The sequence below is a fragment of the Nuphar pumila genome, chromosome 14 (genome assembly GCF_984573655.1).
Source record: "Nuphar pumila chromosome 14, dmNupPumi1.hap1.1, whole genome shotgun sequence".
NCBI lineage: Eukaryota > Viridiplantae > Streptophyta > Magnoliopsida > Nymphaeales > Nymphaeaceae > Nuphar > Nuphar pumila.
The window spans coordinates 56,172,720-56,244,808 of NC_143262.1; the positions used below are offsets into that span (position 1 = coordinate 56,172,720).

Here is a 72,089-nt window from a genome sequence, read left to right on the forward strand (position 1 = left end):
GAGAGGAGACTGATATTATACAGTCTTCTTCAGCAGTAGAGCTCTCAACTTTGATAATTGCTCCAGACTCCTGTCTTATTTGCTTGATAATACCGCCACCCTTGCCTATAACACCGCCAATTAAGCCAGTTGGGCATACCAAACGGAGACCAAATTCCCTAGCAGAATTCTCACCCCTAACAACTGGAGCAGGAAAGAAAGGATTAGAGGATCCAAGGGACCAATCCCCTCCAGCATCACCGTTGTACCCACCAAATGAACCTAAAAGTGGTGGAAGACCCATGATTGGGTTGGCTGCATTAGGACCCATGAACTGACCACCAGCTGGATACATGTTTGATGCACTTGGAAATAGCATAGTCTGCGACCTTGAAGGATTATCATGCAGACGAGATGAAATCTGATAGAGTGCCTTTCTCACAACAGATTGCTCCCCAGATATCTGATAACAAATCAAATTAAAAAATTCAGATTGTCAAAAGAAAACAGAAAATAAGAGGATAAAAGGCACATGTTCAGACTTTAGAGACCACACACATTGACCCTCACACATTATAATCCACCATGGAAAAACCGAATAAACATGTGGAAGAATTTAACACAAAAAATTAACATTTTCCGCCCACTAGCTAATAAGCCCAATCCTGATCTTGACCAATATTGGGGTAATAACAAACTGATATATATATATATATATATATATATATATATATATATATATATATTCACCCAAACTAAGAACTCAACCAATTGTTATCATGTGCATGTTCCTCTTCTCTCTCAATATTTTACGTTATTAGATTAACATGTTCAATTTATTTAATTGCCTGGCAGTTTTTTGACAGAAAAAAATAAAAGCCCTTGGACTTTTTGAAACAATTTAGGCACCATCAGAAAAGTATGAAGCAATTCAGAAACTAAAAGAACACCTGATAGGTATAAACCATTACCTGAAGAAGCTCATCAGTATTCATGGCACATGGAGGAAGCTGATCATTCTTCAAGATGCGAATCTGAGCCCCGGTTTCACTACGCATGTTCTGAATGATTTGACCTCCTTTTCCGATGATGCATCCAATCTGATCAGCAGGTACAAGCAAACGAGCAGTAACCACGCAGTTCTCCGGGTCAGCCTCTTCTTCACCAGGTGTCACATCAGAGATAATCCTATCATGAATCTTGAAAAGTGCATCCTGTGCAGGGCAGAGAAAGTCCATCTCTTCTTCATCAACATCAGTCCCTTTACCATGTTGGCGAGGACTGAATATGGTCACCATACGCTCATCACATCCAGGAACTGTTTCACCAATACGAATTTTTGCTTGACTTTCAGCTCTCAATTGCTTAACAATCTCACCTCCTCTACCAATAATACTCCCAATCTTCCTCCCTTGACACAAATAACGGTAAACAGTGTCATCTGGCCCAGGGACATATTGATCTCTCTCATCCCCTGAATGTCTCCTTTTGCCACCGCCGTTTTCATTCATGGTCATTGAATCTACTTGATGATAAGATCGCTTACCAGAGTTGGATCTCTGACCAGCCATTCAAGCAAGCAAAAATAGACCTCAATATGAAAATGTCTCGGCACCAAGGCCTGGGAAGGACGTGATAAATGAGAACAAGAAAACTGCAGTGAGAGAGAAAGAGAGAGATTTCCGAAGCAGTTTATGCTCAAGACAAGAAAGTGGTGGTTAAAAAGTAATCACGTTATTCACTTCCAAAAGAAACCACACAATGAACAGAGGCGTTTTAACCAAGTCATAGCACTGGTTCACACAAGGAGTGAACTGGCCTGTGTTCGAACAAAGCATTTCAAGCCAAGGAATCAAAATGAACTCATCCTTGGTTTGTCGATTCTAATAATGTTATCAGAATCGAATCAAATCAACTCCTTATTGATTCAATAGAAGTGGTGATTCATATCCCTAGAAAATTGGCAGATTCAGGCCCAATTCCAAATTAGCCTAATACATGCAGAATATAAACCTGATTTTGAGAAATAGCTCTGATTCTTTGGCCAATTGCTGAAAACGTTCAGTGATTTCATCTTTTTGTTCATGTAATCAAAGGAAATCCCCACCCATGGTTGTTTTCCTTCACAGATGCATTGATTTGAGGGTTTTTGTTTGTTCACTAAAATTGTGCACCAAAATCAGGATTGTCAATCATTAAATGTGTATAAAATTGGCTTCCCTTTTTGTTTTGAAAATATATTTGATCCTGAAAACATTTCTCTAGACTTTATGCTATTGTGATGTGATCTAGCGTTATGTTATTGTTTACTTTACAGATCATTATCATCTTTTTTGTATTTTTCTGAATTTTCTTATTTCAATTTTTCTGAAATTTTCTGATTTTCAAGAGTTATTTAATTAAGAAAACAGTTTTCGAAAAAGACCGATTCTGTTTGATATGGGCTGACTCAGGTCTTTTTGGAAAAATCGATACAGGTTTGATTCATTACTGACAACATTGGATACTAATAATCTATCCATCGAGTATAACAGGGTATTGGTTCTCTAGAAAAACCTTATGCCCGAAATTGACAGCTACCGCCATTCATTCCCCCTCCCTACTGGCGTTCCCCTTTTCAAGGATCCATTCACCTCTGTCCCAGTACAAAGGAAATCCTTCTTTAGTTGTGGACACGGTAATCATGAAAATCAGAACTTCTAACCATCTCTAAGAACAACTCACATTTTCTCTCTTAAGATTTCGGTATTTGGATCATACCACAATAATTCAAACAGACTAAGAACAATGATACCTGAACTCCCAACGCCGTGCTACTGCTATTTCCAAATTTTTAGTATGTACGAACACGCGAGAAAATTACACTCATCCGAAGCCCTAAATCTCCAAACAACCGCGATAAGAAAAGGCATAAGGAAACCCAAAAATCCTGCACAGCTAAAACTTCAGAACCTAGGGTTTAGATCACAGCATCAAGCATCAAAATCCAATCAATGGCACTCGAAAACATAAACGCTAGCATCACTTAACGATATGCATGCAACTTCACCATCCATCAAAGCCAAAGCTACCAACATTAACAAAGATCATACAGTAACGTAAAACAAAAGAAGAAACAACAAAGGAAAAAAGAGGCAACTCCAATTCCCTATACCCTGAATACACAGGAAGAAACCGATACCGATCCGTACTGCGCGAAACGGGGAGAATGATTTCGGGATAAAATGGGAAATCGTTCAGGGAGGATAGGAAGAGAAACAGATGGCGTACCTGGTCAGATCGATTTCCCGGAAAACCTTGAGAGAACAGAGGGAAAGAGTTTTCCCCAATTAAAAGGATGAGAGAGAGAGACTCGTGAGGCTCGAAGAGGAACGCCATATAAAAGGGGACAAAAAATTAGGGTTTTGTCTATCCGGTTCGGGGCGGGTCCAGATCTGTCTTTGCCAGATACTGAAAAATATCTTCCCGGAAAAGGTTGGCATACCGTATAATTAGGGGTGTCAACGGGTCTGGTTTACCCGGACCCGACCCGGACCAAACCATATAGGGACGGAGTATGGTGACAAATAAGAAGACCCGGGTCTAGAACCGAAGGTCCGATTAATACATGGACCCGAGTATAGTTTGTGAAATTTTATACCAGACCCAGACCTAGTTTTGATTAAGACCTATAATTTTTCAATGTAAAAATAATAAAAAAAAATTTATTTTACTGGGTATTGTAATAAATATAATTTTTAAATATTAAATAAATTCATATGAATCTTTTAACAAATCTGGATATTATTTAAATGGATATTTTTATTTGATCTGGATATTTATTTGGATTTATATTCGAGGAACATGCTTATAAATATTTAAATTGTCCAAGGACAAAATAGAAATATCATAACCAGGGATATATTTTGAGAAATAATTAAAGTATTTAGGGGTAAAATGATAATTTACCATCCCAAGGGCATATTCTGGTAAATACTTAAACTAAAATAGTAATTTTCATACTCAAATGACAACTAGGTTAAGTGGAATTCGATGGAAGGCATTTTGGTATATTTTAAGCATGTTCTTTTGAAATTTTGATAATTCAAGGTTTTTCGAAAATACAAGAGATGGTTTTCGAAAAACCACCACCCTGAATGAGTGAGAGGTCATGGTTTTCGAAAACCATGTCTCCCTCTCTCTCATCTCCAGTGTTACCAACAAGGAGCGATGGGGCAATTTTTACCCCGTGCCAACACATGGCATGGAGATGGTGAGTCACCCTCTCCCCTTCTATTTTGGCGACACTAGGGGGGGTCGACCCACCCCCTCACCTATAAATAACCCAAGGGTGTCTCTCTCATCCCACTCACCCCTCCCATTTCTCTCTTTATCTTTCTCTATCTCCCATTTTTTTCTTCTCTTTTCTTTTTTCCTTTTTCTCTCTTTAAAACCTAGACCCTCTCTAAAAAATTTGACTTAGACTCCATTGTTTTTTCTCAATCTACTCTAGTAGAAAGTTATGTAACCTTTGTCTCTACCTTCCTACGATTTTGGTTTGCTTAGGTTAGTCCTGCCCAAACAAATTCATCCCTTGGAGCTTGGCCAACAGAGGTTCTGCTCAATTCGACAACAGTTTTGAAATAGTAATGCAGAAGCCCTCCTAAAATTTTGGTAAAATTAGGTATGAATCCGTAGAACTCATATGGTCCTTCATACAGATTTATGCGGTGATTGTGGCAAAATTTTCATAAATTATGACTTGATATAATATAGGTTTTGACAAAATTTTCAGAAATTAAGACTTGTTATAAAGTAGGTTCTGGCAAAATTTTCAGAAATTATGACTTGTTATAAAGTAGGTATTGGCAAAGTTTTCAAAAATTATGACTTATTATAATGTAGGTTCGGGTTAAAATTTCTATTTATAACTTTATATAGAGAAAGTTCTTATAAAAATTTTAAAATAATTTATGAATTTTTTAAATTAAAATAGATCAAATATTGTTCAAATTTCAGTAAATTCATAGGCATTATTGCTAAAAAATAAAGAAAGTGTTGTTCAAATTTTTATATAAATTTTGAACTATAATCTGATTTAGGATAGGTATTTATGATATTTTAGAAAATCCCAAAATGAAGAAAAGAAGCCTCATAATGAATCATATGAATTTATTTCAATTATCATTTGTTTTTAGAATTTAATTTGATATAGTGTAGACGATGTGAAGTAAAATTATAGGTCATAGGGTTTGCATTGTTTTTCTAAGATAATTGAAAATATCTCACACTCTTATTTGCAGAGATTATGGGTTTAGAGTCATTATGAGACTTGTATATAATATATATGCTAAAATCAGCATACGTATGTAAGATTGTGATTAGGCCATGAGTGCTAACCTAAGATTCTAAAATTGTCTAGAGGTTCATTCATGATTTAATGATTGAAAAAGCATGATATAATGCATTGAATTATGTTGATACAAATGTTGTATTGGTTTTTATAATTATTTATGTTTAAATGATTTGAAATATATATTGTAATGCATAAATATGTGATAAAATAAAAGTATTCTTCAATTATAAATTCATATTATTTATGGTTATTTTAAAAGTGCATATTGATGCATAGCATGAATTTTTTTATGGGTATTAACCCAAAAAGTGTAACTTATTATAAATTTTGAGTATATTGCATTTATTTTTAAATATAACATGCATTGAGAAAATGTTCTCGGAAAGATAAGAAAAGTTGCACTAATAATTTAGAGCTTGTCAAATGTGGACAAGCAAGTTGGTTAAATGTGAATTGACATAAACACCAATCTCGTGGAATATGTGTTGACATGGATATGTTTCGGCGGTCATGTCTTGGGTCAAATGTGAATCCATCCCCCTCCATGGTGGATTAGGGAACAACGAAATCTGATACTCGATGCAGAGGTAGAACTGTGATTGTATACCTAGTGGTGTACTATGTTGACTACAGGGAGAGGGATGAAATGTCCCAGACTCTTAGCCCCAGGGAAAGGGATGTCTTGACAAAGAATCATAGACTTTGGTGCAAGTATCTTAGGGTTCCTCTAGAAGTTTAAAGTATAACATTAAATGTTTGAATGAACACTCCTGAGAAGCCTAAGAACCTAAATTGGCCCAAGAAGTGGTGCCTCAAAAATTGAATCAGGATGATTATTTAAATTATGATGGTTGCAAGCATGCCATGTAATTTAGTTTAAATGAAAAGATATAAATTATTTCATGTCATAGAGGTAAGGCATACCATATGCATAATTGTTATGCCTTAATTACATGTTATGATGTAATGTCATATAAATTATGACATGTTATTTAAAAATGTTCTATTTGCTTTATGTATGTTGTATACTAGAGACCGAGTAAAGGTCTTTGAAATATTACGAGATATTAAGTTGGCTCACTTTATTTTTTAAATATTTTTCAGGCTCAGAGGAATATGCGGACGGATAACGCAATAAACAGGGACTCAAGGATATTTTTGGAATGAACTGGGCTGCATTTGAGAGTCAACTGTTATTTTGGTTATGAAACTTTGATATTTCATTCAATAAAATGAATGAAAATATTTTGGTTATTTTAAATGAATGAATGATTTTTACTTTAAATTTGTGGCATGCCCAACCCAAAGTTATAGTAGGTTCAAATTAAAAATAAATAAATTTGAGAATTTTATTGTGTTTTCTAAAAGAGTTATTATAACAAAATATCTCTAAACTTTTGGGGTGTCACATGTATGGTATGGGTCTGATTCATGTAGTTCTTATCGAATCCAAGTATGGTTTCTCTTATAGTAGACCTAAGTCCAGACTCGATACCATACCCGAAAATCTGGTCCTAAGTCTGGTTCCACTTGGGTCCAAACCAAACCCAACCCATTCACACTACGTATAATCTCAATGGGTAGGATTTCATAAGCGATTTGAACTTGATCCGAACCACATTGAAGGATCCATATGGTATATTCTTAAATCCAGTTTTGTTTTAGAGCCAATGTGCATCTACACAGACTGAAACTAGATGTGATTATTCAGATATGGGTCTGAATCGGAACTAACCAACCCATTTTGGTTTTTCGACTTGAAAACCCATGTGTTGTACTTGTTTTCAATGGGTCCATTACCATAAATTCTTTTTCTTTTTTGAAAGGCAAGCTGGGGTTAGGTAGACCCCACCAATTATTATTCAACATTTTTAACCTGCAATGTCCCACCACTGGGAGACGTGCACTGACAGCTCCTACCAACCACCTGTTGGTAGTACCCTAAGGGCTTGTTTGATGGCTTGTCCAAGTTTGGACAAAATGAACAAAAAGGATGGAACATAACATTAATTTTGTTTGTTCTGCAATAATTGTTCCAAGTACAACGTTTGTTTGGATCGTACTCATATGTTATGCTCCAAATGTTCGTTGTTTGATGATGATGTGTGGACAACTTAGACAGTCATGGATAATGGGTGGAATTACTTTGTTTTGGATTGTATGACCCGATCCATTCACTATTTTACATCTTTTAACAAGTTTATTATGGTTTTTTACTCGAATATGTATCCAATTACGAAATTATATCTAAAATCATGAACTTTTGTCCTGAATATGGATTTGGAATTGGATTTTTGCCCCAAATATGGATCTCGTATGAGATTTTTTCCCCGAATATGGTTTTTTGCTCTGAATATGGATCTCAAATTGGATTTTTGCCTCAAATATGGATCTTGAATTGGATTTTTGCCTCGAATATGGATCTCGAATGAGATTTTTGCCCCGAATATGGATTTCAAATGAGATTTTTGCCTCGAATATAGATCTCAAATTGGATTTTTGCCTCGAATTTGGATCTTGAATTTGATATTTGCCCCGAATATAGATCTCTAATTGGATTTTGCCCTGAATATGGATTTTTGACCCGAATATGGATATCAAATTGGTTTTTTGCCCCAAATATGGTTTTTCAAAAACTATTATACATTGTGCTCATTTATCAAAAAAAAGGTGAAGAAGATTTTTACAAGGTCAACATTTTTGGATTACCTCAAAGTCTTAAAAAAGGTAAAGAAGATTGAAAGAATCCTTCAATTCATAGCATTTGTGGAGGCACTCGCAAGGTTCTTGTTAGTTGTTTTATCCTTTGTCTCAATGGGTTGACTAAAATTAGCTTAAAACTCTTCAAGGGATATATCTTCTATGCATATGTATTTGTCTTTATATTTTGCAGTTCAAAAGAGAAAGACAACCGAATTTTCAGGGGTTTTCTGCTCAACTAACGATCTCACTTAACAAACCTAAAAGACAAAATCTAGAAAAGACCAACAAAATAGAAAGAAAATCGGAATTTTTTTGAACTCGACCTACCTGATCCCGCTCCAAAACTAGAAGACTAAAGATCGATATCTGAACCACGATTCCTCCTCAAAAGACCAAGTTCAATATCAACCCAGAAGACAAAGATCTAAGAGACGCATACGAAAAACTACCACTATAAACAAAACCCAAGAAAATTTATGAATTTTTCCAAAAATCAAATGCTAAAAACTTCCCAAAAAGAGATTTACATTATATATCGAGTCAGTGAAAAAGGAATGAATCTACAAAACCCAAGATGAGAAACCTTCAAAATTTGACCCAAAAATAAATGAATCGAAAAAAATCAAGGAGGTTGAGTCATGGCTGAAATCAACCAAAGTCGCAAAATAAACGAGAAAGGACCAAGAAACTGAAACAAGAAAAAAAAGCAAAAGAAAAAGAAATTGCTTGCAAGAATGGATCAGGAAGAAAACCCTAACCCTAATTTGCGAGAGAGAGAGAGAGGACAAGGAGGAGGAGAAAGCCTAATTTGTGAAGACAGGCGATATAAAAAGAGGGCTTATGGATAAGGCAAGGAGCCAATTGGTGAGGAAGCGGATCAAGTCATGCTGAACATGAGCGTTTTTGCTTATGCTGACATCGTGGCCATCCGATTTGCATTTTAAAAAGCTCAAAAGTCAACAAAACCATGTGGCATTCATCCAAAATGCAAACAGACGGCCACGATGTCCGCATGAGAAAAAATGCTCATGTTCAGCATGACCTGATCCGCTCCCAAGTGGTGGTGGGTTATGAGAAGGATGATCCTCAATGGCAATACAGTGGCGGCAGAGAGACATGGGCAATGCAGGGGCGCCCTTTATAGAGGCAACACAAATGTGGAAAAGGAATGTGTGATGCCATCCTCTGGTGGTGATGGTTCTCGCTCAGGCGGCAGGAGGTGAGACGGAAAGTCGAGGAAGGTAGGGGTGGATGAAGCACCAATGGAAAAGTCGAGGCATGCCCGTCGAAAATTTCATTCCCCTCATCCCTGTTACTTTTGTAACAGAGGGGAGAGTGGAATGAAAAGTTCATATGTTTAAGGACGCAGCAGACGTGCGGAACGCTATCTGTCGCGTCCAAAATTTGTTGGAAATCGCCGTTCCCAGTGAGATTTTTGTCTGAATCATGTTGGGAATGGTGCATCAAACATACCCTAAATTCTTTTGCCATAACTAGAACTCGAACAATATTATGATGTTTGAATCAGGTTTGGATCCAGATTTTGAGTTTCTATTTAACATATGGATTCAATTTCGGGTCTAGGTTGACCCAACCTATATCTGACACGTGTGTGTCTACGATTATGATGCTACAGGTGGTTACTCATATGGTCAGTGGTGTCTTGTGTCAATCTGAAGGCCCAGGACGAATCATGCTGCCACATGGGGTTGTCGTTGCTTAATCACAATTGGGGCATGTAGTAAGGCTGGATGATGGTGTCCTCAACCTGGAGTTTTACCGGAAGAAGGCGAACCCATTGTTGGTTCTTAGTATAGTTTTCCTTCATCATAAAAAAAAAGATTGTCACATAATTTATTATTCTTGAAAAAAACTCAGAAAGAAGTATTTTTTGATAACATTTGCAGCGCTTTGTGATTCTTGAAGTTTCTCAACTTTTTTGTGATTGCAAATCACAATCATAGCACTTCAACGAAACTATGAGAAAATGTAAGTTGTGATTTCTCAATTATAATGTCATATTATAGGTAAACATTATTCAACCCACCTGTGACACAACAATAGCCAAACCATCTATTATGGTGGAAGGATCTAAATGAAAGAACTTAACTTTACTCTTGCATTTAGGAGAAAAATAAACTATTACTAATTTACTTGTTGATATAATTAGTGAGTCAAACTTGGTCTTATTCAATTAATTTTTTCAAAGATAATCGTATTGTCTTTGTAAAATGGTGTGCTTTCTAAAATGCCTATCAATTTGACAAAATCCCTTGCATGTCTAAAATTATCGATTCTCAACTTTTTAGGACATTTTTGCTCTTTGCACATGTGAACTTGCTCAGGTTCATGTGATATATAAGTACGTTGTAAGAAATTCACAATATGTCAATAAAAAGAAGATTATGCGAACATCCACAAATACAGTACGACCTTAACAAAGATAACTTGAGTACCTCACTTAAGTAAATACTCTTTAAGGAGGTCCGCAAATGTGTGCAGACATTCATAAATACTTGTTGTGAATGTCCTCGACTTTCACACTCTGATGAAATCTCCACAAATACAATATGACCTTCACAAAGATAACCTTTGAACCTCACTTAAGTAAATATTCATCAAGGAGGCCCACAAATGTGTGCTGACATTCACAAATACATGTTATGAATGTCCCTAACTTTTGCACTCTTACGAAACCTTCACAAATATAGTACGACCTTCACAAAGAAAACCTATAAATCTCCTTTAACTAAATACTCCTCAAAGAGGTCCGCAAATGTCTACTGACATTCACAAATACCTATTATGAATGGCCTCACATATTTGCGGTGTCCTCTTTACATTTACAAGATGATTCATGAACATTCTTTGTATATGCGGTTCTTGTGACTTCATTTGCGGACTGTGAACACCCTAAATTTTTTAAAATTTTATAAATATTCCCTTTTTTGCCCCTGGCCCCATTTTCTAAGAAAATTGAGTCAATTTTAATATAAATTTTAGTTATTCTTTGGATTTTCTGGAATAAACTCCATTTTTATATATCTGACTCAATTTCAGATTTGGATCCAGCATTAAAATTCAAATTTGAGTCTCGTTATACAATTTTCAAACTAAAATTACAAAATGCCATAAATAATTTCTGAATGGCTCAAACAGTCGATCCGACATCCAATTGGATCCACAACTCTGTATTTTCTCAATTCGAGGTTAAAAACTTGAATATTTTCTCAAAACCTGAATCCAAACCCATTTTCTGAAGAAATTGCCAAAAATCAAACCCAAATTCTCAGAAAACCCCTCTTTTGTAAATATTTCTCAAAAAATTACAAAAATAGTTTTAAAATCCCTTATTTTCCCTTAGATTTTAGAATTTTATGTCAAAAGCCCCCAAAATATAGAAAATATTAGAAAAAAAAAACAAAAGATAAAAAAAAAAATTTGTAAAAATGAACCACCTTTTTGAAAATCTTTAAAAACGAGACTTGTTTTTTTAAAAAAAAAAAACTAACAACTTTCGGTTTCTAAAGGTCGACCACTTTCTCCCTCGAGCTCTGGGGATCTTTCTCAATTCTTCTCCAAGGGTCTACATAAACAAGTTATCTCCTTCCTCTTTCGGCATCCGTTTTTCACCTCAGCACTCGCATTCCTTCACGATCGCTCTTCAACCCCTTTCCTTCCTTCTTCTATCCCCATTATCCTCGTTATTCTCTTTCCCTCCCCACTGGTGTCATTTTTTCCCCAATCAGTGAAGAAAGCTCCACTCGACGACAATGGGTCGAGGAATTATCTCTCATGATCTCAATATCCTCTGAATCCAAGGTGAGTAAACCTCTCTTTATTTCTTTCCTCTCCTTTCTCATTTACTTACTTTCCACTTTTTTTTTATTATTATTCTTGTAATTTTCTGAATCGTTCTTTATCTTTCAATAAGAAAAGCCTCTTCGTAAGCGTCGATCTGCATATAGCAGAATCGACCTACATATGGCAACATTAACGGAATTCTCAGATTCTGACATTTTTTTTAGTTGTCTTTGCAAATTCTATGTGTTTTCCATATCCAATTCCCCTTTCTTCCAATTTATTTTTAGAATTCCTGCTTTTCTCACTTCATTTACGATTCATTTACCTGTTGCATGGCCTATTTCTTTTCTCATTTTGGTTTTAATTTCTTTGGCTTATACCCGATTATCCGTTGCATTTAATCTCCCACTTTGATAGTGTTTGATTCACTGTTTCTTCATTTTCTGTTGTGTTTCTTGATTGAAGCATCATCTGTACATTTTTTTTTGTGTGTGTTTTCTCCAGCCCTTTGTAATACATGCACAGTTTGATTCCATCCAACACTGTACATTTGCTTTCATCCTGTATCTTGGCACGACACAACACTTTTAGGATGTCAATCCCCTGTGAATCGACACCTGATTCAATGCCATTTAGTTTGTTAGAATGTATCATTGTATTTTGGTATTGCATTCTGGCATATGGACGTATCGTTCTGCATCAATCCCATCCCCTTGTGTTTCCTTCAGTCATGAGTCACTCTTATCATCCTTATTGGATGATCTAATACAGCCTCTGGTTTGCTTTCTTTGGACATAAATCCAGAGAATCATTGCCCATCAGATGTTCAGGGGATCCTGACAAGCCAGCGTGTAAATAAAGAACTTCAATGAATATATTCCTTATAATTTTTCAATCTTACTAAAGGTTTTGGTCCTGTTAAAGATGTAAATGAGTTTTAGAGCATTGTTGATTTATCTAAACTTCGACTGCGTGTAAGGAAGTTGATGTAGTAAAAGAGTGTCGCAGCTAGCTCTCTCAAAGTGTCGTGTCTGAAGCCGCCAGGAAGATTTGTCTTGACAGGTTCTTCCCTTTCAAGCCCCATGAATGGTCCAAACTTTTCCTGGGCATTCAAAGGGCAGCTGATGATTGCAGAGGAGATTGTGCACAGATGTTTAGTTAGTCACCTGGATCCAGACAGGATACTACCTATACCAGAACAGGTTGAAGTGGCAAATGAGTTTCTCGAGTTTGATGGGGAGGTGGACCGTTTTTTTTTTTTTTGGAATTTATGAAAGTGTTAGTCTGATGGGTCAGTGAATACCATTTTTGAATATGTCTGGTGATATTTTGTCATTCCTAAAGAGTAAAAGGGTCTGTCAGCTCCATGTTGCAGGAAATATATGCCTTTAAGGTCTTCCCAGGTCTGATATTTAAGGTAATGTATGTTGTCTTTTCATGATAATTACCTCTGATATCTTAAAACCTCAGGTTAGTCTCCAAAAAAAATCTTCTCATTAACACTTGATGTTTGAACTTTCTTCTTATTCTCACATGGTGGCATTACTTTTGCAGATGGATCACTTCCCCGTTTGGCTATTGTTCTGGTAGGTCTACTGGACCATGTTACTGCAGATGATTATCTTTTCTGCAACCCTGGTATGTCTCTTGTTTTATGCTGTTCAGAACCATGGGTTTAGGATGTTGTTTTCATCTTTTGCAATCTGGTAGCATATCATTCCAGTCATCATATTGGATTTAGTTTTAGCATTATTACCAAATCATAGCTAGGTGGCCATCTTATTAATCTCTTTACAACATAACCCTCCCATACGTAAGTTGTAATGTTCTTCTGCAAATCAGTTGTAGCTAGCACCCATAGAAGCCTATCATCCTGTTACTTTGCTCTTCACTTCTCACATGCCACACAACATCACCTCCATCTATCACCTGCGCATTGTCCATATGTTGTATTTCCTACTTCATATCTACCACAACACATTATATCGCCCCGTACACAACATCACATTTCTGCACTTTCACATTGCATTCTCTTCATATCTCCACCTGCATATAGGTATTCCACCCACTGTTGGCACCCACACCCTGCTGCACTTTTACTTAGTTATTTACCCCTATCTATCAGCATTGGCTACTTCATTCACCAACACACCTACTGCAGCATTTCTCCAATCTATCGATCTTCCACCTAACTACCACCTTCAATAACCATATCCACCCTACTTCCACAATACCACTGCTCCACTCTTCATTGCCACAGGTGCCCACTTATGTTGGTATCTACCACATTTTGAATCCCGCACGTCTCCTTGAAATATCAATCCTTCTCTTCCACTATCCAAAATTTATCATTGAACCAGAAGTTGTAATACAAGAATGTGTCTCTAAAGAGCTCGAGAAGATGAACTTAGAATTTAGAGGCTATGTCAAAGCAATGATATTTTATGCTCAGACTCGACAAATGACTAATTGCTTCTTGACATTAATTCCAGAAATGAAAAAGGATTGGATTTTATCTATATTGGCCAACATATAAATGTTTGGTCTGAGTTGAACTATTTGACATTTGGAGATTTACCAATTTCATAAATTATTGGTTTAAAAAGTTGTGAATCCTCAATTTTGCATTTAAAACATTTTTTGTGATATCAAATGACATAAATCAAGAAGTTAATATAAGGGTGTGTGAGGTCAAAAGTTCATTTTGTTAGTATGGTTTGCATTTTATATGAATCAGTTGTAAATTTTGATAAGTTAATGTAAAACTGTAATGAACTCAATGTCAAACAATTATTCTAATACAGAAGTTAGTTAGAACAAAATGCTTTTGAATGAGTACTATAGTTGTTTATTCTAGCTTGCTCTTTGCCTTCATATTTAGAGGGCTTTGTGATTATATACAGGTACACCCGTTTTGTTTGACTGCAAGTGGATGCTTTTGTCTCCTTATCTTTGTGCACCTTCTTAGCACTAGTATGACCTGTTGTTCTGTGCCTATAAATACAATACCATTTGATGCCATTTTAACAATTTGGCTTCATATACTGTACAACAGTTCATAGTGCTATTTTGAGTCCATATTCTACATCCCTGAACTTGCAAATATGAGATTCCAGGTTCATTGTTTCATTGTGAATTGTGCACTTGCATGAAATATAAATTCAAGCACATGGCAAGAATACTTTTTAGTTTGATTGACAGTTCAAATGAAGTGTTCATATATGACGCATAGCTTCATTATGATGAAAAGAAATAAAGGAAAAATGCATGAACAATGAATTCCAGACCCTGCTTGTACATTAAACATGGCATGGACAGGGTTGTGGTTGGACTGGTAACGAACTGAGTCACTTGTATCTCAATCAAGTAAATAACTTATGGATCTTGTTTTGACTGAGTGGCTTAAAAGGGGAAGACATGGAGATCTGTGTAGCTTTGGTGACTATATTTGGCCTGGTGACAGACGTGGAAGGAGAGGAACTGAAGATCAAGCCGTGAATCCTATCAATACTCATCACCACATTGGTTGTTGCCACCTACAACCTAGCCCCTCCAACTTATAGCATCATCACCACTTCATCATTCAACCTATAGTAAATCCACTTTTCTATACACGTTTTCGCATGTACACACAAATTCCCCTCACATGTATTCCCATTAAAAGCACACATATGCTAACCCTAATCTCTTTTTCATGTTTTGCAGTTTTGCCTTGTGCTAACTCGTTTCTTTGCAGGAAAATCATGAAAACTTATATTACTTTCCTAGATTAGGATTTTATTATCTCAATTTCGATTCAAGAATTGTAGTGGCTAGATATTAATGAGAATTTTTGCACTAGATTAGAATATATGAGCATACATATATCTTAGAAATTGCTTGTTTTCATCTTATTTTTCTCTTATTTCAAAATTTCATGAATGAGAACACAAATGGCACGTGCACCATTCTAATAAGAGGTAATTAATATCCTAAGCAAATGACCCACATTGATGACCATAGTCAAAATGTGGATAATGCTTAGGATTCTTATCTTTTATGGAATAACATTGGATCCACACTGGATCACTTTTCAAAAATTATCATATTTTTCTAAATATTTTTTTTCTTCCTTTATCAGAGTTTAACTTAAAATTAACTCAAAATATATATCAATGGCCATAGTTATGATATATTGAGAGTTAATTTCATTTTAAATTCTATAAAGACAACAAAATGTATTTTATTCTTCATGTGAATTTAAATATAGATTATTATATAATACATTTTATGACCATAGTCAGAAATGTATTATATCTTCAATCTTATTTCAATTCACTTAAAGAATAAAACATGCTTTTCAAAAACCCAATTTCAAATTCTTTTAAATTCATTCATCTTTTAGGATAGAATTTCATCATATTTTCAAACATTCTTTTTCAAAATCCAAGTGATTTTGAGATATATTTTCAAAGTATCCTCTTCATTTCTCAAATCAATTTTTAAATCTTATTCAAATTCATCCTTGTATCTTATTTCAAAAATTCAAACTTCAATTTCAAAGTCCAAATTGACTTTGAAGTTCATTTGTATATTCAAAATTCAGTTTCAAATTCATTTTCAAATTTGAATTCTAAATCTCAAATTCATTTTCAAAAATTCAAAGTCTGAAGTCGGTCTCACATTTTCAAATTCCAAGTATAGATTCAAATTCCCATCTTTTCAAAATCTCAAAACATTTCTTCAAAACTTATTTCAAAATCACTTAGAAAAACTCAAAATTTTTGAAGCACTTCTCAAAAGCATACATCTTTGAATTTTCATTGCACAAGCATGATTCTTTGTGCATTTTTGACTTAGAATAATTTCTTAGATATTATTTTAAGCAAAGCAAAAGACATTTATTCAATTATTGGTTCGATTACCTCTGGTAAAGGCGCCAGGAACAATCGAACCTCGTACCGACGAGCGAATCCCGTCTCTCCATTTTTCTCGCAAATTTTCAAAACGAAGGCGAGTGATTTTTAAAACATTTCTTTCTAAGGTCAAGTGAGACCTTCACAAAAGAGTTCCCCTTTCTTCTTTCCTTTTCTTTTCTCTTCTCTTTTCTTTTTTGGCTTTTATTTCTCCTTTAAAAAGGGAAATAAAGGTTAGAAAGGAAAAGAGGAGGAAAAGAGAGGATGATACAAGAGGAAAAATTGTGTGATAATCACACAGACTTGTCGAACATTCACACATTGGACATGAGATTCATAATTTTTCTCAAGACTTTAATCTGAATCTTGTCATGTTGTGAATCTCTGTATGAGCATTAGATGTGACACTTCATTTTTTCAAAAATGATGATTCACAATTTTGGGTTGTTTTTGCCTAGCAACCCGGGTTTTTTTGTGGTCCCCAACTTTTCCCCCTACAAAATTTTTCAACGATTATTTTTTGGTAAAATTCTTCGGTGTTGTTACTTTCTCTATGTCGCGCGGCATGTACAACTTTTTTAATATTTAGGACATCATCGATGGTGAGATATTTTGATACACACATCTTTAATGGTTGAATCAATTATTTTTTAAAATTTTCAATTATTTTATGAAACATTGGCATTAATCTCTTATTTTATGAAAGAATTGCATGGTTCTCAAGTTATCTTTTTATGTTCAATAGCCTATTCTATTTTCATATAACCTTTTAAGGGAAATTTTGCATGATGAAGAATTTTTGAGAGTTAGCAAAAGGTTCTTGGTCCTATCCTGTTGTATACAATTGAAACCATAGTGAACTCATTTTCTTTAATATTTGCTTTTATGTTTAGTATAAATTATTTTTTATCACTATTGCTTCATGATCATTTAGATGACTGCATTATATCTAAAAAGGAAAAGAAAAAAGAAAATTATAAAAGTGAACCTTTTGTCTTCAGTTTAATGAATATCTATTGTTTGCTTCATCTTCCTTGTGTGCTTTTATTTTCTTCTAGTGTTTTTATCATGTAAACAAAAAAAAAACTAAAAAGACATCTTCTTGCAATGCATATGATTAGGCATGTGCAAAATTTTGTTGAAAGAAAAATAGAGAACAACTCTTATGATTTTATTGTTTTTATTTAATTGCATAGTTTTCCTTTTCTCTCAAAAAATATTTAAGTCCATAGTTGATTTCCATAGTTTGAGATAAGATGTTGATGTTATAAGATATCAGTAATGAATTTTAACTGCTATTTACATGAATTTTATATAGATCACTAGTTTCTTTATTTTGTTTTTGTAGAAAATTATTCATTTATTATTATAAAATGGTGATTTAAGAGACTCTCACAACACCAACACCAACACCTACTGATGGAACAAAGCAAATAGAGGAACATGTACATTATTTGTTAGTTGATCAGTCCTACTATGGACTACAAAGAAAGCTTGACATGTGGATAAAGAGAAAACCTACTTTATAGCCACTTGTATGGGTGTTGGACATATACCACAATAAATACATGAACACCTTCAATGGCAGCAAAAATAACGGTTGAAACAAAAAAAAAAGGTTGAGAAGCTTGTAGCCAAAATCATGTCTCCATTCCGAAAGCATTTAAGGAGGGAGATTCATGTATACAATCAGTGGTGAAGAAGTTAAATAAGTCATTGACTAAGTTTGAGGCTATTGCTAACCTGAATGCTCGGCTAGAGAAAGCAGGAGACGTGACCACCTGTAATGGTAGTGGTAAGATGGAGAGAGAGAGAGAGAGAGTGTGCACACTATGAGGTTGGGAAGGGCAAAGAAGGTACCTCAGTAAGAGTAAGATGCAAAGGCTGCAATGGAGATTGATGTTGATGGTTCTCAGCTGAAGGAGAAGGAGAGTGAAGGTTCTTTTGCATATGAGAATCCTTAGCAAAATGAGGATTGTGGGGGTGGAGAGTGAGCAAGATGATCCTCGGGGGGTCGCAGAAGGATTCTCAAGAGTCTGAGGAGGTGTAAGATCATCAACCCTTGGAAGAGCAAGTGAATGCTCTGAGAAAGTGGTTGCAACGACAAACAAGGTCTAGTACATGTGAACATGTACTTTATTTATTTATTATTGTATGCAATATATTTGTATGATTTTGCAATCAATTTCAAGGTTACATTTAATCATTAATTAAATTATCATATATATATATATATATATATATGTGTGTGTGTGTGTGTGTGTGTGTGTGATTCTTGTAATTTGATCTTTAAAATGTTATATATGTGTGCGTGAAGCATGTATGTAAAATAACTATTTTGAATATTGCAACTCATTGTCATATATGTGTGAAGCATATATGTAAGATAACTATTTTGAATATTACAATTCATTGATTAATTTGTCATATATGTGTGAAGCGTATTTTTAGGATAACTAGTTTGAATATAGACATACTTTATTAAATCTTGAAACTAAGTTTGAATTTTAAATTGAATTTTTTCTTAGATTATAATTTGAATTACATTTGAATTTAAATTTAAATTTTTATTTAAATTTTTTATTTAAAATTGTATCATGACTTTAAATTTGAATTGGCATTTAGCTTTTAAATTAAGAATTTGAGTTTAAACTTGAGTTTGCATTGAGATTATAAGTTTGGATTTAAATTTTAATTATGAGTTTGAATTTTAAATGAATTTTACATTATGAATTTTAAACCTTAAATAAAATTTGAATTATGGGTTTAGAATTGAATTGTAATTATGGGCTTGGAATAGAATTTAAATGATGAATATGAATTCAAAAATATTTTTTAGTTTATATTTGATTTTGGGTTTTGAATTGAATTTGAGTGTTATATTCAATAATTAAATTATGATATTTGACTGATTTATGCAAATTTTATTGTGATTGCAGGATCTGCAACCTTCAAAAGAGGAGGATCCAATAAGTCTTATACATCGGTTCTACTAGTTCCAAGCTCAAGAGTAGTTCTTAACACTATCAAAGAAAGTGAATGATTGGTTGGATTGAATGCATTTTACAAATTTCTTGGAGCTCACATCATGGAAGATTGGTCACACTCTTATAGATTCCATAGTGTAGTTATGGAATTCAACAACCAACATGTTTCAGTTCGTTGATTGTGAGATGATCATCACCTTGAAAGATATGACATGCATCACCAAACTGAAGTGTCATGGGGAGCTAGTGAATACACCTTAGTATGGAGAATTCCAGTGCCTATGTAAACATTTGTTGTGAGCAACCAAGACTACATTTGAAAGTAAAAGGTTGAAGTTGTCATGGTTGGTGAACAATTATGATAACAACAGGGCAAAGAGAATGGAGGGAAAATTACCTTGTAATGGAGAGAAGGTCGGTCATAGGGTAGACAAGGAGATGAGGACAATCTTTCTCTACTTCTTTAGTACATGTGTATTCATCGACACTAGTGCAAAGTTGATTCATGTATCATATGTGCAATTGGTGCAAGACCTAGATCACATCGATGAATATGTATGGGGAGTAGCTTCACTTGTATACCTGCATGCAAGTTTTGGTCATGTGAGCCATGGAAGAAAAAACTTGGCAACTATGTTGGTGTTGTTGGAGGTACGAATATTGATTAGATTTGATTGATGTAAATTGCTATCTCTATATACTGATTTATGTATTAATCCATGTATTGATCCTTATTGGTTTGAATATGGGAGCACATATCCATTGGAAGGCCCCTTGGATGTGACCCAGTTCTTCAATTTTCACATATTGCTATGTAGAGTAGGTCACACACATGAGAAAACTTAGACATAGAGGAAGATGAGGAGAGAAATGATGGAAGATGGATGGGTCCTCAGTTGGGAAGGGTTCTTTGCACTACAAAGTTGTGCATGTTGGCCAAAGCATATGTAAGTATGCATGAAAGAAGTGGTTATATTATTATAAATAATGTAATATAAGATAAACCATGAATGAAACTTCATTCTCTAGGTAACATGGTACCCCTGTGGAGAAAATATAGTGGAAGAAGATGTGGTTGTCCAAGCCATGGACCTTGCGAGGAAGGAGATTTGGTTGTATAATATGAATGAAGTTGAACGTCAAATTGTGAGTCAAGTGGTCTAGCAGTTTGGGTATGCTCAACAACAACCTCGTCACCCTCTTGCAGCTAGCGAAAGCTTTTCAGCCTGTTTGAAGGATTGGTCGAATGATTACTGCACATTGTTTTTCTTTGAACTTGAAAATTGTCATGACGGTGGTGATGAGGTCGGCTTGTATTCCATAAATGTGTCTGCCAGAAGAATGTAGCTACTGACAGTAAGGAATTGCCAAGCAATTCAAAGGCGAAGAGAGGCATTGAGATGGTAATGCACTTATATATATTAATTATGTTTATAAATTTATTTTCATTATAAATTTATTTCCTTGTATACATATATATTTTAATTACATAACCAAAAGAGGAGGAGCAAATTGGGGTGAGGAGGCTGAAGCTTATAAGGACTTCAAGTGGAGTGGATGTAGGCTTTGCTCTTATCAGAGATGAAATCCGTAGGCTGTAGGATTTGCTTGAAGCAAAGAGCTGAATATCACTTGATAAAAAGATTTCATTTTAATAACTGATGATGGGAGTCTATTGATTAAATAGTATAGTCACAAATGCATAGTCCTAATATTGAGTAGTCATGAGAATGAGTCATTAGATTGAGCCATGTCTCAATAGTATGTCGATGTTTATGTTCAATTGATTTGTTTTGCTTGTGCATTGTTGATCCATATTTTGGAAAAGATTTTGAAATGATTTTATAATGGATTCAGATATAAAACTTAGTGAGAGATAAGGGTTTTGTTCTTCAAGAATGTGACCCTTTCCTCCTATGGTGATCATGGATCAATCGATTCAGGGGTGCATCTTTTCATCTTACAGTTCTTGGCGTGTGATTTAACACACCTCGATCTGATCTCCTAAAAAAGAAAGTGAAGTTGATAATGCGGGCACCACCAACACTCAAAACACAGAAAAGCAAGAATAGTACAAGAATTAGAGATAAACATGTCCCAATAAATAAAATAAAATAAAATAAATATCAATAAATTAATAAAAGAGTTTACCACAAACATAGGTAGCTCCCCTAATGACTTCGACAAGTGCAACGAATTTGACATAACTTGTGCAGGATTCCGACAGGGTGGACCCAATGGGGCAATGAATCTAGACCTAGGGGATGACTAATGGGCTCAAAAGGAAAAGGGCACAAGGCTAGGATGATCTCTCACAGTAGCACTCTCATAGATAGACTTCAAACTTTAGATGCTAGATCATAGATGTTCAAAAAAGGGAGAAAAGAGACCTCTTATTTATAGATTTTCTTATAGATTTTGGACCGTAGTTGGTTGGTTTTGGATCTAGGTATCCAAATTCAACTATTGCACATTAGTCTTATTTTGATTGGCTAATGGTTTGAGGTAGCAAACTTTGATTGGCTGGTTGATTTCTTAAATGATAAGAAATTAGGTTTTAGGAAGGCTTACTAGGCTTATATTAAAGTTTTGGAATGTCTAATCACTAGATCTTAGATTTCTATAAGGTCAGATAAGGCTTATCCTAAGGAAATAGGAAAGATGACTAGGTTCAATGAAGAGGAGATCTAGGGCTAGATCTTGGATCTTAGGAAAGTTGGTCCATGGAAATCTAGGATTTTGGCAAGTCATGGGGCCCACAAAATCCTTATTTAGTGGTCAATTTGGGTCTGGACAACACTATATTGGATAAGGATCAAGTCAATGATAAGGGGATCTGGATCATGTCCAATGATCCAAATGATAATTGGATATGGATCAGGTCCATAGTTCAAATAACAATTAGATCCAGATCAATTCCATGATCCAAATGACAATTGGATCCAGATTAAGTCTCGACAACCATTCAAGTAAGATATGTATATGGATCAGACCCATTTTGACATAAAATTTATTTTGACCATAACTTTTAATTTAGGAGCCTCTTTTTTATGATTTTGGCATATTAAAAAGCTTATGACCTCTATTTTAATTCATATTTTAGGTAAAAAGATTGAAAATGTTAGTTTCTTGGCAAAAAATGCACTTAAAATTTAAAAAGGCTTGAAATCTCTTGACTTTGACAAGGGGATTTTAACAAAAGGTATTTTGGTAAAAAATGGGGTGTCTATAGATGCCCCTCTTTGTCATCGTGCAAAACTTAGTTGATGACAAAGAAGTAGACACACCGATTTTGAAAAGATAAAAGATAATTCAAAGAAAAGTTTGATGGTCATCATAAGACCTTATCAAAGACTTTGGGCAATTTTGAGATTGAGTGCATTCCATAGCTTTAAGTGCATGCATGGCTATATGCAAGGATCTCCTAGGCTCTTCACCTATTGACTGGAGGCCTTGTGGAGCTAGCATTTTGTCCCACATAAGGGTTTTCTAGGCTCTTCACCTATTAACTGAATGTCTTGCCGAACGAGATCGAATTTGCAAGATGAGACAAGTGCCTTTAAGCATAAGATTGCACAGAGAAATACAAATTTTGAGATATAAGATTGATTTAGAAATCAATAATGTGAAAGATGAACTTTTCTTGAAAATGCTTGGGCTATTTGACTAAAAGGAACATTTAGAAATTACTTTTCAAGATGTGAAACTTGTATTTAGAAGGAGGATATTTGTGTGCTTGCTTGGTTGGGTAGTGGACTACGAGGACCTAATGTCCAACTATCTAAGTTCAAGAAATCCTAAGATAGGATGGGGTAAGGCTTACCTAATGGGAGCAAGATTCATCTTAATGAATTTTCTTTCATTAACATGCAAGATATAGGCGGTGAACAAGGATTGACATTAGAAATGTGACCCCTAGGTCTAAGGTTATCATGATGTATGCTAGACACTATTGACTCATGATCTACATGATATGATTTTTTTATGCATCAAATAGAAAATACATGCATGTGACTTTTGGGTAATGAGTGAGCAAGCTTCAAAAGGAATAGGTGAGAAATGCTTGAGACCATGTTTTAGACTTATCCAACCCAAAATTTTAGATTTTTTTTAAAATCAAACCTGTGTGTGCAAAAAGTATGCCGCTTTCATCTTGATCCAATGTGATTTTAGCCTATGTTGACTTTGAAATTTAGTCATGTTCATCTTACTCCTCCTTTGAAGGTTATCATAGGTCAGGAAAACCAACTTGGCTTTATTGTCATCCTGCTTTTTGATCCTGATAAAAATTTAAAGATGACTAATCATAGGTGTTCTTAGTTAGGATCCATAGCACTAGACTACTATAATGAGTCATACAGATGTTAAAACTCTATATGTTGCCAAACAAAAAAGCGCCAAAGGGGGATTTTTGTTGCCCCTGGGGAAGAGAAGATAATAATGATAAGTCCAGGTTTATCCTAAGCTGGATAGCGTCTTCATGATTTTTCTTAACCAACAACTTCCCCATTTCCTTACTTTTGCACACTTTCTTTCACGTGTGGATCTTTTTAATCTTTTTCTCTATGTGTGACCACTTTAGCTCTTTTCACCTCTCAGACCATTGTCACCTGAACCTAAGACCAAACTATATCCTCCATTGAAACCATCAAGCCTAAGAGTATAACATTTTTTTCTCACTTTTAACACATTTTTCTCACATTTGACATTTTTTATTCTTTTCACCTCTTTGGTTTGGCAATTGGTGAAGTCCACCGAAGGCTAGTGACTTGGGATTCCCTACGATTGACCAAAGAAAGTTGAGAAGCAAGTGGTGTGACTTTTAGCAATGATATTTTTAAAACATATTTTTATCGTTGAAATTGTTTTGGAAAATCGCCACCCAAGTAATAAAACTGATTTCCCACATAAGTGGTGAGTCGGATCGATCCACAGGGAAGATGATATACTTAAATTAAAACTAAACTTTGCATTTTATTGATAATGAACTTGTTCAATTATACAGAATATTACAGGGAAAAATACTTTGAACAAGAACAAAAAGGAGCCATGTAGTGACTTAAACCCGCAAATACAGGAGCATTTTCGTCATTTCACTTGATGTGATACTCGATCACTGGGACAAGATGCTCTTAACTTGCAACTTAATATCACCTGCACGACAAAAACAAAGTTAGTAAAACTATTTATAAAGATTGAAATAACTATCTCTAAATTAATTCTAAAAGTAATCGTTAATCCAATTCTACGTAAAATGAGAAACTACCGGAGCTAATTTCCTAAACTAATTATCCTAATGCTACAATTAACTCTGGACTAATGTTAAAAACCTAATAGAAAACTAAAATTCAGAATTAGAAAAACTACGTAAAATCATAAATGACTATTTTACCCCCGCACTACGTGAAACCCTAATTTTTGATAGGCGGTCAAAGAATGAATAGCAGACGGCCTAAACAAAGCCCTAATAGAGCGATTTTTGTTCTATTGTATTTTTGACAAAACCAGGATTTCAGTGAAGCTTTCGGATCTCGAAAATTACTCCATGAACTCCGGATATAGGCGTCACAAATTCAAGGAAAAATATGAGATAAGCCTATCTGGAAATATTAAAATCGCAAAGGGCAAAACTACGAGAAATTAAATCTAAAATGCTAATTATCGAACTAATACGTGTATACACTAATTCTAAACCTAATTGAACTATTAACCTATAGAAAATACAAATTTAACAGGAAACTCAAAAACCTAGAAAACACCCCAATCTACTAGAGTGAGTCTAGTCGATATGTGGGGTTTGGAACAACCTACTCTTCAAAATATTAATGATTACTAAGGGAAGCTAGTCTAATTTATTCAGACTAAGTAACATACTGTATAATAACTAATTATCCTCTAAACATGCTGGAAAAACTGAAAAATACAGAAATTACACTGACTTACTCTAATGAGCAATACCAAATTCTTTTAGAGGGGAAATGCATGTAAGCAACACTTAATGAATGATCTCAATTAACACATAAGCAACTTCAGCAAAAATAACCTATTCTACTCTAAACTAATTTATCAAACAACAAATATACTAATAACATTACAGTATCAAAACAACAACTAACTAACTACTTATTCCTTGGAATCCACCTAAACCACAAACATCTCTTAATCGGTTTTAGACCCTCGGATTAGGCAATTCCCAAAAACGATGGCAAACATAAAAAAAAGAAAACTCTAAGCTAACCTGTCTAGATTGATCAATACAGGAGAAACTAACTAAGCAGAACCTAAACTCATGCTGTAAACACAGATTTAACATAAATTTTAACAAAACTAATTGGCTACACCACACTAACTTTGCTATCACAGAAATAAATCTACTAAGGTTAACACACAAACTAAGTTAACTTGTAGATGTCATTCAACAAATAAATCTAAGCTAACACTGAATTCAAGCCCAGATTAACCACTTGAACTACCGAAAATTTCTGCACAAACAGAAACCAACCCAGAGTTACCAATCTAGATCATTCTATTTAAAATGCCCAAATCGCCTAAATTAGAACCGCATCTTAAATCATGCAAAAATGAAACTCAACAACCTAAATTTACATCACACTAAACTAACCTACTAATTAATAGTTAAAACAGCTAATTCTAATGCTACCACAAAAAATCAACAATTAAAGACTATTTACCCAAAAATGCTTAAATCGGGTAGAGAGAATCTACCCGATTTAATCTACCCGATTTATTTGCTATTTGAATGCAACTCAGAACAAAACAGTAAACGACATCTCTACAGTATTAAAGACTACATAAACACACACAACAACACAACTAATTTATGCTAGTTAACTAAACAAAGAAAATTCTAACACAAACGATTTAGCTGACTAGAAACAACCTAGTCGGTTTTAGCTTAGAGAGAGGAAAACGATGCAAATGAATTCCAAAATGCAAAACAACTCAAAATATCCAAAGACATTCTACTTGGACTCGATATAAGTGCTGGCTCATGCACTGACTTTACACACTAAGGCTGACAGAAATACAGAAAATGCAGACAATAAAAAGAAAACAGAATCACATGCACAATTGGTTCTACGCTATAAGAGAGGTGTGAGAAAAGACTTACCGTGCACAACTTCGGAAGTTCTATGATTGAAGGGGTCAAAGAAGAGGTGGAATCTGCTGAGGAGGTGCGTCTACAGCCCTCAATGGTGCTGTCTAACTCTGCTTTGCTGCAAGGTGCTGGAAACCGCAACGGGTGGTACTCCGAAGATGGCGTGAAGGCCCAACGACGAGCGTGATGTAGAGAGCCGGATGGAGATAGGGTCGGCTAGCTATGGAAAGGCAGACGACACCCTTGCCACAGCTGGAGCACTTTCATGGCTGCTATAACCTGCAAAATGAAGCATGAGAGGTTAGTTTCAACAAGGGGAGAAGAAGGGTAGGTGTGGAAAAGAGGAGAAATGAAGGGCGATAATGGTGGCGCCAATGGATTTTGTAGAAATTTCAACAAACCCAAAGGAGGAGGAAAAAGATGGATGACTTGGTGGTTGAGAGAGGAGAGGGAGGAGTGAGAGTCGGGCAGAAAGGGGGAGCATTCTCCAAGGCAAAAACTCTATATTAGGTTTAGGGCATTGTTTTTATAGTTCAAACACTCTTTTCTAGAAATTCCAGAAAAGAGATTAAAAAATACTTTGTCTGGGCGCCCTTTTTTTAGGAGGCATTTAGCAAATGTTCTAAAACTCGAGTTTGGGCTGATGTGGGGTGGATCTTGGAGTTTTGGCTCAGATCCAAGGCCCAAATGGCCGTTTGGATCCACTTTTGACCCGCTTCACCCTGAGGTCTGACTCGCTACACTGTAAATGCGATATCTCTCTCGTTTTAAGTCCAATTCGAACAAAATTTGAATCGTAACTCAATCATACCTAAATTCATCTAAGTGTGAGTTATAAACTTATAAATGATGTGTTTATGCAATAAAAATATATTATAATTATGAGTAATTAACGTATCGTCAAATACCCCCATGCTAGAATAATTGCTAGTCGCTAGTAGTATACCCTACCCTTGCGATGAGGATATGAACTACCCGAAGAAAATGCAAACTTTTATTAAACAACTAACTCACTTTTATAGGAATCACAATTGCATTTAGCTTATGCAACAAGCCCTTTTTGAACCCCTGGGTTACCCCAGTGGACGAGCAAGGTCTCGTGAGGGTTTGCAGAGATGCTACCCACAAACATCGGAAATCATGCAGAAATTTAATTTTTTCTTCTTAATGCTAAGCAATTCCAGAAATCAAATTTAGCAGACATTTCATGTAGTTTTCACTCTCGGAACACAATTAGAGATTTTATGCCTCAACGATAAAAATTCTCCTTCCACTCTTCTAAAAATCGTAGTTATCTATGATTGTTTCTCAGAAAATCATGTATTGTCATGCTATTGTTTATTTTTCATCACTTGTATCTTTTTTTGCACATTCTTTCATTCTACTTCTAAACAATGAATTCTCTTTTAGTAAGCTCTCATTTTTCTTTTTCATTGGATTTTCAATTTTTCATCTTTTATTTTCTTTCCATTTGATAGCCTGCGTGTGGTCTGCTTTTGTGCCCTATGCAATGTTAATGTCTTCCTATACCACTGTCTGTATGTCAAAGACATTAACTAGGCACAAAAGTGACTTCCTTCATTTACCCTTTCAACATGAGATTCAGACACTTCAACTTGTGTCTGGTCTCAGCTTCCGAGGCTCACGAAGTTTTCACTTTCCTTTTTGAATGAAATTCAAACGCTTCAACTTGCGTCTGAACTCATCTTACTAGAGATTGTGAAATTATCCAAACAACCTTACACAGGCTCTTTTCTTTTGAGCTCGAGCTTTTTCTTTATATTTTTCATTTACTTAGTCGCTTATTTCAAACTGTGTATACTTATACTTTGGGATTCAAAATTGTCTTTTTACATTCAAATATAGTCTTTTTTTTGAACTTCACATAAATACTCACTCTTTTTAGCTTTGTTCAGAAAAAATTTTCCTCATGGGGCTTTTAAAATTTTCTAACATGTCTAATTATGTCAAAAACATTCATATATGTTAAAAAAAATTCCTAAAATGCCTAATTTATGAGTTTTAGCTACTAAAACAGGATAAATAGAATAAAATAGTATGTATCTACTGAACCCCCCACCCCCTCCATGCTTGAATGACACTGTCCCTAGTGGCATGCAGAGATACAAAAATGCAATGTAGATGCACACTAAAAGAACTTGAAATCAAGACAGAAGAACGAATAGATACAACCTGATATGCGGGGCCTCTTGAGCTGATTCTTGACTAGATCATGCTCCACCACTAAGCATACGCCGATGCTCAGTTTTTAGCTGACCTAGCCGATTGTATGTTCTCAAGGCCATGTCCTAAATCCAGTAACCTATACTCACATATTGATGTCAGATAAGCCTGCATGAATCAACGCGAATGTAAGCTCATATGAAATCAAATAACTAAACAAAAATAAATGCTAACACTGAAAATCCTAATTCTAGTATATACATATGATACATTTTTCCTCGTTTAGACCTTATTATTTTCCTTTAGGGTTCATCACAGTCTGGCCCGGCAGGCTTTCCTCAGGTCTCCTGTTTAGCGCTTTCGCTAATTGTCCCATTTACGATTCTAATTTTGTGATTGACTGTGTATGGGAACTCAACATTTGACTGCACTTCTCAAAAGCATTCTGACTCAAGGTTTTCACCTCTTCGAATGCTTGGAGAAGTCTTTCCTCGAAAGAAGTCTGCGGAGCAGACTCTTATGAAGGCTGAGGAGGATAAGGAGTGGCTTGGGGATAGCTCTGCCTCTGGAATGTCTGAGTGAATGGAGGCGGCCGAGTGGGTTGTAACTGGGTGGAAGACTGTGGGTTCTTCCATGAGAAGTTAGGTTGATTACGCCACCCCAGATTGTATGTGCAAGAATACAGATTGTTCGGGGGGCCTGGCATAATCCTAAGCTGCTTGAACTTGCTCTTGCACAAATTCAGGGTATTGAGTTGTCGACAGGCACTCAGTAATAATGTGTGCCAGACTGACACACAACATACACACCGGATGGGGTCGAGAGGAGATGGTCCAACTTCTCAGAAAGCATATCGACTTTGCTCTGCAGCTCAATCATGGAACCCACCTCAAGAACACCACCCCGCTTTGATTCACTAGGTGTGACCTTATCAGAATAAGAGGTAGAGGCATGATGTAAAGAATTCTCGGCAAGAGTATCAAACAAGTTCCATGCCTTATCCTCGCTTTTAAGCATAAATGTCCCTCCACACGAAGCATCAATCACCTGACAATTTCGGTCAGACAATTCATCGTAAAAGCTCTGCATCAGTTGCCATCTTGGCACCTGGTGATGGGGACATTTTCTGAGGAGATCCTTCATCCTCTCCCAGGTCTCGTGGAATTGCTCGCCATCTAGTTCTGAGAAACTGGTGATGGCTCACCTGAATTGGTTGGTTTGACTTATAGGAAAGTACTTTTTGAGGAACTCCTGTTGTAACTGATCCCATGACCCTATAACGATAATGTCTAAGAATTTTAGCCAATATTTGGCTTTATCCTTTAACGAGAAAGAAAAGAGGGTCAACTTTAGCGTGTGATCCTTAAAATTTTGAATTTTCATGGTTGAACAAATTTTGAGGAACTCGTCCAAATGCTGATAGGGATCTTCGTGACTAAGGCCATAGAAAAATGGGAGCATCTGTATTACGCTGGCCTTAATCTCGTAATGAGGCACCCCAATAGCTGGTCTGTGAATGCACGATGCCTGGGTGTACTTCGTGGGTAGGAAGTACTCCCTGAGAGGGCGCATAGGAGCTTCAGGTTCTTGGTCCCCTATTTCGGTTCGGTTTCGAGAAGAACGTATAATTCTCTCTGGATCCTCAACGAACGGTTGGAGCGGGACACTCAAATTCCCGCGCCCTTGCATACACTGGAACTAAGTCCAAATGTGTGCAACAAAACCTAAATTAACTAGGCGACCTAACTACGTAAATGAAAAGAAAGCAGTAAACAACGAACAAAAACAAGAAATTAAAACTAAATGCAATTAAACTACACTAATCATGCTTAAAGAAAAATTCAACTACAAAATTAAATCTATTCTAAATATACTTAAGTACAGAAATAGGAATTCAAGCTATGTTATCTAGGACTTGTTGAGAAACTCTGTTTTGATGTCACATAATATGATACACTGTCTCATTTGATTTTATATGATATGATAATATGTCCTCTTGAAAAATGTTATATTATGACTGAATATGTTTTGCCATGAATCTAACGAGTATTTGATGCAAGGATATCTCACCCAATAAGGATGGAGACTTCCTGTTCAAGTACAAATATGGTGCAATCATACTCCTTGAAGAAAAAGCTTGATGAGCCATGCATTCCTAAAGTTCAAATGAAGAGATCGGCTACCTCAAGTTGAAGACTTCTTTCTTCTTTAGAGTCATATGTAACATAACCTTCAGGAACTTGCATATTGCATATTACATACTCATTCATAAACACTATATCATCAAAGTATACGATAGTTTCGAAAAGCTCCTTTTTGAAAACCAATAATTGTACCTTCTTACAACCTTTTATGAAAAAGATATTTTGTCATGTAATAATTGTACCTTCTTACAACCTTTTATGAAAAAGATATTTTGTCATGTAATAATTGTACCTTATACTATATACAAGACAACATGAAAAAAAAGGAATGTAGGAAAAAGACAAAAACATAAAATCGGCTACATGGAGAAAACAAATATAATATGTTTTTGAAAAGACTCTAGTTACCTTCTTTAAAGAAATATTTCTAATATAAGAAGAAGACAAAAACATAAATCGGCTACACAAAAGAAAAACAAATATAATATGTTTTTGAAAAGACTTTAGTTACCTTCTTTAAAGAAATGTTTTTAATATAAGAAGAAGACAAAAACATAAATCGGCTACACAAAAGAAAAACAAATAAAATATGTTTTGAAAGGACTCTAGTTACCTTTTTACAAAACCATAGAATGTCAACTTACTTAAAGTCATCATTCTCTTTACAAAGCATTAAATACCTCCTGTAACAAATCCTTGTTAATATCCTTCTCAAAGAATGTCGACCTTCTTTTGGTCCTCATTCTCTCTGGAGACTTTGAAAAACACAACATAAAGAAAACACTTGACATGACTATGTACAAATAAATATCTCAAAGCACTCATAGTACTTACACTCATTTAAAGCAAAGAAGTACTAATGTACCTCAAATCATTAATTAGAATAAAGACAAAACTACAACCCAACGTTCAATGTACTATTGTAAGAAATAGACTTTTTACATAAAATATGTATTACCTAAAATATTACAACGACTAGTGTACCCTCTATTTCACTTTTATGGAAAAAGGCATTCTCGAACTTCTCTAAAAGATATTTTTGAAATGACATAACATTTCACATTTCAAAAAGTTACAATTCCAAAATGTAACGACTACTTTTTAAAAGCTATATAAACACACTCAAATAAACTATTCAAACAAGGAAATGAAATAGACGTGTGAGCTTACAACGAGAAAAATTCCTATTCGATATTTGAAAAGAGAGCCTTGAAAAAGAAAGAGAAAAAGAAAAGAAAGAAAAGAGAAAAAGTCAAGTCCAGCTCTTTGACAAAGAGTATCCTCTGAGTGACAAACAGAACATTCTGAGAATCCTTCATTCGTGCATTCATATCATTCTGAAGGTTCTATAGGAAGTATTGTAACTCTGTTATTCACTGTATTCTTTCTTTGTTGAAAGAAGTAGACCTCTGTGAAAGAGGGTGTTGCCCTTCTCTGTTGAGAGAAGAAGACCTCTGTGAAAGAGGGTGTTGTCCTTCTCTGGTGTGAGAAGAAGACCTCTGTGGAAGAGGGTGTGCCCCTTCTCTGTTGAGAGAAGAAGACCTCTGAGGAAGAGGGTGTTGTACTATTTATCCGGTGACTCGGATGTTATAGTGGAAAGCTCAAGTGGTTTGCTTGGGGACTGGATGTAGGTCTGGATACTGACCGAACCAGTATAAATTTTGTGTTTTATGTGTTGTGCCTTATTGCTTAATTATTTTATTTTATCGATCTTTATCATATTTCACTATTCACCCCCCCTCTAGTGGAATTTCAAGACTCACCTGTCTAAGCGCTCCAGAAGGATAAAAAATTGTGAATCCTAGAGAAATAACCGTGAATCCTATATGTACTTACTATGTTAATCCTATATTTACTAACTATTCAAATTAACTAGAAAAATAACATGCAATTAACTAACTATCTAAGCAAATATCAACTAATTGCAAACTTAGACTTAAAAGAGTAAAAGTTGTTCCCCGGCAACGACGCCAAAAACCCAGTGTGACTTTTAGCAATGATATTTTTAAAACATATTTTTATCATTGAAATTGTTTTGGAAAATTGCCACCCAAGTAATAAAATCGATTTCTCACGTAAGTGGTGAGTCAGATCGATCCACAGGGAACAAGATATACTCAAATTAAAGCTAAACTTTGCATTTTATTGATAATGAACTTGTTCAATTATACAAAATATTACAGGGAAAAATAAATTGAACAAGAACAAAAAGGAGCCATGTAGTGACTTAAACCCGCAAATACAAGGGCATTTTCATCATTTCACTTGATGCAACACTCGATCACTGGGACAAGATGCTCTTAACCTGCAACTTAATATCACCTGTACGGCAAAAACGAAGTTAGTAAAACTATCTATAAAGATTAAAATAACTATCTATAAATTAATTCTAAAAGTAATTGTTAATCTAATTCTACGTAAAATGAGAAACTACCAGAGCTAATTTCCTAAACTAATTATCCTAACGCTACAATTAACTCTGGACTAATGTTAGAAACCTAATATAACACTAAAAATTGGAATTAAAAAAACTACGTAAAATTGCCATTGACTATTTTACCCCCACATTGCATGAAACCCTAATTTCTGATAGGCGATTAGAGAATGAATAGCAGACGGCCTAAATAGAGCCCGATTGGAGCAATTTTTGTTCTATTGTATTTCTGACAGAACCAGAAATTCAGTGAAGTTTTTGGATCCTGAAAATCACTCTAAGAACTCCGGATATAGGAATCATAAATTCAAGGAAAAATATAAGATAAGCCTATCTGGAAATATTAAAATCGCAAAGGGCAAAACTACGAGAAATTAAATCTAAAATGCTAATTATTGAACTAATACATGTATACACCAATTCTAAACCTAATTGAACTATTAACCTATATAAAATACAAATTTAACAGGAAACTCAAAAACCTGGAAAACACCCCAATCGACTAGAATGAGTCTACTCGATATGTCGGGTTTACTAAGGGAAGCTAGTCTAACTTATTCAGACTAAGTAACATACTGTATAATAACTAATTATCCTCTAAACATGCTGGAAAAACTGAAAAATACAGAAATTACACCGACTTACTCTAATGAGCAATACCAAATTCTCTTAGAGGGGAAATGCATGTAAGCAACGCTTAATGCAAGATCTCAATTAACACATAAGCAACTTCAGCAAAAATAACCTATTCTACTCTAAACTAATTCATCAAACAACAAATATACTAATAACATTACAGTATCAAAACAACAACTAACTACTTACTTATTCCTTGGAATCCACCTAAACCACATAGACATCTCTTAATCGGTTTTAGATCCTCGGATTAGGCAATTCCCAAAAATGATGGCAAACATAAAAAAAGAAAACTCTAAGCTAACCTGTCTAGATTGATCAATACAGGAGAAACTAACTAAGTAGAACCTAAACTCATGCTGTAAACACAAATTTAAGAGAAATTTTAACGAAACTAATTAGCTACACCACACTAACTTTGCTATCATAGAAATAAATCTACTAAGGTTAACACACAAACTAAGTTAACTTGTAGATGTCATTCAACAAATAAATCTAAGCTAACACCGGATTCAAGCCCAGATTAACCACTTGAACTACCAAAAATTTCTGCACAAACAGAAACCAACCCGCAGTTACCAATCTAGATCATTCTATTTAAAACGCCCAAATCGCCTAAATTAGAACCACATCTTAAATCATGCAAACATGAAACTCAACAACCTAAATTTACATCACACTGAACTAACCTACTAATTAACAGTTAAAACAGCTAATTCTAATGCTACCACAGAAAATCAACAATTAAAAACTATTTACCCAAAAATGCTTAAATCGGGTAGAGGGAATCTACCTGATTTATTTGCTATTTGAATGCAACTCAGAACAAAACAGTAAACATCTCTATAGTATTAAAGACTACGTAAACACACATAGCAACACAACTAATTTATGCTAATTAACTGAACAAAGAAAATTCTAACACATACGATTCAGCCGGCTAGAATCAACCTAGCCGGTTTTAGCTTAGAGAGAGGAAAACGATGAAAATGGATTCCAAAATGCAAAACAACTCAAAATCTCCAAAGACATCCTACTTGGACTCGATCTAAGTGATGGCGCATGCACTGACTTTACACACTAAGGCTGACAGAAATACAGAAAATGCAGGCAATAAAAAGAAAACAGAGTCACACGCACAATTGGTTCTACGCTACAAGAGAGGGGTGAGAAAAGACTTACCGTGCGCAACTTCAGAAGTTCGATGATTGAAGGGGTCAAAGAAGAGGTGGAATCTGCCGAGGAGGTGCATCTACAACCCTTAATGGTGCTGTCTAACTTTGCTTTGTTGCAGGGTGCTGGAAACCGCAGCGGGTGGTACTCCAAAGATGGCGTGAAGGCCCGACGACACGGGTGATGTAGAGAGCCGGATGGAGATAGGGCCGGCTAGCTATGGAAGGGCAGGCGGCACCCTTGCCACAACTGGAGCACTTCCATGGCTGCTGTAACCTGCAAAATAAAGCATGAGAGGTTAGTTTTAGCAAGGGGAGAAGGGTAGGTGTGGAAAAGAGGAGAAATGAAGGGCGATAATGGCGGCTCCAATGGATTTTGCAGAAATTTCAGCAAACCCAAAGGAGGAGGAAGAAGATGGACTACTTGGTGGCTGAGAGAGGAGAGGGAGGAGTGAGAGTCGGGCAGAAAGGGGGCGCATTCTTCGAGGCAAAAATGCTACATTAGGTTTAGGGCATTATTTTTATATTTCAAGCACTCTTTTCTTGAAATTCCATAAAGAGATTAAAAAATACTTATTGTCTGGGCGCCCTTTTCTGAGGAGGCATTTAGCAAATGTTCTAAAACTGGAGTTTGGGCTAATGTGGGGTGGATCTTGGAGTTTTGGCCCAGATCCAAGTCCCAAATGACTGTTTGGATCCACTTTTGACCCGCTTTGCTCCGAGGTCCGACCCACTACACTGTAAATGCAACATCTCTCATTTTAAGTTTGATTCGAGCGAAATTCAAACCATAGCTCAATCATACCTAAATGCATCTAAGTGTGGGTTATAAACCTATAAATGATGTGTTTATGCAATAAAAATATATTATAATTGTGAGTAATTAACGCATCATCAGCAAGGCCAAGCAGAAATTGCCTTTAGCCTACTTTTAAGTTCGTAGAGTTAGTCACCTATGCAGGTCCTATATGGTCTTATGCTAGTCTATAGGATGGTAACCTAAATTTCAATCTCTCCAAGCTTCTATTTAGGATACAATGATCAGGATAACTCTGCCTTACCGTCACTTCACCTTTTCTATGATAACCCATCCATTTGGATTTTAATTTTAATGCATCATTTCTAATAAACCTTCATAAGAGAACATTTTCTAAAGACTTTAGTGTTGTCTTCCAAATTTTCAAAATTGACCTAATCTTAGGGAATAAACCTTACAAATGCATTTTATTGATTAGATCAAAAGGGTTTCTTATAAGAGTTGTCTAATAACATATGATCCTTCATAATCTGGATGTCATAGAGCTTTCGTTAAGAACCAATCCATTGGCTCATGATATAGATCAAGTAGATCCAGATATAGGATTCCATAAAGTTGGGACTACTAAGCTTGGTGGGGAACACACATGGGGTGTCCTTCCCTATTTTTGAACTCAATGGAAGGTCATGCAAGCTAGGTTAATATGACTCTAAGAATGAAAGAAGATTATCAAGGGCCTGGTCTATTTTTAGAGGATAGGGTTCCATAAATAGACAAGTCAAAGAAGGCTTATCTAGATTTAGCCTAGGTCCTTAGAGGTTTAACTAGAATTAATAGAATATTAAAAATATTTTGGTAATTTGTGTAAAGGATTTATGAGGTCCTCTAGGCCTACAAATAGTCTTCTATTTCCCTTTTGCATCTTTTGTTAAAGGAAATTAAGATTCCCTCTAAATCTCACCCTTCTTTCTCTCTTCAATCTCTTCTATATCTCACGTCTCTTTATCTCTATCTCTATCTCTCTTTAGGGCTCATCCCTCTCACTTCATCTCTTTGGTGAACAAACCTTTAGTGGGTTGTGTGCACTCACTTTGAGCGTTGACTGCTGCCCAAGGTCCAAGCAACCGAACACATGTCAACCCGAGTCCTAACAGTCTGCACCTTTTTTAGCCAAACCCTGATAGAACCAACCTCAACCTGCCTAGCCAACACTGGTCACCCTGGTCCGACTAAGTCAGCCAAGCTTGTTTCCTTACTCCCAATAAAGTGTGAACCTACCCAAACTAATATAATCCCACCTAAATCCTATAGAACCGAGAAAACCCATTAGACTTCAAAAAATCCCCAACCTAAACCGTGAGAAATCTGGATTTGAGTTTTGGACTTAGTGTTCCAAAAATAGACAAGTCAAAGAAGGCTTATCTAGATTTAGCCTAGGTCCTTAGAGGTTTAACTAGAGTTAGGCCCTCTAGGCCTATATATAGTCTTTTATTTCCCTTTTGCATCTTTTGTTAAAGGAAATTAAGATTCTCTCTAAATCTCACCCTTCTCTCTCTCTCTCTCTCTTTAATCTCTTCTCCATCTCACATCTCTCTATCTCTATCTCTATCTCTATTTAGAGCTTGTCCCTCTCACTTCATCTCTTTGGTGAACAGACCTTTAGTGTATCATGTGCACTCACTTGGAGCTTTGACTACTACCCAAGGTCCAAGCAACCCAACGCATGCCAACCTGAGTCTTGATGGTCTGCACCTTTTTGAGCCAAACCCTGATGGAACCAACCTCAACCTGCCTGGCCGACATTGGTCATTCTTGTCTAACTAAGTCAGCCAAGCTTATTACCTTACTCCCAATAAAGTGTGAACCTACCCAAACTCCTATAAGCCCACATAAATTCTATAGAGCCTAGAAAACCCATTAGACCTCAAAAAATCCCTAGCCCAAACCGTGAGGAATTTGGATCTAATTTTTGGACTCAATATTCTTCATTGTGTCCTTAACCAAGCCACTAAATTTCACAATTTATTGGGAGTAAGATAATAAGCCATTAGACTTCCAAAATATATTAGAACCTTACTGGCATGTCTACCCGAGTTAGTCTATTTAGACTTTGACCTAAACTGTGTTTGAACCCCTTAAACTCCCACGACCCAAGCACATACCTACTTGGTATCAGAGTAAACTCCATGCCTCTTAAGAAAGCCGATGACCTAATTCGAGAAATAAAACTGAAATCATCAATAAGTTTATGGAGGAGACCAACACCAAACTCGATGGTGTTGAAACTTGCATGGTCAATTTCAAAACCCTCCTCCAAAACATCACAAGCTTGCTGAAGCAACTCCAAATGACAGTCTAAGCTGCCCAGAAACATTTCCAATTCACTAACAGAGGCATGGGCTTTCATGAGGAGTATGACGATCATGAAGAGGAGGATGCACAAGGATCCATCCTTGGACAACACCGAGAGGAATCTGGAGCTGGCTTGAGGATGCAACAATTCAACATTTCCCTTTTGTGCCATGTCAAAATTCCCTTTCTCACCTTCACGGGAAAAGACCCCCATGATTGGATGTACAAAACCAAACAGTACTTTGTAAGCTAATTTGTGGCCCCAAAAAATAGATTTGAATGCACCATAGCCCACCTTGATGGTGAAGCTTTAGGATGGTACCAATGGCATGAGCAACACCATGGGACACCTACTTGGCATGAGTTCGAAAGAAAACTCTTAAAAAGTTTTGGACCCTCACCCTACATTAACCATAAGATAGAGTTAAAAAATGTCAAGCAAAAGGGATTCATCCAAAAATATCAAGCAAAAATCAAGGACCTAAGTACCATGTGCGGAGATTCATATGAACTAAATTTGGTAGGCACATTAGTGGGATGACTAAGAGATGAGATTAGGGTTAAGCTCATGGCGCTAGACCCTCATACCCTAGATGATTATTTTCTAAAGGCTAGGGTGTTGGAAGAACATATGAAAAAAATATCATTTGTAAAATGGCCTAGTCGACTCCCTGATAGGTTAGGAACCTGCATCCCAAGCAAGGAAGAGGGAGCCAAAACAAAATTCAGTTATGTGGATCCCTTCAAAATTTTGAAAAACAAAAACAAAGGGTTTTCCACTAAAAAAATATTTTTTCTTTGAAATGGACCCAAAACCGGATCCAGACTATGAAAGAGTGTATAGACCGTTCTTCAAGGTAAAGTGTCTTTCCTCCTCTGATAACCAAGGATCAATCGAACCAGGAACCCTCGATTATTGTTTTTGGAGCAGCGGTATTGCAAAGATTTGTACCTCGTATGAAAGACCTAGAAAAAAATGAGCTTGGAGGCAAGAACCAAAAAATTCAAGAAAAAGACACCAAAATGAACAATATATGAACATTAGGGCTATCACAAACTTAGAAAAATGTATAAAATAAATAAAATAAAGATTAAACAAACTAAATCTCACATCGAGCTTAGGTAGCCCTTTCTACGTTGATGAGTGTAGGAGAGCACAGACGACACTTCGTCTATGTGTGGGCTTCAAAAAGGGGTGAGACAAGGGGATCTGGGTCTGAGACTGGGCTCGATGGAGGCTTAGACTAGGCTAGTCAGATAAGCAAAGTAGGCTAGGTTAGTCATCTAAGCTAGGTTAGGGTCTGTCAAGATTCTAGCAGAGTGATAGTGTTAGAAGGGACAAAGGCCAAATCTAAAATAGGGAGAAAGAGAACCCCTATTTATAATTTTCTAGGTGGATCCAGATGCATTTCCTATGTTTCTAAGATCCATCTAAATGAATGGTTCCTAAAAGGAAGGTTTTTTTAACAAAGGCCATGATTTAGCCAAGGTTTATTGCCTTGAATGAAGAGGTTTTCTAAGGAAAGGGGATTTTGGGGTTTGTAAGGTTTCCAACCATGAATTTAGAAGGTTGTGAAGGCAAATCCCGTCCCAAAGGCATAAAAAAAGGTGGTTGATGATAAGTTGGTGTCAACGCTGACAACAAGTTGCTATGGCGACAACTTATAATAATAATAATTCTTAGCCTATGATGATAATTCTTGATAAAAAAAGAGCTAATAATACCTTTTAATGCTCTAATGACAAGTTAGTTGTCGCCAGCATTTTTTGTGCAAAATGCTAATGACAACTTAACTTGTCATGAGCAAAATTGTGTAAAACAAGCATGATTGGCTAATTTGTTTCATCCATAGCTTCCTATTCATATATTAGTTTGAGGTAATTTTTATTGCATTAAAAAGCTAACATCTTCAACTTTAATATAATTTTTAAGTGAAAAACAAAATTAGATAATTTTGGTGATAAAACTATCCTTGAAATGAGCCTTACCTAAAAACAAGTTTTTTACTAAACAAGTCACCTTGTTTTGGTTATAACTTTCTACTCAGATGTCGTATTGACCTGATTTTTTGCTAGTTAAAAAGTTGAAATCCTCTAGTTTAATTTATATTTTAGACAAAAACCATAAAGTTGTCATTTTAGAGACAAAAAATTAAGATAGAGTTAGCAGAACATTAAAATGAGCTGAAAACACTAAATTTCGATACATGACTCATGACATGAAATGACAGTCAAAATTTTTGTGTCTATAAATGCTCATCTTTGTTGTTGAATATGTGAAGTTTGATCGATTACAAACAAGTAGACACACTAGCCTTGAAAGTTGAAAGCATTGGCTCTGACAAAGTATTTTTGAAAAGAGATCTTTGACAAGAAATATAGACAACTTGACAGTTGATATTAGCTAAAGGCATGTACATAACTTAATACGAGGGTATCTCTAAGGTGCCAGACTCTTACAGGTGGAGAGGTTTAGCCAAACAAGGTTGGACTGCAAACTAAGTTAAGTACCTTCTTTCACATGAAGGCTTTCTCTTGAACTCGGTGTTGTGAGCAAGAAATCTTGCTATACGAGATTAGACAAAGACGAAACAAGTGTTTTGTTGCTTGAAAATGCATGAAAGATGGCTATGGTTTTGACAAAGACAAAAACTTTTTTTTTTAAGAGTAAGACAAAGACAAGCTTTTTGGGGCAAAAACATCTAGAAGATTGAGACATTTTTTACTTTTGACAAGATTGAATGAAATGATGCCTTTTTAGAAATGCGCCTTTAAAAATAAGATTGGGTTTAAGACGGTTTATGCACTCATCGGATGGGTTTCAAATTGCTTCATCAATATGTGGGATAACCTATGAACCGAATGTCCATCTATTAATAAGATGATCATAATTTAGGACTTGGTAGGCCTTTCCTAATGAAAAATGGGACAATTGTGTGTCTAGGAGCTATGTTAGTTGCAAGAAAACTTGTTAGTAATATGTAAAAAATTTGTATATGACATGACATGACATGATTATGTATGGTGAAATGCTCTAATTTGACCCATTATTATCAAGGTGGTCCTGAAGCAAGTTCTTAAGACAAATTTTTTGATGCATGAAATATCATTTTTTTGAAAAAAACAATGCAAGAGACACTTGGAATTAGCTTGCTTAAAGTCAATATTGTCATCTTTGATGAAAAAGGGGATTATGTTGACAAAATATATTTTTAGACATTCCTCACTCCTTGGCCTGATGATTAGTCGTTAAATATGGAAGGGTCTTGTCGATGACCAACTATCAGTCTCAAGACAAAACAAGTAAGACAAAATACAACCAGACAAAGACATTTTAAAAGTTTGACTCAAAATGACACTTCTTGAAAAAGCTATAACAATGATTTGTGCATTGTGAAAAACTCAATTTGGATAAAATTCATAAAGATTGCAAATTTTTTTTATCAAAACAATCTTGTCATAGGACCAACTTGTAGACCTTTATGGGTCAAATGAGACAATATGAATGAATGATTGCAATACAAATGTTATGGGTGAGACAATCAAATCATGATGCTAAAGAACTTCATAACAAACAAATGACAAGACAAAGATAACATTTATGAATGACAATGGTGCATAATATAATGCTAAGTACCATGTTAGGACAATGTGCATGATGACCTAAGTCTAAAAATGATGCTCCATTTTTTTTGAAAGAAAAAGAAACTCGCCCTTGCTAAAAGAATGCTAAGAACAAATATGTTATTCATTTGACTAGATGATTGCCATGAAAAGTGTTGCAGGCGAGATAAGAATGAGTGCATGAGAGTGTTCAACTTGCATTATTCAACAACAATATTTTTTTTGCCAATGTCGATCTGATTTCACTTTTCACTTTTTGCCTCTAATTAAAGTCATCATAAAATAAACAAGCTTGCTCTTCTTCACTAGAATAATTCTTCTATTTGACCCTAAAATTTTGAAGGAGTTAGTCATTGAAGTGCATGTATAAGCTCCTGGTTTAATAGCTTCCAATCTAATTTTACAAAGATTGAGACTCTAGAAACTTCCAAATGAGTAAGACTCATTGGCTACGTAAGTAGGAAATGAAAGCTTCAAGCATACAAAAGCCTGTGACTTTCTAATCTGATGCACTTTACCCTCTTCACTCCATGGCTTGCATCAAACTGGCCCATATTGAATATTTCTAAATAGCCAATCATTTTCCAAAGAATTTGAAGAAAACAATTAGGACATGGGTTATTAAACAAAGTGAAAGGTAATAACGATGGCAAGGGATGAAATGGCAATGATGATAGCAAGGGATGAAATGATAATGACTTTATTTTTTTATTTTTTCAACTTTGGGTATCACGAGGCTCAAAAGGAATATAAATAAAGGTTAGACACATCATTCTTGAACGTGAGGCTCAAAGAAACAACCAAGGTAAAGGGATCTTAGGCATATCTTTCTTGAGATCATTGATCGTAGAGGAAGCATTGAAATTTTTGGAGCTTTCTCACATTTTTCTTTTTTCCAATAATGCCTCTCTTTTTTTCTTAATGCTCTTTTTTGGCATTTTTAGAACTTTTTTTATGCTCTTCATAAAAAATATCATAATATAATGTCTGAATGAGTAGGTTTTGCTTTGTACAATGATATAATCAACTTAGTCCTTCTCAAGGATATTGAAAACAAGACTTAGGAGCAAAATGTATCATAGCATAAGATAGATAAGTCCACAAGATCGATCAAAGGAGGGGATGAGAAGCAAAGACAAAATAGAAGGCAATCTGAACATCTTTCAACTTGAAGATTTTTTTCTCTAAGTGAATCATTTTGGTCTTAAATCATAAAATATAAGTTTGTACATTCCCATGTATGATTCATCCTTTGCTATATTTTGGATTCATAAAGAGATTTACTATTGTATTTCATTGCAAGTTTTTTATTTTATGTTGTCCTCTCTTAAAGGGCCTAACCTTCAAGTTTCCTTTTCACAATAATGAAAAAGAAAATTACTATTGCTAATGATATAAGGAGTGGGATAAAGTGCATGTGAATTTTTCATAAATGCGATGACTTAAAAAAACCCTTTCAAATGATAAATATTTTATAGTAAAATATGCAATCCTTTTGAAAATTTTAAATTTTTTTTTATTTTCAAGAAATTTTTTATTTTTTGGGATTTTTTTCTATTTTTTTTAAATTTTTGAAATGACTATTTACAAAGACAATCATACAACTTATTCATATTTCCAAATGATGTAGGAATGATGGACACATGGCTTTGGGCTGCAAGAGGTTGAGAGCATACCTGATCCAAATGGTGCAGTCTTGCTTCCTATGATTTTCTGATGCAGAGTAGAGGATGAGGTTCACTTTGAATCTGACCAAGTGATAGACTACAAATGTTGTGATGGTAGGTCCATGCCATTTTCCTTATGAGGTGTATGTTGACCCATATTTTGATTTTGTCCTCTTTCTTTCCAACCTTGATCTTTTAAAATATTAGGATTTAAACTTTTACACTAATATTGCCCCAAATATGGCTATCTGAGATGATAGATGATGTTTATCTTCTACATTAGTGAAAATATTTGCTGACCTTTTAGCTCTCTTGACCCAGCATAGATTTGTTGTGTATAGTGCAAGTTGCATGTGACTCTTTCACTATTTTTAACATTAGTGGCAGAAGCTCGAGCTGAATATGTGAGGATCTTAGTTACTCCATGGATGCTACTTATGGTCTAAGCTGAGATCACAAGGCTGAGGAATATCATGAGCATAGGCATGACAAGGTTGCATCTTTTTTTAACAAATTTTGAGTTGTCCTGAGAAATCTTATCAATGAAATTTTCTTCTTCCTTAAGAGAGGCATGAGGAATATCAACTTTTTGGAAAATCTTTGTGAGATAATCTAGACAATTCATTTCTGCATGGTCATCTACATCTGCTAAGTTGGATAAGTCAAAATCTTTTATCGCATCAACACATTTAGGATCATCCTCTTCAATGAGATTTTCATACACCTTTTTTTCCTTCAAGGCGGGAGAACCAGTGGTTGATTCTAACATGGTATGAGATCTTTCTTTTGGAATCATAGTAGGATTTTCTTCTTCTAGAGCCTTCATAAGGCTTTCCTCTTCTAAAGCCATGACAAAACTTTCATCTTTTGAATCCTTGGCAAGACTTTTCTCTTTTGAAGCCATGACAAGACTTTCATCTTTTGAATATTTGGCAAGAGTTTTCTCATTCTCCTTTATAATGACAACCTTAGTGAATGACTCGGGCACAACCTCTTTTTCTGGAAGTGGATGAGAAGCATTCTAGACTTGAGTATCACATTCATAGACCTGAATATTTACAAACTATGGTGGTTTCAACAACTGTGAGGCTCTTTTTTTTATCAACAAAGTTAATTTAGACTTTGAGAATTATGGAAAAATTGTTCAATATTGGTTCAACTTTTCTAATCATTTTAACTTCCTTATTTTGAGTGCAACTAGGTTCCTCCGAAGTTTCTTCATCTTGCAGGATCAGTTTACCTTTGTTAATGTGGTCCTGGATTATGTGCTTAAGAGAAATACATCCTTCAGTATCATGACCCAAGACCTGATGATATCTACAGAATTTTGTTGGGTCCCTTCCTTTCATCTAGGGAGGGTTTGACACTAAAGTGAATATCAATTATACTAATGTTAATGTACTTCTATCAGAATATCAGACGTCCTTAGATGAATCCTACTCACACAATCCTTAAGACAACACAACACTATGCACATGGACTAAAAGATACATGCTTATATGACTTACCTAAATAAAACAAAATTAAATGGCATAGATATTATCTAAATGCATCATCCCCTATATGGGACCTGCTTAACGTCCAACTAATGAAATACAATTGAAACAGTTAATGACAAATGGCTAACTGACTTGCCTAATATGTAACATTAATTGATAAATGACCTATACTATATCAAACATCTGATCAAATTCTTACTTAATACAAAAAGAAATATAAATTACTGTACTATACTAACATGACTAAGATAAGGCAATTACACATTGTTAGACTGAATGCAATTTAGGTAGGGCCCATGCACAATTTCCTTAAGATGGAATTCAATTACCTTTTATTAGCCAAACTCGTCAGCCCAATTGGGCCCACGCATTTTGGTTTAAGCAAGATTTCAATTAAAAGAAAATCCCTTCTTGTATTCAATGAGTTCAACTTTTAAGGAAGGTAATTCAAAATTTGTGACTTACCTTACTTATTCAGACAAGAAAGCGATAACCCTCAGGCTGGGTCTTCAAAGAAGACCTAGGCTTTCCAGTTTCAACTCCCACAAAAAATATGGGAACCCACTAACTTACCAAAAATCGCTCAATGCTTGAATTTCCAAAATTGCCCTCTATTTGAATTTCGAATTCTATAAAATTATGCTAAATAGCTACTTGAACTAAACTCTATACTAACTATATTAACTAATGCAGGGGCATACTAAGCTATATAAAAAAAATATCGTGAACAACTATAATTAATATTAACAACAAGATGAAAAATTAGATTTAAACTAACTTTTGACTAATTAAATTCCTAGCCTAACTGCAATACACTAATTTTAGAAATCATTGAATTTACTGAACTGACTAAAACTCACACCTTTAAGGTCTATCAATGGCTGCCTCCATCTATGAAGAAGACAACAACCATGATGGAACTTGAGTTTGCAACAAAACGAAGAAAAATGACTTTTAATCAAAATGCATAATTAATTACAATAAAAATTTCTAACATAACACACCTCAAAAATCAATCTTAGCCTACCACAACACACTATTTACATGCCTTAACCTACTGTATTCTGCTAATAAAAAAAAATAGAACTCAAACTATGAAAACCGGCTAGACTACACCTAGCCGATTTTGACAATTTCACTAAAACACACAAGAACAAAATGGTTAATACACTGATCTAAATTAAAACTCAACATTATAACTCTGTAAAAATGAGATTTTCAGGCATGACCCTAACTATAAAAAAAAGAAATAACAAAATCGGATTTGGGTATGAGCACACAACAAAGGTTGACTCGATCTATGCTAAAAGAAAGGGGTGAGAAAGACTAACCTCTAGGGAGTCCGCCGAAAGAGGGGGTGAGGTAGAGCGGTCAATGGAAGATGAAGTCACGCCCTAACACATCTTTGAAGGTCTACATGGTGGTTCTACGATGCTGCACCCATCCGGAGGTCGATTCGAGAGGATTAGAAGAAGGAGAAGATCGCATGGGAGGTAGGATCGGCCACTCCTCGTGGATGTAGACGGCACACTGACAGGGAAAACCTCCTTAGGTCTGCACCACCTGCAAAAACATAGTACAACCAACAAAGAAAAGACAACACAAAAGTGAAGAAAAAAATGGAGAAGAGAAGAGAAGGGTGTGTGGAAGAGAAGAAGGTACAGAAGAAAGAGAGAGAGAGAGGAGAGAGAGGGTCAATTTTCCAACTTCCAAAAACGTGTGATCTGAAAATTTTACACTATTTAAACTCTAGATTCTAACTAATTCAAAAAGCCTCCTAGTTATAAAGTCATTTTTAGCTAAATACCTAAGTTACTTGTTATTTGCACTAAACTACCAAAACAAGTTAGAAAGAGGTGGTTTTTGGAAAACATTTATGAAAAACACTTTAGATCACGTGGGTTTATAGATATTTAGGATTTGGGTCCAGTCCAAGATCCAAATTGAAGCTCTTGGGTCAGAACTGGATCCAGTCTACCTCAAAATCTGATCCAAAACCCTAAAAATACGATATTTTCCTTGTTTTAACTTCGATTTGAGTGAAATTTGAACTGAGACCTATTTATACCTAAATACATCCATTCATGGGTTCTAAACCATTAAAACATGTGAAAATGCATGAATATTGCATAAGAATGATGTGTATTTCATTCATCATCAAATACCCCCATTCTTGAATGTTTGTTAGTCCCTTAACAAACTAAACTAAACTATCTAAGTTATAAAACTAGAAAGTAAACAAATATGCAAATAAAAATAAAAATAAAAATAAAAATAAAATGTCCAACTCACATTCGTAGGAATCACGGTTGCATTTAGCTCATGCAACAAGCCCTTTAAACCCATGGGTTACCCTAGTGGACGAGTAAGGTCTCGTGAGGGTTTGCAGAGATGCTACCCACAAACATCAATGTCATGCAAGAAATAAAAATTCTTTTTCAAAAAAGTATTAGGCAATTAAGAATTTTGTTTCAGCAAATATTTCATGTAATTTACACTCTCATAACACATTTAAAATTTTCACACCTCCACAGTAAAAACTTTTTCCTTTCACTTTTCTAAAAATTGCAATTATTTATGATTTTTCCTCAGAAAGTTAAGTATTATCATGTTATTTCATTTATCATCACTTGTATATTTTTTGCATAGTAATTCACAATTATTCCTAAGAAATGAATTTTTTTCATTAAGCTTATTATTTTTCTATGGATTTTCAATTTTCATATTTTTCAATTAAGCACTATTTCAAATTTCTAGTGTTTGTGACCCATGTAACGAGTTTTAGGTCAGTGACTCCCAGGCCAGACAACCTTAGGGCACAAGATACAGAGTATCCCTTAGACTTAATTGCTCAAGTCACTAGACCTTCCATTTTAATAGTTTATGTATAGTCTTCCTCTTGTCATATGCGATGTCTCTATCTATTAGGCTTTCCATAAAGTCCATGTAACAAGCTCCCAAACCAGGTGGCTTTAGGGCACCAGGTGTAAAACACCCTTCAAACTCTACTTACTCGAACCAAATAGGCCACAAATATCGACTAGACAAGAAGATGATCTCCTTCGTTATCCTTTTCATCATAAGACTCAAACACTTCAACTTGTGTCTAAGTTCAACTATTGAGGATCACGAAGACATCAACAACTAAAGGTATGCTCTTTTTCTTTTAAACTCATATATCTAAAGATTTTTCATTTGCTTAGTTTTTCAAAAACATATTGTGCATACTTATACTTTAGTGATTCAAAACAATTCTAACATTCAAATACTATCTTTTCTTTGCAATTTTCATAAATAACTACTCCTTTTTAGATTTGTTCAAATTTTTTTTTCATATGGGGCTTAAAAATTTCTAAAATGTCAGATTATGCAAAAACATTCATAAATGCTACAAACTTGTTTCTTAAATACCTAATTTTATGAGTTTTAGCTACCTAAACAGAGAAAAGAAAAGAAAAAAATTTAGTGTGCATCTAAACCATCCCCCCATGCTTGAATGACACTGTCCCTAGTGGCATACAAAATATGTAAATATACAATGTAGATGCACACTAAAGAACAATAAAATAAACATGGGAGAAAAAATAGATACAACCTGATATGTGCAGGGCTTCTTGAGCTAGTAACGGGAGGCTATATGGCACTTCTCATCAACACCAGATGAACTAACATTATATGTATCCAGCAGTTAAATCTTTGCTACTCATCCATCTTCGCATTAAATATGACTCAGGTATTTCTTATATCTTCTCTTGATTGAGTGCCTTTAATGCATGACGACATAAAATACCTTTGAATTCATATGTTTTGCACATACATTCAACTATTCTGTTGTCAACATTGTACGTAACATATGCTTCTTGCCTTTTCTGATGCTCTTTGTTCTCCCATACAATATGGTATTTGTGCATATTCTTGGTTTGCATATGTCCTTTTATGTTGTAATTCATGACATGTATAACCTCCTTCTTAATCCATTTAAATACAGTTAGTGTATATAGAATTTTAGGTCGCATCAATATTTTCATGCCCAAAGTTACAAGACGTGTGTTGAAGCATTTCACATCTTGTTCAAGCTTATTCTGTCTAAGACCGTCTACAAATAACTTATATTATTTCATGAAGCGAAACATTGTTAAACATGAATACAAGGTTTTCTTCAGTGTGGCATGCATAGATTTAGCTCTTTGTGTGCTTATCATACCTGCACAAAAGTATTGTCTTCCATATGCCAATGCCCACTTCTCTTTGTCTGCATATAAATTTTATAACCATACATAGTCTTCAAGGTCGTACATCTGAATCATTTTCTCTCAATCAGACATAAAGGTGACCTTGTCTACCCTCTTAAGTACATACCTTGTAAACTTTTTATCAAACCATGCCTTCTGATTAAATATGTGTCCTGTGTTCTTTGTTGTATTTTGAAAGATATGTCATAAACATAGGCGATGATGTGCATCTGGCCATACATGAGATACTGCAGCCGCAATTGTGTGATCACCATCTGTAAGTACAACTTCAGAGTGCTTTCTATGTATTGCATGTCTAAATACTCTGAACAACCACTCAAAGCTTTCTTTGGTCTGGTTATACAAAAAAACGCTGCCTAATATGCAACTCTGTGAGTGATGGTTTACTCCAACAAACTGTGCAAATGGCCACTGCTCAGTATTAATTTTCACTGTCGTATAAAAAATAAGCACAACATTGAAGCATTCATAATCTACTCTTGACTTTGAATCTGCCCAAAACATATTACAGCATATCCATCTTCATCTAGTTGCATTGCACTAAAGAAACTAGGGTCATTGCTTTATTTCTTCTGTAAGTAATCAACCAAAGAGCATATTTCTCCTTTTTTCATGTTAGCTGTCATCTTCCTTCTCAAGTGGTTTCGTAGATCCATAGGTGTTAATGGAACATTCTCGCGACCACCATCTATGTGCACGCATAAATTATATGTCTTTCATGGTGCAATGTCGGTGCTATCAGCTATTTCAGCAATTGCAGCATGCACTTTAGTTACTTTACGATGTGACCTTAACATAGGACTCATATATGAAACTGCTAATTCATGGTTATGATCACTGATTAAAGTATGAACTACATATTTCTCATTTATAAGTCTTCTTAACACCATTCTTGCTGGACAACCACATCTTGAATATGGCTTGCTCCTTGTTGGATTTCCACTTGACTTCTTCCAACCTTCCTTAGAACAAACCTATATCTTTCTCACCACGACACCCTATGCATTTTTTGACCAAGAATACCTTCTAACACTGAAGCCAAGTTTTAAGGCATAATCATTATAAAATTTATATGCAGCTTCCTTATTATTAAACTGCATTCCTTCTACGGAAATAGAGTCAAGTATACTATCATGTACATTCCCAGTGCCTACACCTTTATCAAGTGTACTGTCATGATTGTCTACCTCATTATCAAATTGCATTCCTTTTGCTGAAAGATTCAAGTCAAGAGTGATCCAATGCCTACACCCTTCTTATCACGTGCATTATTATTGCACATGTTTACTTCTTTAGGTACGTCATTAGTACAGATGTTCACTTCTCCATAACTTTTCACTGATTGAGATACATCATCTTCACTGCAACTAGATGATAAGCTCACCACTGTCATAAGCAAGATATCAATTTGCGTTAGCCAGCGCATACGTTTACTATGATTTACTTAAGATTCATATAACAACGAATACAGATTAGTTAAGCAAGTCAAGGAAATGATTGAATGAATCATAGTATTTGCTTATACTATGCATTGAGTTGTTATTTACTATGCCAATAAAAGAAATGATTTAACGTATATGTGTTGATGATAGTGATTCATGTGACAACAATTTAATTATATGTACGATGTTGAAAAGCGATTTTAATAGAAATCGCTAAAATTAACAGCGATTTGAATACACAAATCGTCACCACAGGCACACAATAATGTATTTCCGCACGCACACATTTTTAAATCATACTACAAATATCTTACAAATCGATACTAGAAAACACATAATATCTTACAAATCGATATACATATCGCATAATATATTACAAATCGATACGGCAATTCAGCATAATGGCTTACAAATTGACACTACAAAACACATAATATCTTACAAATCGATATACATATCACATAATATATTACAAATTGATACAGAAATTTAGCATAATAGCTTACAAATCGATATTAACAAACAATACAATATCTCACAAATCGGTATTATGTTATTACAACCGCGATTTGCGTTACATTGCATATACTGAGTGAATGGACAATACCGGATGGGGTAGAGGCCCTTCCTCGCTTCTGTAAACAAGCATTCTTGTCAATAGGTCCCACAACCCTACAAATATCTTTAATTTTCCAACCGTCAAAAATACATTCACCTGCAATAACAAAACAATGCCTTAATGGCAATCACGATGACATACGTTCTTCAACAATAGCATGATGACATGGAAAGGTACTCACGATGCCTTAATGACACTTCTTGGAATGTTTGTGTGTCGTTGCTTTTTTCCATACTGCCTAATGAAAATAAAGAAGAAGAGAAGACTGTAAAAAGAGATGGCCGAGAAATGCCCCTATGACGACCACCAATGATCGAACGAGTCGACCGATTTATAGTTATCTCCACGAGGTAAGAATGAACCCGAGAATATTTTGTAACACAAGGCACGAATGAGAAGACGGCAATGTATTGTGACACAAGCTAAAAACCAAGGTGGGAACTTGGACTCAGGACGACGACAAAGGGTGCTCCAACGACAGCAGACGACGACAAAGGGTGCTCTGACAGCGGTAAAGGGTGCATCGTCAAAGGGAGCTCCTGTTACAGCAGATGATGCATCGTCAAAGGGTGATCCGCTGGCAGCATAGGAGTTTACTGCTTAGGGCGAAAACAGAACGTTTGGACTTTTTGAAGAGTTAAGATCAGAACTCCCTTTTCTGGATGGAGGACATTTTTGTCCTTTTCTCGAACCATCGTTTCATGGCGGGAAAAGGGTACTAAAGTCTTTGCAACCACACCAGACTCTGATGCTAAGTGATGCTGACACACACAAGAATACAAGCCTCACGTGCTTATATATGTTGCGCTCATTGGGACCCCCAAAGATGCACTATAGAAAACCGTGCATCTTCGGAGAGAACACACAACACCCTCCCAAAACCGAAAACACAAGGGAGATGAAGGATAGGGAAGAGGGAAGAGGTCGGCTAGCTTGGGGAAGACTTGAGAGAGAGAGAGAGAGAGAGAGAGGTAATGGGGCCCGACTTTAGGAGAGAGAGATAAGGGAGAATGAAGTTGGGAAGGTTAAGGGGTTGTGAAGGAGTTAGAATGAAGGAAATCTCTAACCAAAATAGGTTAAAGCTAATTCTCTACCAAATGTAGCTTAGAGAGTAATTCTCATTAAGAGACTGTAAACACCCCAAATCAAGAATAAATACATTACAAAACACAAGTATAAATGAGAGAGCTTAGGTATTTATAGACCCAAAGCTAACCACCCTCGCCACCTCAGCCAAGCTAACCACCCATGCCATCTCAATAGTTTACAATACCCAAATTACCCTTTACAAAGCATTTAAACACTGCCCAAGTCTGCTTGAACCCACCCAGGCTAGATCCCTTAGCCGATTTACTTAAACAAGGCTAGCCGTCTAGAGCTTGTGACCTTGGCTTCGCCTTGGGTTGCAACAGATGCTTTATTCATTTTGGGTTGTATATGAAATCTGAGTGCCATCTTCAGAGGCAAATTAAGATTTTTTTTCAGCAAAAAGTTTGCCTTTAAAGATGCGAAATTTATTATGTCCTGGTCATTGATTATAGTGCTAGTGTGGGTAATCGTTCCATGTTTTATGCACAGTGAACAATGACATGCCATGTTTTCCAATTCCTGTATTTGGCATTTTTTGATATTCATTTTGGAGTCGATTCTTCTGTGCTCCCACATGAATTGAAGCTTGCTAGCGCATTTGTTTTTTTCTTGCTTGGAAGAGATGTGGGATTTCAGTTCCATTTTTATTATCTAATTGATTTGTTTTGTTACTTGACAGTTTGTAGCTATGAATCAGTCAACGCCAACCTTGATCGTTGAGTGGATTCAACTATTATATAAGGCATACTGTGTAGCAATTTTTTCTTTTTGGATTGGAAAGTATGGTGGGGCAGGAGTGAGGAGGGTTGAAGATGTTTGAATTGAATTGTCACTCTAGGTTATTAAAAGAAAATCATATCATGCATGTTATCATGATGCTGACTGAATCAACAAGATGTATGAATGTTATCTTTCTTTTTCAATGCCACATAAAATTCTTTTGCATCAATATGGCTTCGGTGGCTAAAGCAAGGCTAGTAGATTGCCCAAAATGCTAGCATTCTCCCAGAAATTTCACAGTTTTCTGTCTGTTTCTGTCTGTCAAAATGAATAGCAGTATCAAAAGCAATTTGAGACTTTAGGCCGTAATGGTATCGTCTCATTGTATGATGCTTTAGATAGACAATTTGATGGTAGACAAAGAGTCAAAAAATCCAACAACCAAATATTAGACCTACAAATGTTGTGATTTTCCTTCTACTAGCAATGATTGTACAACTAGGTTGCTGGTCGAAGACTGATACTATCTGGAAAATGAATCTCCATCACAATTTACCCATGTTGGGGCAGTGTTGTAGGACTTTTACATTGATTTGGTTGTGCCATCAACTAATAGAAATAGTGAAATTCACCACGTCATACAAGAAAGATTGTGTATACCAGTCACTTGGTCCATTTCATGTACATGCTCCTTTGTATATTCATAAATAAGCTACATAAGGTCTTAATAATACAAAATGAATTATAAATAGTCTGCCCAAGGTCACTAAGGTATCAAAACTTCAAAAAGTTGTGATAGAAACTTGTCATGTAAGCAAGACTCATAGGCTGCATATGCATCTGATTTCAATGCCCTGACATTAAACAAAAAGTGTATTAGTAATAAAGCAAAATTTTACACAAAACAAAATCAAATTGTCAGGAGAGCACCTTCTCATGATATATATATTGAGAATAATGTTATAATACCTTGTTGTGCAAACCACAAGATAAAGAGAAGAAAATAATAGGACAAGTGTAAACCCCCCAAATTTTCCACCCTCGCTCACAAACCCTTTCCCCTCGCCACTGGGACGCGTTCTCTGAATCCTTCAGGGAACCAGTTGGTCGACATCTGATCCAGGGGCATCCAGAGCCCAAATTTTCCCCAAATTCAAATATTTCAAAATTCAATCTCTATTTTGGCTCAATTTCAATTATCAATTTTCATCTTCGAACATAAATATTTAATTCCTTGTCTATGCCAGGGGCCCGAGACTTCAAATCCCTCACCCAGGGTTCACCTTTTGTAATCATTTCATATCATTTCATACCATTTCTTGTCATTTCATGTCATTTCATCGCATTGCATGTCATCCTGGAGATCCAGCATTTTTGTTTTTCAAAAGCTTCAATCAAGATTTGAGTTTTGAAACTTATCCTTCAAAATTAATTTCAAATACCTGAGTTTTAAATCAATATTTCTTATTTGTCAACCCCCAGGATCTTATACTCATTTATTTTAAAATATTTTCTTCAAAAAAATAATCTGGATTCATTTTAAACTCAAATTTTAACTCATTTCAAATCTCAGACGGGATCCATCTAGGTGGCATCGCTTCTAGATCACTTCTTTCGTTTCTCAAATTTTAGTTATTTCAGAGTTTTAGTTGATTTAGGATTCTGTCTTTCTACCTTTTTAACCCTTTTCAAAATTTCATTTTGGTTTTGAACCAGAAGTAGCCTTACCCCTTGCCCATTTCTGACTTTTTTTGCCAAAATTTTAGAATCTCAGTCGGACTAGGACTCTGTCCCAGAGTTTTAGTCAGATTAGGACTCTATCCCGATTTCATCATTTATTCATGTTTTTCACATGTTTTCAAAAACCTTCTCATCTGACTTTCAAAAAGATAAAAATCTTAGAGTTTCAGTTAGACTAGGACTCTATTCCGGAGTTCCAGTCGGATTAGGACTCTACCTTTTATCTCTATTTTTACCTATTTTCAAGAAAATATTTCAAAATCTTTCGAGAGAAGTCAAGATTTTAGAATTTTAGTCAGATCAGGACTCTGTTCCAGAGTTTTAGTTGGATTAGGACTCTAATCTTGACTTCATTTTTTGAGAAAATCTTTCAAAAAAATTCATTTATCTTTCCAGAAACCAAATTTTAAAGTTTTATGATTTTATCATAGAGTTTCAAAATTTTAGAACTCTATTCCAGAGTTTCAGTCAGCCCATAACTCTACTCTGATTTCATTTTTTACTTTTATTTTACTTGTTTTTCGAAAACAGATCCAATTATCAAAGTTTCAAGTCATTTAGGACTCTATTTTAGAGTTTCAAAATTTTAGGACTCTAACCCTAATTTCATCATTTTGTTCATTTTCACCAATCTCTGAAAAGATCTTTCAAAACCGCTTTATTTGTCTTTTAAAAACCCAAATATGGAGTTTCAAAATTTTAGGACTCTAGTAAGGAGTTTCAGTTGGTTTAGGACTCTAAATTTCTTGATTTTATCCTTTGCCTTTATTTTCATCTGTTTTAAAAACCCTTTTTAACCTTTATTTTAATCCTTTTCAAAATCCTAATGTGGGGCCCACACAGTTGGTGCCACATTTGAAAAAGTTTAGGCTAGTTCAAGTTTAGTTAGTGTCCAAGTTAGATTAGGAGTTTGAAAAACCAAATTTGATTTTAAAATTCAACTTTTATTTTGACCTTTTAAAACCTTGTTTTTAAAACTTTTAATTAGGGTTTTAAAAATCAAATGTGGGCCCACATGGGTGGTGCCACATTTGAGATTTTTTTGGAATTAATTAGGAGTCTTAATTAGGTTAATTAGGGTTGACTAATTAGAGTCTTAGTAGGTTGAAACTCCTCAAGTAAAATTGCCCCCATGTGGTTTATCTTAATCAATTAAGAAAAGTTTCAGAAAAATCAAACTCTTTAATTAAGAGTTGGAAAAACCTATAAATAGGGGCTATGGATTTCAACCAAGCCCATGCTTTTTCACCCTCTTTCTCTCTCAAAACCGTGGCTCCCTCTCTCCCTCAAGTTCCTTCTTCCTCTATTGTTGCCCAAGGTAAGTTTTCTTCTTTTATTTATTTATTTTGCTATTGCTGCCTCTTTTAGCATGTTTTTTCTTTTCTTTTACTTCAAAAAAATCATGTGAAGACCCCAAGATGATGATCAACTAATGTTTGAGGGTACCTTACATGTTTTGATCCATTAACAATGTTTACTTTTTTTTTATTATTATAAACGCCCAAAAAAGATCGAGATTCGACCGTTCGACGGGTCGAATCCCTCTTTTAATGGCTAAATCAAATTCGTGATCATGCTTCCCTATTTTTTTGTTTATTTTATTATATTAATGTTTATTTTGTTTTTTCAAGCATCAAATCATGATTCGTTACATTATTTTCATTTTTTTTGTTTTTACATGCTTAAATTAGGTTTATTCATGTGCTTTATTGATAATATGTGTTCTTGATTTCAGGTATGCAGGAACAACATTATTGCATGTGCATTTTTTCTGTTAATAAATTCTTATTTTTTTAAGATTAAACCATGCATGTGTCAGTCATTCTCAATAAAAAAATTAGATTATTTTGGGTTTTGTAACCCTGCTAAAAAAATCAGAAAACGAACTCTGGTTCTTGTACTGTGAAAACACTATGTGGAATTGGGGATGGATTGTCGAGGTGATATCTTCCTCATCGAAGATTTGATCGATGATCTATAAAAAACAGTGGATTCTTCAAGATGTCTAGTATATTTTGTGAAATTTTCAGATTTTTTATAGTCATTTTTTATTTTTACTCTGTCAAAAATCAGAATCTATTTCACAGAAACCGTTATGTATTGTTCAAGCCCCAAGCCGACTTGCACAGATGATATCTCCCTAACCGGAAATCCGATCGGTGATCCGTAAAATAGAGTATCTTAAGAATGATGTATAATGTCTCTTGTAAATTGTTTATAAATTTTCATTCTGGTTTCTATATTTCCCTTCACCCGAAATAAGATCTGTTTGTTTCACACCGTTATACGTTCGCTGGAATCAAGCGTATATTGTCGGACTGATATCTCCCTAACCGGAGATGATTTTTATGATATGTGAAAAGAATTATTTTTGTTCAAATGTCTAATTTCTCTATGTGAAATTTTACAGTTTTTCATTATTGTTTGATACCTAAATCGGGTCTAACACTGTGATAAATACATGCCCACGGGCAAAATTGCATATTTTTATGTTTTTTATTTAATTTTCATATCAAAATAATACCAAAAATATATTTTTTTTATTGCACTTTAATTTTAGGGTTATTAGAAGTGTCCATGTCGATTTTTGTAAATTTTAGAATTAATTTGATACATTATTTAGTTAAATCATAAAAATAGGATGCCTATAAAGTCTTGATTCGACCGAAACACAGGTAAAAATTGATATTTTTATGACATTCCAATTTTTTCATGAAAAGTTTGATATTTTTTAGGTTTGATCATGTTCATAATTATGCTAGGGTGCTCCACACCTGATTTGATGTTGATTTGAATCTGTTTGATCCCTGAATTAAAAGTTTTACAAAAATCTTTTCTGAAAGCCCTGATTTCAAGGCCATAGTCTTGTTTTTAGGGGCATTTTAGTCATGTTTTCTAACATTCTGAATTTTAAAATTGTTTAGTTTTATTATTTTTTTAATTTTGCATCATCTTTTATTATGTTTATCTCAGCAAAGCATGGAAAAAGGCTTATATTCGGATAAATCCATCAATTTTCAGATATTATTGGATAAATTCTGAAAAGCCTACATTTATCCACTAATGAGTTTGCTAATTTTGCAGGGATACTTAAGATTGTGTTTTTTTTATTTCCTTTTCTTTTTTTTAATTTATTAGTGATGTAAATTGTAAATTTGGAATAAAAATTTAATTTCCTGCTTAGATTAGGGTTGCATTGCATATAGTTTATTTTTTTATATGATTCGTGTGATGAATGATAATTCGTGCATTTTCAAATTCACAATGGTCTACACGAATGGCACATGCACTCGCTTCTAAGGAGTTAATAAACTCGATTGAATTTGTATTTGTGGCCATAGTCAGAATACGAACAATATTCAGATTTATCTTCTTTTAAGCCACAAACAACCTACACTCTTAGGCATTTTAAAAAATCATAGCATATTTTAAAGTTTTTCTAAAGTATTTTTCCCTTTTAGAATCAAATGAACTATATTCAATACACATTTGTGGCCATAGTCAGGAATATGTGCTGAATTTATTTTATCTTAGTTCTATAATGCATAAAATTTCTTTTATTAAAGATTTTTCACAAATTCTTCAGAAAATACTTTTGCAAATCACATTCATTCATTCATCTAGCTTAGACTGCATCATGAAAAGACTTTCATAGGGCCACACACCCATCCCTTTTGATGTTTTCCAATTCAATCTCAACAAAAATCGATTTTCTCTAAGTCTTTCCTCAGAATTTGATTTTCTCAAAAAGATCTCATTTTCTTCAGAAATCGATTTTCCTTTTCTTCAAAATACTTTCTCAATGTGATTCACAATTTTTAAGGTGTTCTTTTTTCCAAGTATTTTCCAATCTTAGAAGCATACATCATGTTTTCAATCTGCATTTTCCAAAGTTCATAACACATGCCTGATTCTTTGTGCATTTAGAAAATAGAATATCGATTTAGAGAGTTGAGCAAAGCAAAGCACATGATTGATCCTTGGTTCGATTACCCATGGTTATGGTGCCAGAAATGGTTGAACCTCGTACCGACAGGTGAGTCTCATTCTTCGAAATTATCCTGCATTTTAAAATAGAGGTGAGTTATTTTCAAAACTTTTTTAAAGGTCAGTTTAACTTGCAAAAGTAAAATTTTGCAATGATAACAGGTTTGGCAATCGAGATGGGACCTGTCTTCGCCTGATCAATCTAATGCTTTGCTCTATTCAGTTTGTCAAAATCATGTTCTACAATGTCAGCTTTATATCTTGTGAACCTAGGAGACTAGAATCAAACCGAGCTGACATGGATTGCATATAGACTTAAGCATGATTTGGTAGGACCGATTGAGGAGACATTATTCATGCTCACATAGACTTAGGTCTCATACAATCCTCTTCAATCTAGGATCTGATTGAAAATAATGTTTGCTTCTCATAATTTTTTCAAAACTCTACTTCTTTAGGTCATTAGAACCTTTTGTTTTCTTGCATGTTGATCATATTTCAAAAACAACCCCACATATGTTTACCTGGCCACCACGTTACTGGGCTTTCTTCCAGAACCATAATTTGGGATAAAGCCTCACAATTGAGCCACCTATTTGGGTTGAACCCCCCTGCCACGTACCAAGGGACATAGTCCAAAGTATATCGGCAGACGCTCAAGAATGTTAGAAAACATGAGCCTAGAACCGAAGAAATTCTTTTATGCCACATACATCGAGCATCAGCTCAGGTATATCGGCATAACATGATTGAACACAGATGATCTGAGCCTTAGAGTTAGGGTTAGGGTCCTACAATTATTTTAAAATTTGTGCTTTTAGAGTCAGCCTTTTAGGGATTGTTGTATGCACATACTTGATTGTGCAAGATGTGATTAAATGAATTTTAGTTATTTTCTTTTATTCTTTTTATTTTCTTATATTTTTCCATAATTTTCTAAAAATCCTGGATGATTTTCAAATTCTTCATTTATTTTCATTCCCGTTAATTATTCACAAACCCTGGACGATTTTTCATAACCTCTACTTTCCTTCAAAAAACTCCAAGCGATTTTTCATCGTTTCTTTTCTCTGGATCTCAAATTTCCATCTTTATTTTGATCATGCCTGCTATTTTTCTCAAGAAAAAATATGTGTTTTCTCAAGGATTTTAATCCTGTTTTCAAAATCTCTTCACCTTATTTTCAATGAATTCCATAATCATGACAGTGGGAAATTATCCGCCCACCTTCCCTTTTGGATTTACCTTAGTTGCATACTTCCTTCGTCGAAGTAACAACACAATTATCGAAATTCCAACGATGACCCAATCCCTGATAATGGGATATCTTTTCAAAAGTGCCAACCTAATCTCATCAGATTTTCCTCTTCTCCTTTTTATTCAAATTGTTGCCATTAAAAAAATCTTTTTCTTCCTCATCTTGATCATTCCTTTTGTCCTATAGAGAGTATCGCATTGTTGAATGGTTCAGACTAGATCGGGCAAGAAAACTGCATCATATCAACTCATTAGCAATATCAGCAATAAAGAAAAGATGAGTTCCCCAAGTTCAACCAGAGGACAAGGTCAGTAGGGTGGCGATGACATTGATCCCGCCATGTATGATCTATTCCAGAAGATGATGACCAAGATGCAATCAGAGCAAGCTAAGTCTAGCTCAAGAAAGGTGCTATCAAGGAAGAAGTCTAAGGGCAAAACTATCAAGAAGCACATCAAAATCGCCTAGAAGAAGGTTCAGCAGGACAATGAGTCTGAAGGGTCAGATTCTGTGGAAGAAGTCTCAGATGAAGAGCAAAAGGCAGAGCTTGAGACTACCAAATAGTCAAGTCCACAACCAACAATCAATGATCTGATCCAACTTCAGCTGAAGGAAATGACCAGGATGGTCAAGGACCTACAGGCCTGCGATAAGGGCAAGAAAGTCTACAATAGTGAAGACTTCTACGATGGCTTTGAAAAGGACGATAGTCTAGAAGATCTCCCCCATAAATTTGTCAAATTCGATGGGACTGGTGATCCTAAGGCTCACTTGGCCATGTTCTTTGTAGAGTGCAATCGATTCAAGAGAGACAATCAGGCTTTATTTAGATGCATTCCGCGTAGCTTAGAAGGCACCGCAGCTAAGTGGTACTCCGAGCACATCAATCCAATCGAGCTGCAGAAGTTTGATAAGGTGGTCAATCTTTTTATCGAGTGATTTCTTTTCAACACTGAAGCACTGCCAACACTCAATCATCTCTACAATACGAAGCAAAGATATAATGAAAAAGCCAAAAATTTCATCCGCAGATGGAGGGGCACTTGCAATAAAATGAGAAACCCCATCTCAGAGGAGCACACACTCTAAATTATCCTGAACAACTTCTCGCAACCTCTGAGAAGCCTTATTTCTACCTTGCCTTCCAAGTCTTTCATTGAGCTTATTGAATGAGCTAAGTGGATCAAGATAGGGATGTAGAACGAAGTCTATGAAGGCATCACCCTCGTCAAGAACAGTAAAAAATTCAAGAAGAAGACAAATTTCACCCTCTCCGCCACCTCCGACAGCAATGACAACAAAGGTAGAAAGGACAACCATACAGGTCAAGAGGAGAAGTCTTCCAAGCAGAATGACAAACTTGTTCAGTTTAACTTTCAGCAGAAAGAAAAGATAAAGCGTGATGGTTGGGGTAACGATCGCAAGTTCACTCCTCTAGAGCAGTCACTCGACAAAGTCTTTAAGTATATGTTGACCAAGGAATTAGTAAAGCTCCCAAGAGCCACAGATCCTCCCACGATCATGGGAAGATTCATGAATCAGTTCTGCAAATTCCATCGGACAGTGGGACACGACATTGACCACTGCTTCATCTTCAAGAACATCGTTCAAGACTGCATCAACAAGAATCTCCTTGTTGAAGATAAATAAGACACCAGTCAACTGTCCTGACTGAGCTTTTCCTCAATCATTCAAGACACTAACAATGCTAGTGCTTTCTCATTTCTCATCTTGCTTTTGTCATTTTGAAGGGATGATGTAATCTCATTTTTCTTTCTTTAATTTGTCATTCTTCCATCAATATGTCAATAAACTTTTCAATTTTTCTCATAGCTTGGCGCCATCTTCTTTATATATTGTCATTCTTTCTTCTTCTTTGCAACATGTCTTTTTGCGAGGAGTAACCTCTTTTAGAGTGCCTCCTGAGTCGATTAAGAAGATTGTTACCCTAATACCTTCAGAAAGCGTTCGTCAAATACCAATTATATATCCTTTTGTTCAATGTTTTATTCCCTAGTCACACTGGGGCATTTTTTGAAAACTTGTCTTCACTCTAAAACGTCTTGTATGCAGGCAGGATCAAACAAAATCTTTCACCATTCATTTGCATTCATTATCATCCATTTGCATCAAATTTATTTTCCATTCAGGATAAAAGACAAATCCTGAGACCCCGACAGTTGTTCAGGTCATCATGAGGGTGAAGATTGAAAAACTCCCATCACAATCATCAAACACATTCAAAACACCAGTCTTTTTCAAAATCGACATTTGGGTCGAGTCTTTATTTAAAACCATTTTCGCCGGTCATGCCAAAATCAACCTTCAAGTTAAGCCTATTCCCTAAATCCAGTTCTTACTGGTCGAACTCTCTAAATCTGGTTTTTACTGGTCAAGGTTTCCAAACCCAGTCCACACTGGTCTAGTTTTCCTTCAAAGATTTGAATTCTGACTCAAATTTTCTAGTTGCCTTTGGGATTTGAGTTTTGACTCAAATTTTCTTTCCTTAAAACCTCAATTGGTTTAATTTTCCTTTGGGATTTGAGTTCCGACTCGAATTTTCTTTCCTTAAAAATTGAATTTTTCATTTTCCTTTGGGATTCGAGATCTGACTTGAATTTTCTTTCCTTTAAACCTGAATTAATTTTCCTTTGGGATTCGAGTTCCGACTCAAATTTTCTTTCCTTTAAATATGAATTTTCCAGTTTCCTTTGGGATTCGAGTTCCGACTCAATTTTTCTTTTCTTTAAATTCAAATTTTCTAGTTTCCTTTGGGATTCGAGTTCTGACTCGATTTTTCTTTCTTTCAATTGGTATAGTTTTCCTTTAAAGATTTGAGTTTCGACTCAAATTTTCTAGTTTCTTTTGGGATTAAAGTTCTAACTCAATTTTTCTTTCCCTAAAATCGAATTGGTTTAATTTTCCTTTGAAGACTCGAGTTTCGACTCGAATTTTTCAGTTTTCCTTACAGGATCCGTGTTCTGACTCAGACGTTCTTTCAAAACCAACTTCAAAGTTGGACTTACCTTCAAAATTCCGCATCGTGCCAAGACTTATCTTCAAAATTTCAATTTCATATTGGATTTACCTTTAAATTTGAGCCTCATGTTGGACTTTCCTCCAGAATCCCATGGATGTGTCAACTCAATGTGAAGCATCTTCTTCCACTAAGGATTCCAAGAACATTTTGCCAATCTGCCATAAAAAAACAGTTGTTGATTTCAAAGTTTTTATAGCACAAAGAATTTTACCTCAAATTACCTTCAGTACTCCTTCCAAAAGGACAAGACTTTTGCAAAGAAGAACTTGAAATTCAAACTTTTTCTGTTGGCCAACCAAAAGGATAAAGAAAAATCCTCGATATGGCCGGCAAAGAAAAATTCAATGATGTTGAAAAGCCATAAGTGAACTGATATTGATCATAGCTATGGCACATTTTTAAAGATTATTCTTTTGGTAATAAGGCGGTGGAAATATCCCACACGATAAAAAGAACCCACTCAATCTCAATCACCTCAATTGTTCAAGCTACAATTAACTATCTGCAAAAGAGATCTCTCAATCCTTGTCAAGTTGAAGACCAATGGATAGGTTAGACCCTCGGGGCCAAAGAAGACTTGAATCATCTCCAAGTTGAAGGAGTATGTGACGTGTCCTTCCAGTGAAAATTCAAATCATCGCCAAGTTGAAGTCTGATGTGGTGAGCCTCCCACCAATCCCTAAAAGATATTTGATCACTATTATCATAAAGAGATTTTCAATCCAATGAGACAATTTTATTAATATAATTCTCGGGACTAAAGAAGACTCGAATTATCTCCGCGTTGAAGGAGTATGTGATGTGTCCTTCTAGGGAAAATCAGAACAATGCCAAGATGAAGGTTGATGTGGTGAAATTCTCACCAAATCCCAAGAAAGCTCAATTTTCTATGTCTCAAAAGAGTGCAAAAAGATCATTATGAAAAATTCCAGATATCAAACTGCCAAAACTGCCAAGAATTTTCTTTATTTATGTGAAATTCTTTTATCAATATTTTTTTCATAAATTGCTTTTATGAAACTAAGAACAAATTCCTTTATGTCTATATCAAGGAAATAGATAGCTTCCTTGAAGAAACCCAACCTCAATAATTTGATTTCGATTTTGGATTCTACAGAGTTAGCCCAATTGGAGGTAATACTCTAGGTAGAAGAGGGAATATTTTTTGCACAAATGTGCACATTTCACTTACTTTGAATCAACTACGACTTTTATCATTTTGGAAATATTTTCTAGCTATCCTGAAATGAAGCGAAAGCTCGATGTTCATTTTGACACATCCTGGCATCACCTTATGCCTCCTTGAGAGGATTGCCTTAGTCATCTTTCACGTTGTCAAAAGATTCACCATATTTTTTCTCTAAAAGGATAGCCTTAGTCGTCTTTCGCACTGTCGAAAGATTCACCTCACTTTTTCTCTGAAAGGATAACCTTAGTCGTCTTTCGTATTGTCGAAAGATTCACCCCACTTTTTCTCTGAAAGGATAACCTTAGTCATCTTTTGCGTTGTTGAAAGATTCACCCCACTTTTTCTTTGAAAGGACAACCTTAGTCGTCTTTCACGTTGTTGAAAGATTTGCCTCACTTTTCTCCGAAAGGATAGCCTTAGTCATCTTTCACATTGTCAAAAGATTCACCCCACTTTTTCTCTGAAATGATAGCCTTAGTCATCTTTCGCATTGTAAAAAGATTTGCCCCACTTTTCTTTGAAAGGTTAGCCTTAGTCGCCTTTCGCATTGTCAAAAGATTTGCCCCCACTTTTTCTTCGAAAGGATAGCCTTAGTCATCTTTCGCATTGTCGAAAGATTCACCCCACTTTTTCTCTGAAAGAATAGCCTTAGTCGTCTTTCGTGTTGTTGAAAGATTCACCCTACTTTTTCTCTGAAACAATAGCCTTAGACGTCTTTCGCATTGTCGAAAGATTCACCTTACTTTTTCTCGAAAAGGATAGCATTAGTCATCTTTCACGTTGTTGAAAGATTTGCCCTACTTTTTCTCTGAAAGGATAGCCTTAGTCATCTTTCGCGTTGTCGAAAGATTCACCTCACCTTTCCTCTAAAAGAATAGCCTTATTTGTCTTTCGCGTTGTCAAAAGAATTGCCTCACATTGCCTTATTTGCCTTTCGCGTTATCGAAAGAATTGCCTTGTTCCTCTTCAAAAGAGTCACTTCATTCATCTTTCATGATTGTCGAAAGAACCACCCTTGCCCGTCTTTGAGAGAGTTGCCTTATTTATCTTTTGTACTAACAAAAATTTTGCCTTATATTTCTTCGAAAGAATTGCCTTATGCATCTTCTAAGTTGCCTCCTGCAACCTCATTTTCTTCCTTTTGCAAACCCCTCTCGGATTTATTATGCAAAATCCGAAGGCTCCATCATGGTTTCTTCTTTCGAGGATTCCGTTTTTCCTGTTCAGGTTAAGAGTCAAGCCTGAACCTCGTTCTTCCATGAGGTATTTTTCATCCCATCCAGATTAAGGGCTAAGATTAAGCCTCATTTCGATAAGGTGAATTTTCTTCTCCATTCTATTCCCCCTGTTCAGGTAAGGGTTAAACCTGAGCCTCCTCTATGAGGTATCTTCTTCCCATTCAACTCAAGGGTCAAACCTGAGTCTCATTTTGATGAGGTGAATTTTCTTCTTTATTCTTCATTCCATAACTACCATTATCATGAGAGCAAATTCTTTCATACCCACTCAGATTATTCTAACTGGGGCATTTTTATAGCCCAAATTTGGTGTGTTTTTCTTTGCCACTAAGCTGGGCCTTCAATCAGCTTAATAGCAAAAAGGGGCATCTGTAAACATCCCAAATTTTCCACCCTCGCTCACAAACCCTTTCTCCTTGCCACTGGGTGTAAGACCCGCGATTTTTCAGAGAAAATTCAATTCATGATAAGAGTTTTGAGATAAATATTTTTGTATGTTTACGAGGACCTTCGCATATATATATATATATATATATATATATATATATATATATATATATATATATATATATATGAATGGGAATGAATGTGAATTTGCAATGCATTATTGATCGAAACCCTAAATTTAATTCGAATTGCATGAGATCAATCAGATCTCAAATCAAAGAATGTAAACGATTTAAAACCCTGTCATTTTATGCAAATTAATAAAGAATATATTTTTAAAGGAGTATGGGTTATACCAGAGATGATTTTTTGCAAAGAACATTAAGATAGAATATATTTTTGAAATTCAGGTTATATTTGAGTTTTTTTCATATTTTCCCTTTGTAGGTGGGATTGGGTTCCACTAGGGGGTCAACCCTAGCCCATGGTCGACCCATATTTGGACAGCAGCTAGCCCTGGAGACCAGCTGGTCACGTTGACCAAGCTGGGCGGTGGTACTAAGGTAAGAAAGAAAAAAGGTTTTGAAAGGTGAGCATGGATTGGCCAAGTGGGCGGCAGCCCATGGCATCCATGTAATTTTTTAATATGGTCATTATGAGAGGGGTGAGCCCTCATTGGGTGCATGGGGGCGGCATCCCTATGGCACATTTGAAAGCCTTTTAAAACTTTTCAAATCTTGAGTTTTGAGAGGCTTCTTTGGGTGGCCATGCAAGGGAATTACACCCTTGTCACTGCCTAGAGGGGTGTGTGGGATGCCCTCAACTGTAGGATTTCTCCAAGAAATCCTAGTCATCCATATCCCATGCATGGGATATAAAATCCTTTCAAAAAGCGAGAGAGAGCATTTTGAGAGTTGACAAATTTTTTTGAGAGCACCCTTCTCTTTCCCTTCCTTCCTCTCTTCTTCCTCTAACCGAGTGGGGGTGTTGTGCAACCGGTCTTGTGAAGGCCTCTCAAGTGTAGCAACTGATTTTCTCCTCCTTCCCAATCTGAGCAAGGTGAATACCTCAACTATATTTTCTATTTTTATTCAGATATGTGCATGTTGTAGGATGCGTGAAGCCAAAGAGTTCCATGTGCATCCGTTGCATGCATGACTCTTTGGTGGATTAATGAAGTTCGGGTTGATGTTGTAGTTTTCCTTCACCTTGAGCACCCACGCACTTCTTATGTTTGAATGTTCTTCATTCTTCTTCTCCTCACATTTTTCTTTTTCTAAAGTTCGTGTTTGGTGGATGGAGTATGCTTGAACTGCCTCCATTTCATTCCATGAAATGAGAGGGATTCTAAGCAACCAGTTTTTATTTGGTTCTAAACATTCTTGTTCTTTTTTTTGTTGCTTTCATTCAACAGAAATACCTTCTTGTTTTTCTTTAGTTTTGCACATGTAAACTTTTTTTTTTAGTTTGTACATGCCCTGTCTGCAGCCACCTCTCATTGCTAAGAGGCTAGCTAGGGGCAGTAACCATGCCTTGGAAGAGCTGGAGCGACCGGACTGGGCTCGCTTGTAGCCTAGCCCAGTCGTTGCCTATCTCCTCCACCCGGGCCGCATGCAGTCCCTTTATTTTTTTTCATTCCATTCCTTTCCTTTTTTGGCTGTGTCAGTTTGGTCTGCAAACCCTTAGGTTGGACCCAGCCAGGAGCTCCTGGTTTGAGCAAAAGCTCGGCCATGAGCTCCCTTACTGTGCATTGTTGGTGCAACAACTAGCTATCGGGTGGCCCTCACTGGCCACGGGTTGCCTTTGAGCAGGTTGCTGCTCAGTTGCAGCACCTGGTCTGAACCCTCTTGGTTCAGACCATGGTCTTCCCCACTAGCAAGGTCTGGTCCTTCGCGGACCAGACCTAGCTATGTCTTTGCCCAGTGGCTGGAACACCCGGATTGCTTCAGTCCGGGGGAGCTTCTAACTCATTTTGTGTTCTGCCACCCCTGGTCTGAACTGCCCCGGTTCAGACTAGGGCGTGGGTGAGACCAGCTAGGTTTGGTCCCTCCTGAACTAGGTCTGGTTGAGCTCACTTTGGTGCCTTAGCACAGGGTTGCACCCCGTCCAGTCACCCCAGCCTGTACCCTTCGCACTCCCATCGTAAGCAAACAAAAAGAAAGAAAAATAAAACTCCTGTGACTAGTTGTTCTTGTGCACTCGCTGTCCAGCAGCATTGGCTTGGACATTGTGCATAGCCTGTGTATGTTCAGACCAATGGGATGTTGGCCTCCTTGGCCCAGCCTTCACCTTATTTGGGTTGGCCTGTGTTCGCCGCAAGCTGGCCACCGTTGGCCGACTGCATTCAGCGAATGGTTGTGTTGGCCTCCATGGCTTTGCCATGGAACACCCTTGTTGTCCTGTTACAGCAGCAGGGTGGTGAGCGAGGTGGTGAGCAGCATGCTGCCCACTCCATTTGCTCCTTTCTCACAGCACTTGATTTTTTGTTGTTTTTGCCTTAGGTTCTAGAATTGCCTAGCTATTTTTTGCAAGCACAATGATGAACCTTGGCAATGCTAACGTAATTCCCATACGGATGCAAATGTCTCACTTTGTATACCTCGACACTTGTGTGTGTTGTTGACTTGATTCCTTCATGCAAATGGTCGTGCTATGAATTTTACTTATGGATGTTGTCTCTAATGCGTTTATTGAGATTTTGTAGTCATGACACGTGCATAGAATGTTCACTAAACTGTCTTTCTTGGCTTATATGCAAATTATGGTAAATTTATGCATTTTAAATCATGTATCACATATGGATGTTGAATGATACACTCATTTGCACATGTTCACGTGTTGCAATGTGTTTGCATAAGTAAGCATAAGTGCCATTGATTTTGTTTCAATACTTGTGCAAAAAAATAGAATTTTGCATAGTATAACTTCGCACTTGCACCTTGGCACACTATAACACATGTGCTATCAATTTCTTACTTCGAGTGTTGTATTTGAGTATTGTGCTCTACTATGGCAAAAAATGCACCATGTTGCACACTACACACTCGCTGTAACAAATGGTTGTGACTTAAACACCATAGGGTATTAGCACAAACACCTTTTGAGGTCTTGCGACTCTACTCGAGTCTTTAGGCGATGGTCCCTTGTTCGTGAGTTAGCTCACATATTGATATACCCTAGAGATGAAAATGACAAATGGTGTTGAATCGCCTTTACCAGTGATGTGATCTTTTGTTGGCCGTGTGAGGCTTGAGCACGTGAATGGGCAGGCAAAAGACCTTGTTGTGTGACCCTACGGGAATCACAAGGCATGTGTGCCTAAACGCCTCAGAAGGAGGTGTGTTGTCAATCAGCTTAAGAAAGATAAACTGCCGGTTTCCCCATTCACAGAACAGTTCACCTTAAAGAGGGTGGATGGTACAACCTTGAGTGACCGATCGTTACTACGATACGTTTATAGGAGCTGAGGCATCCTTTGACCTCCAATCACTCAGAGTTAGGGAGGTTGAGGTTACCTGTTGAGGTACCTTCACTACTGCAGTAGTGAGGATTGGAATCCATTACCTATGTGTGGTTTCTCTCAGCCGTAGGCTGCCCGCATGAGGTTACTCGGTCTGTAGCATCCTCAGTTACCACATTAGAATTTGAATAACAGACACTGGGTGCATGTCTCACAGAATGTGAGGTTCTTTTGCGTACCCAAAGGAGTAATCAAAATAGCATAATTACTAACCAATCACATACTAACTTACCTTGTTAGTTTCTTTGCTTGCTTATGTTAATATTGTTCTTATGCTTTTCTTACTTGTGTTTTTTCCTTAGTTGCTCATACAGTAGATGCTTTACTTTAGTTCTTAGTTTTGACTATCGTATCTTGTTACACTAGTCTGTACTTCGTTACTTTCTTTGTCGACTAGACTTATAGCATGTGCACCTACTTGCTCACATGCACATATACTTGTTTAATTATCTTCTTCCATGCTTCATGCTTTTCCTTTAAAAATGGTAATATATGGTTGTTGTATCTCACCAACTCGCAAGAGTTCTGACTCTGTTTTATGGGGAAGCAGGTGATGATTAGCTTGAGTTGCGATGTGATGGCTGCACGGTGAGAGGCTTAAGACACACACTTTAGACTTCTGCGGTCTTGGCTTTTGGGGTTTGGGGGGAATGTTCTCTGACTTTTGGGAGACTTGTATTTGCGATGTATTCATAGTCTCATTTTGTAAAAGAACTTGATATTGTATCTTTTGATTATAAATGTTATTTCCATGTAACTCGTCCAAACTTGCAACCTGTCTCCCCCTTGTTTTTCTTTGCTTACTTAAAACCTTTCAAAAACAAAAATTCAACTCTAAAAATTATAGGGTTTTTTCTTGGTTGGGGTTTGGGGTGTTACAGAGATTGGTATCAGAGCAAAGTTATAAGTGTGGTCTAAGACTTCAGCGTGCATCGTCCATCGCACTATAAGTATACTTAACTTAGAAAATATTGTTATTTGATGTTGATTATTGTCTTGTTTAAGTTTTTATACTTAGATAGATATATGTTTGTTAGATGACGTCAGGGACTAGACAAGATAGGATTCTTGGAGCCTTGCAAGACTTGGTTCAAGGCGTAGAGGCTCTGGACCAAGCAGTTCAGAAGATCGTTCGAAGTGCCCAAGTGATTGCGAATCAGGCACCTCCATGTGCAAGATGTCAGTTGGAGCACGTGGGACAAATTTATCCACACGAGCTGAGTGATTGCCTTACTGTGGTCTTAGAGTGCATATCAAGGATGAATGCCACATTAAATTACGTGATGAAATCTAGAAGGGGAATGCCAAAACAGTAGAGAATGTGGCATCCGAGGTCAATCTGGTACAACTAAAAGTGGAGCATGGGGAAAATTTGTGCACTTCACCGAATTCTCTCCAGTACCTGCCAGCTTCTTATTCTTATTCTATTTCCTCTCAGTATGTGTTGACTTCACCTTCCCTATCTCAAGCTTCGAGTCCTCCAGAGTACACTCCTGCATCTTCTCCTCGTCAGAAGCAGAGATGGTGTGGAAACTGGAACAACTACCACGACAGATACACCAGTCGGAAATGAAGAAGATTGTTGATTTGTGAATATTTTATGAAAACACTAAGTCAATGTTCTGTTTTTGTCTTCCAACATATTTGGATATGTTTTGTAACCCTGTCTTAGGGGAAGGGTATTTTGGACTTGTTATGTAATGGAAATCATGAATCTTTTTGCGTATGAATAGAATTTGTGTTTTTGAAGTTGTACCATCACTTATATGAACTTTTCCTTGTTCAAGATGGCGTGGCGAGGCCATTGTGATGATTTAATGGAGTCTCTCAACAACCTTGCTGAGGTTGTTGGCCATCAGGTAGAGACTATGCATACAATGGGCGACAATCTTCAGCAAGCCACCCAGGGATGCAAGACACCCATCCAGACTCCAGCCACTGTAATACCGTACAAGCAATGCATGAGCATGAACCCTCCATCCTTTGATGGAAGGTCTACACCAGAAGTAGCAGAAGATTGGGTGCGAGTGATCGAACACATATTTTGTGTTCTGCAAGTCAACAAGGATTGGAAGGTAGACTTTGGGACATACAGATAACGAAAAGATAAGGAAAGGTGGTGGGCGACCACCTGGGAGATCAAGTTCGTGAATGAGCCGATAACATGGGAGCAGTTCGTGGAGGTCTTTTATGTAGCGTACTTCCCTATGCACGAAAGGAGTCAGAAAATGCAAGAGTTCATCGACCTTTAGCAGGGGAGCTCTATGTTAGCAGAGTACATCACCAAATTTAGAAGCCTAGAACGTTATTTCCCC

General features: G+C 35.9%; 1 protein-coding gene and 1 long non-coding RNA gene across 5 annotated transcripts in view; one reads left to right on the forward strand and one right to left on the reverse strand.

Moving 5' to 3' along the window:
- Positions 1–3,364, reverse strand: part of LOC149816851 (RNA-binding KH domain-containing protein RCF3-like) — a 5,267-nt gene extending 1,903 nt beyond the window's left edge. For 2 of the 4 annotated variants that reach the window (XM_089987680.1, XM_089987683.1), the window contains exons 1-3: positions 3,250–3,364; positions 951–1,600; positions 1–442 (exon numbers count right to left, since the gene is read on the reverse strand). The exon at positions 1–442 is cut by the window's left edge and continues 5 nt beyond it. In XM_089987680.1, coding sequence (XP_089843806.1) covers positions 1–442; positions 951–1,550 — 1,042 coding nt within the window. In that variant the 5' untranslated portion in view covers positions 1,551–1,600; positions 3,250–3,364. Of the gene's footprint in view, positions 443–950; positions 1,634–2,773; positions 2,867–3,249 lie in introns of those variants that run through there. The other 2 variants (XM_089987681.1, XM_089987682.1) reach the window with 2 other exon arrangements.
- Positions 3,365–11,589: 8,225 nt separating this feature from the next.
- On the forward strand, positions 11,590–53,499 carry LOC149816852 (uncharacterized). The gene is made up of 3 exons (XR_016427762.1): positions 11,590–11,839; positions 13,376–13,459; positions 53,375–53,499. It is a non-coding gene; the product is annotated as an uncharacterized LOC149816852 (long non-coding RNA).
- The last annotated feature ends 18,590 nt before the right edge of the window (positions 53,500–72,089 follow it).